Source organism: Larus michahellis, chromosome 13, assembly GCF_964199755.1.
Source record: "Larus michahellis chromosome 13, bLarMic1.1, whole genome shotgun sequence".
In the NCBI taxonomy this organism is placed as follows: domain Eukaryota; kingdom Metazoa; phylum Chordata; class Aves; order Charadriiformes; family Laridae; genus Larus; species Larus michahellis.
In genome coordinates this window covers 8,527,125-8,599,213 of record NC_133908.1, presented here as the reverse complement: position 1 = coordinate 8,599,213, position 72,089 = coordinate 8,527,125, and the positions used below count along the sequence as shown (strand labels likewise).

General features: G+C 37.7%; 1 protein-coding gene across 10 annotated transcripts; it reads left to right on the top strand.

The window, feature by feature from the left end:
- Nucleotides 1–13,048: 13,048 nt before the first annotated feature.
- Nucleotides 13,049–64,733, top strand: SFSWAP (splicing factor SWAP). 10 transcript variants are annotated; one of them, XM_074607123.1, is made up of 20 exons: nucleotides 13,160–13,560; nucleotides 15,518–15,654; nucleotides 16,032–16,201; nucleotides 16,738–16,875; nucleotides 20,034–20,119; nucleotides 23,886–24,111; nucleotides 24,572–24,687; nucleotides 25,580–25,715; nucleotides 28,415–28,652; nucleotides 28,983–29,114; nucleotides 29,518–29,611; nucleotides 31,945–32,122; nucleotides 36,785–37,018; nucleotides 38,534–38,724; nucleotides 50,511–50,776; nucleotides 56,992–57,134; nucleotides 58,492–58,702; nucleotides 61,247–61,417; nucleotides 62,008–62,080; nucleotides 64,305–64,733. In XM_074607123.1, the coding sequence occupies exons 6-20, from the start codon at nucleotides 23,901–23,903 to the stop codon at nucleotides 64,368–64,370; spliced, it is 2,460 nt and encodes an 819-aa protein (XP_074463224.1). In that variant the 5' UTR covers nucleotides 13,160–13,560; nucleotides 15,518–15,654; nucleotides 16,032–16,201; nucleotides 16,738–16,875; nucleotides 20,034–20,119; nucleotides 23,886–23,900; the 3' UTR covers nucleotides 64,371–64,733. The 10 variants fall into 10 exon arrangements, 8 of the variants coding, with proteins under 8 accessions (XP_074463219.1, XP_074463216.1, XP_074463217.1 ...); XR_012589836.1 differs by lacking the exon at nucleotides 15,518–15,654 and having other exon boundaries at nucleotides 13,049–13,560; nucleotides 56,992–57,147; XM_074607118.1 differs by lacking the exon at nucleotides 15,518–15,654 and having other exon boundaries at nucleotides 13,049–13,560; nucleotides 58,492–58,617.
- Nucleotides 64,734–72,089: the final 7,356 nt, after the last annotated feature.

The window sequence follows — 72,089 nt, the reverse complement described above, 5'->3', positions numbered from 1 at the left end:
TTCCTCTTCCCAAAATACCTAACTTCTGCCTTTCTTTACTTAGGAAAGAGGAGTGAAAGTCCCACAGTCCAAGGTGCAATGTATATATTAATTCAGTTTGGCTGCTAACAGGCTGTTTGCTGAGAAGGCATAAATGCAGTCTCAGGAATATTGTGGCCTGCTGTCCAGACCAGCAGAACTTTCTGAGGACATAGCACGTGAAAAATAGCATAGAATAACTAAATTATACTTTTGAACACATAGGAAGCTATGAGAGAGGATAATCCCTTTTCCATAGTCCTAGAAGACAGATTTTTCCTTCGACCATCACTGCACTGAACATGAAAGCATCAGTGCCATTGATGTTCTCATCAGCCTGTGCTGTTAGTCCTGGATGCTGTCCAGCGTCAAATGACTCTGTAACGGATGTAAATGTGCAATATATTCCAATTACAGGACTTCACTGAGCGGTTCAGTCCTTCTGAAATCACTGAGCTCCACTGCCCTTTTCTTAAAGTCAGCCGAAAGGAGTATCATGGAGTTTATTTTCCCTTTAGCCTGGAGCGGGGCATTGGCACGTGGCAGAGGCTCACAGGATGTTCAGGCAATTTTGCTAAAAGGTGCTTTTCAAAGGCTTCTAACAGCGAGAATGGATGACTGTCATGGCAAAACATTTTACCATTATCAAACACCACTGCCAAATTCTTTTGGGTATTACTACCCCAAAAGATTTTTAATATAACACAAAGTTGCTAAAACATGTCCCATGCCCCTGCCTAAACCACTTTTCTGGTAACAAAGATTCAGGCTGGAAATTTATGCAAGAGAGGAAAATTTCATGCCCAATACTTAAAGCTTGATAATGTTACAGTTTTCAAAGACGAAAATTATTTTTCAGGAGAAATTTGTAGGCAGCCTTTTTAACACTTTTTTTGCCAATTTAACACTTTTTTTATTGTTTTGGAATTTTGTCCAGAACTGAAGTTATTTATACTCGTATTGTACTCAGGCTCCTCTCAGCAATACCTCAATAACACCAGAGACTTTTGCCTAAGGAAGGAGACAGGTAAAAATGCCAGAATAATCGCATAGAAAATAATTAAACCCTACACTGCAGTCTCTCACTAAGTAGTCACACTTTGCCGGTTTAATACATTGACTCATTTTGCAATTTTTTATTTATTTATTGTGAGTGGGCTTCATTACATCTGAGTAAGATACGCTCTTATAGGTGGGTTGTACTGGATTTACAGTAGAACAATGTAAACACCAGCAAAGGAAAGATGTATTTCAAGACTTTTTTTTTTTTTTTTGGTCAAGAAACGGCTTATAGAGAAAGACTAAGATCAGATGCAATGCAGGACTGATGTTGGAGGGGGGGATGAAAAGATTATCATTTTCTGTATCTTGTGAGATGATCAGTTCTCAAAGAAAGAGTGAACTTACCAGACTTCAAAAAAGTGGTTAGAGATTATCATACACAAGAAAGGCACAGAGTAGACCCATTTCTGGCATTACATTTCTGTCAGCCTGAATTTTAAGACTCATAAGAGAAAAAAGTCTTACTTTGGGATAACAAAACCTATTTTTTTGCTGAGTATAAACCTTTGAAAAACACTAATAAAATTATCAATAAAAACAACAAAGAAGCGAACTTTGGGGAAGTTACATCAAGAACAGGTTGTTGTGGGGACAAAGGAAAGTGCTTCTTCACCAGCCTGCCATGACAGAAGTGTCCCAGGAGAAAGTCAGCCTTAAATAATCCTGCTCAGAGTACCCATTTGGGAGAGGTTTATGTGGTCAGATCCTGTCTAATGGCAAAACTCTGTGCAGTGGTTTCTTAGATAAAGTATTTCTGCAGACAACTATCCATTTGAGAACCCAATGGTATTTGCTTCTTGCATTTCTGAAACACTGTGTTAGACCTTCTTAAGCTTCTGTTATTGCAGTAACTGTGCCCATGGAAAACAAGGAAAACAATACTAAAGTGCTCCAGGTGGGTATTTCTGACATGGTTGAAAGTCTGAGTTTCTTTTATTAAGCACTGTTTCTTTTTCCAAACAAACCAGCAGCAACTAGGTAGGAACAAGAGTCACCTATAGATTTTTTGTAGCTGGCAGGACTAACACGGCAAACAAAGCATTCCATTCCTAGAACACATTCCAAAACCACACTGACATTTTGCAGATACAATTAGGCCAATAATTAATTAATGTAGCATGATCCAGAAACAAATCTTATAAAGATAGCAGGTTGTCAGGAGTCACCCAGATAATAAACAACTGAAAAAGCAAGAAGTGTCTGTGCCCTGCTGCAGTACAAAGATGATCCCATTCCGTCTCTGTTAAATCATGTAGCTTTTTCAAGCACAATAAATTTGGGTTCCTTCAGCTTTGCTAACAAGATACTAGGTCTGACAGCGTTAAGGTCTTTTTCCAGTGTGAGTTCACTGATGTCTGACCTCAAAATGCAGATTATACCTTTGGAGGAGTTCTAGGATTTCTCTAATCCTGATGTCCTGGTTACAGAAATTGATATAAACTTATTGTTGAGACATCTACTCTGCTGCCAAAGTTTTCCCACAAAGGCTTTCAAAGCTTTTTAGTCAGCCTCTGTGTTTTAAAGAAAATATTTTTTAAGTCTTCAGCTTAACGTTTGCATCTTGCTTAAAGTTTGCATCTAGTAGTTCTGTGCTGTGCCAGGTTCATGCCTCTAACCCTCAGTTCAATGATCAAGACCGTCTGTTGCTCTTTTAGCTCACACTCAGTCTGTTCCCTAGTCCCCACACTCAAATAGAAGTTCAGCAATCAATTTTCAGACGCCAAACACGGGTGATTGTTAATACAGTGTAATCCCTGACAGCCTTCCTCTAGCACTCCTTGTCAAGGCCCTTTAAATCGGCTCTCAGATTATTAGGCAAAACCAGAAATTCAAGGAACTAAGTGCTCTTCATTCTCCTGTTGCTAGCAAGGCAGTCACACCCTCATGTACACACAGGTACATGCCCATACACGCTATTTAAAATTAAAAGCTTTTCATTGGTCCACTTCTTGGCAGACGAGCACAAATGTGATTCACATAGATGTATTATTGTCTGCCTTGTTCAATGAAATACCACCAGCCTTTTGAAGGTTGTCATCTCATCTGCTGGCAAGCATGAGTTCCCAGGAAATGCAACAGGGAAAGAGAAAGAAACTGCACTTGAAAAGATGGAAAAAAAATGAGGACCTTTTGGCAGTGGCAGCTTCCTGCATGACATGTAATTTAAGAAGCCTGGATAATAAAGAGCAACGCAACCCAAGACAAAATGCTGGAGAACAAGTGGAATGGTGGCTACAGTGGAAAACTTAAAAATTAACAAAATCCACATTTTACTTTTACAGCAGCATAGTGCCCACTATCTATCCATCACTGCCTGCAGCCCTAAAGGAAAGACAGACACTCTTGAAATTATTTGGATCATGTATTGCTCCCCCTGAGTACACGGAAGTGGAAGAGATAGATGGATTCCCAGGATCATTCAGATTAGAAGGGACCTCAGGAGGTCATCGGTCCAACCTCCCGTTCGAAGCAGGTTGCTGTGAAGCCAGACCAGGTTACTCAAGGCTTAAGCCAAATCCTTGGGCTGGGTATTGTATGTATTTCAGATCTTTTTATCTGAAGATACTTCCCCTTCCAGAAACTGAATTTATGGAAACCGTATGAAGTGAAGCTTGAAGAAATCAACTAGTCTGTAAAGTGCCCTGGAAAATAAGAAGTTTGCTATGAAACACCAACCCTGAGCCTCAGCCGGGAGTTCATTACTCCAGATTTTAGGGATCATTGTGTGTGGCTGATTCTATTTTTCCTTGCTTTTATCATTAGGACAAAGATACAAAGTAGTTTCACAATATAGTGTGTTATGTGCATAATTAACATTCTCATTTCAGTTTGCATGTTATTGTTGTCGATCCTAACTTGAGTTCCCATCACCAAAATATTGCTGCTTATGCCATAAATTAGATCTCTAAGACATTAATTCTATTTCCCAAGACATATCAAACACCTATGTGATGTTATTGCTTTATTTTCCTTTGAAACATGAACCAGCTGTCTGATCCAATATTTCAAACCCATAAGTTCTTAAACAGAAGCCACCAAGGTATTGAATGTAAATTACTTCTACTGGAAGGAACTTCAGGAATGACTGACTGCTGAGCAGCATTTATTTCCTTTCCATGTTAACACATTTAGGTGTGCTCTCCTTCAGTCTGACACCTATTTAACATGATAAGTCCAGGATTGTGCAAATCAGAACAGAAGCAATGATAATATTGAGGTTTTCTGCCTCGGGTCCATAGGATTAGAAACCCTTGGGCTTACTGAAGGAGTTAACACAAAGTGATCTTTAACACATGTATTGCTTGTAAAGTTTTTCTTTGACACATCAGATTATTCAAGAACCACGATGCCAGTAGCATCAAGTTATTCTGAGGTATGATTTAATGTCTTCAGCACAAGTGTACTTCCATAAAAAATGTGAATGAATAAAGATTTAGAATTGCAAACAGTAGCAAGCCAAGATGAAAACATTACTAAAAGTCTCACCCTACAACTGGACCAGCTCAGGCACACAGACATGCCTGAGCAGCTGTGCTGGTACACAGTGTTTTGGCTGTGTAGAGGCAGATACTAGGCTGAGATCTCTGCCTTTGAAGTTTTCCTATATTATAAAGCCTACAAAAATAGGAAAAACATCACAAGTCTTGGATTACTTCTATGCTGAGACATCAGCTTATCATGCTGATCAATATTGTCTCTTTACCGTGTGTGCTTTCCTTTTATATCAAAACCGCACACAGTATGGAGATGACAATATGCCTTGTCTGCGTGTCTTTGCTAATCATAGCAGATTTTATTAATTTACCCAGTGCTATGAAGCATTTTTTTTGGCTTCTCCTGTACAGGCAAGTACAGGCCCCGCTGTACAAGAGGGACATAGAAGTGCTGGAGCGTGTCCAGAGGAGAGCTACCAGGCTGGTGAGGGGTCTGGAGACCAGGTCATATAAGGAGAGGCTGAGGGAGCTGGGCATGTTTTACTTGAAGAAGAGGAGGCTGAGGGTAGAATTCATTGCCCTCTACAACTACCTGAAAGGAGGTTGGAGACAGGTGGGTGTTGGCCTCTTCTCCCAAGTAAATAATGACAGGACCAGAGGTAATGGTCTGAAGTTGCGGCAGGGGAGGTTTAGGTTAGATATTAGGAAGAATTACTTTACTGAAAGAGTGGTCAGGCACTGGAACAGCCTGCCCAGGGAGGTGGTCGAGTCACCATCCCTAGAGGTGTTTAAGGAACGTCTGGATGTGGCACTTCAGGGCATGCTCTAGTGGCAGAGATTGTAGGTTGTTTGGTTGGACTCGATTATCTTAAGGGTCCTTTCCAACCATGAAGATTCTGTGTGATTCTGTGAAGTCGTATTAACTGAAATGTCTTACGCAGTTCAGACTTTCAAGCTAAGAAACCCATAACCACTGCATTAGGCAGAGAGGCATCTTTATGAAGCATCAAGAGGTCTTGGAGCAGTTTGCTTCCAGATTTTGTAGCTCAGGTTTTTCCCCTCAGACCAATAATGTTCTGAGCCTTGCATATACAATTACATATTACGAAATGCAGCATCAAAAAACAAAGCTGTAGGAATTGACATCGATAGAGGAAACCAGCACAACTCTGAAGAAGTCAGTGGATTTTAGAATAATAAATTCTAATATAGGATGTCTCTTTCATCACTTAATTAGCATTTTCTACTCAAATGTGTCTCAGATTGAAGTATTTGAAATAAATCATTGGATATAAGTACATGCCTTTAAGTACAGGTATCTTTTCCAACTTCATACACCTTCAGATGTTATCTCAATCATATATAGCAAAAGCTATGGTATTTAAGCACACTTCAATGAACAGTGGCACTGAGAAGTTTTTTAATTTTAGATTTATACCCAGCAGGTCAGTCACGAAGGTACAACAGCTCCACTGGCTTCCCTTTTTCCTCACTTGATCCCAGCCAAAGTGTGAATGGGAAAGACGAGAGTTTTGCGAGAGTTGACAGTAAGCTGTACTAGAGAAAGGACACATGAATAAAGTGGCAAATTACATATGGCTCCACACTGACTGATTTGAAGGCGCAGTGTGTAGCACACTTCGAAAGCACCAGCTGTTGAGTATGAAACACTTGACACTGCTGAGATATTTGGAAGCCAAACATTGATCACTGAAAGAAAAACTTAAGGATTTTTCATCCAAGAAACTTTGAAACCTTAGAGGGAAGAATTAACTGGATTTGATCACTCAAACTGGCAATATCAATATGAAGGCACTTCAGCCTTCTTATTTAGCATCTCTTTGAATCACGGTGCCTTAAAAAAGACGGTGTTGCTGGAGGTCTTTGCACAATAGTCAGCTTCAAGGTGCAGAGAGCCACAAGCAACCACACGCAGTCTATTGTCCCACTGTGCCATCTGGCACTGGGTTAATGTCTCCATCGGTGACCGTTTTCCCACTCCTGAGCTATTACTTAGCTACATAACTGATAGATCAGTTGTAGTCTGCTTTGATTTGTAAGCTGTCTACCCAAAAGTTACCATTTTTTAAAGTTATATTCTGACTCAAAGAAATGTTTATTTCAAGAAGCATTTTTCAAATGTTTTAGACTTACAATTTTTGCTGCAGTAAGATCTAATGAAAAAGCATGCATGAAATACCACAGTTACAGCAGGTGTTTATTAAGGACCTCACGCAAACAAACTTTTTCTCCTAAATTCATATGATTACATCATTTCATGCACACTATCAAAGGCTTGATAGCAACATTTCTTCCTACAGGCTTGTTAGGCAAGGTGTCCATGTGCTGGTTATTCTCATGCTCCAGACAGACTCCATCAGCAATTCTGAATGTAAGCCTTTCAGAAAACTTCTCTCCTCTTCACCCACACACAAAGGTGCAGACATGCTGATTTCTGTTTGGCAACAATCAACATTGCACCTCAACCTAGTCAAACTTTAAGTTATTTTCCATCAAACTTAAGCAAATCATAATTGTATTCACAGCTCAAATCCTACAATATGGTCTGAACTTGCTGCTTTCCGTTATGGATAACAAAACCCCCAGTGACATGAATGGCAGGCTAGCAAGCAGGTGACTCGCTGCACAGATGGATTAATAGACTTAAGAAATTGCTATTTGTGAACATTCACAAGAATTAGAAAGTAATTGTGAGGCAAACAACAACTAAAATATCAAAACTAAAAGATAATAAAGCATACTTCTATCTGTTCACAAACAGTATGCCAACAAAGGGGGAAAAAAATAATTTTTGGTGTTAATTTTATCTTTTTACACATTCCCGTGTCTCTTCTTATGGATTAAAGGAACCAATGAAATAAGTTTGTTGACATTCAACTACCAGCATTAAATACAAAACAAGATCACCACCCAGTATAGCCCCCGCCAGGGGAGGCTTAAGAGCTCCTCTGATGTCTCCTACCTATGAAAGTTTCCAGCATATTATCTTGAATGACTAATCTTTGGTAAAATACTTACAAATTAAATGCAAATAAACTGAAAATCTTCAAAAAATGCTCTGTAAAACAGAAGATCACAGAACATTAAAGAAGCTAATAAACAATAAAACTGCTGCTGCTCCACGTTTTTCCTCTAGGAATGAGTAGTCTACCCAGCCCAAATCTTTAGTAATTACTTCCACACAGGAGTGCGGTATTGATTTCTCTAAAGCATACAGAGGGCCAGGAGTGCTTTAGCATCATTTGAGAGAGACGCCTCAAAAAAGAAGTGGCTGCTGAAGAACATTTTCTACATTCATTTTATCATATAACATTAATAACCTGTATTTCCTTGTTATTAGTAATAAATATGGCCTCACAATCCATTAAAGCTAATGAATCTGTCTGGGGTTCTTTAAGCATACTACTATTGTAAATAAATAACAGTGGCTTTAATACAGGGTTACACAAGGGCAGAGTTTGACCTTATGATATCTGCATATTTCCAATGATCTAACGTACCCAAAAAAAAAAAAAAAAAAGCATTTATTTATTTGTTTATCACGCAGGGTTCTCTTCAAGCAGCAGATCTATGATCATCAAGGTTTAGTTAGGAATGCTATCACACCATTAGGAAAAATAAACTTATTTTCTGCATGCAATAAACCTGCTCAGCTATGACCTTTTCTCGTTTCTTCTTTTGCAGAGAGGATTTCTCTTAAGGGCTAAGAGGAGATTAAAAACAATTGGCCAGACTGTAACACAGTCTTGACTACTTTGTTGCAGGGAGAATTTAGTGTAAAACCTCCCTTCCATAAGACTGATAGGCTATCAACTTTGAAGGTTGCTGTTAAACACATCAGTGCTGTCTACAAAGTAGCAATTCATTTTGATTACTTTATCTGCAAGACCGAACATTACTTAAAAAACAAAACAAGCCCAAAACAGTGTCAGTTACTATCCAATGATACCATGCTTTGCAAACAAAACCATAGAACTCGTGTCATGGGTTTCCACAGTAACAACAAAAGCAAATCTATGATGAAAGCTGAATATACAGAATTTGGTTAATTATAAACTGATTCTATTTTAAGACCATTTCATTTTCTCTATGAATCTTTTGCACAGTAACAGAAATTGCTTGTTGCAGATCTCAACTGAAAATGTCTCATACAGTTTTCCCCCAAAAAAGTGCTCGAGTGAGAAAGCAAAGCTACCGTTACAAGAGAATTGAAGGGCAAACACAACATTGATTGTTAGTGCTACTCATAAGCTTTAATTTACCCTTTTCTAGCACAGGGTAGTAAAACACCTTATAAAATACAACAGTGAAGATGGTTTTGAATAAAGAAAAGAGAAAGCAAAGGGAAAGGAAAAGGGACAAGCTTTGTGCACAGTTTTCTGTTTAAGTGCATCTTTGCTTCTTACAACGACCCTCAAGAAAGGAGCTCTCAGGCCTAAAGGCAGTAACTGAATAAATTAGTCATAGGCAGGCTGTGAAAAACACACACAAAACCCAAAAACAAATGAAAAAAACCCTACCAAAAGATACATGGCATATCTGTGTAACTTGCCAGAGTAAGAAAGGTGGTCAATAGATAAAAACACTGTGCTAAAAAGAAGAGAGGGGGGTTTACTTCAATTTTTTAGTAGAGTGAGGTAAATAGAATCTTTATACAATTCATACAAGAGGTAAGTAACTCTCTGGGTATAAAGTAAGCAACTAAGCTATGAATTACAGCAAGCTTATAATTAAAAAGAGCTGGAAATCCTTAACCACTACTCTGTACCCAGTCATTAATGCAGCCTGTTACATACTACAGTCATTAACGTACACATAAATTGTTTACCTAGCTACTGTTATACAGCAATTCTGTATTTAAAATGTGATTCCAATTCAATTGGATTGGAATTACCGTATGTTTTATACGTGGATGCTACAGTAATGGCAGAAGTAACAATAAAATCTGCTCAAAAAGTCATGATAATTTAGAGAATATCTTCTTTAAGAGAATAATTATGTACAATTTCAGTGTTCAAGGAAAACTCACAGGTTGTGTGCATCCTTCCCTAAAGAACACAGCAGCTCTTTAATTATAAGACACCACTGAGATAGAATAAGGAAGTCTGACAGCAGTGCAGGTTCATGCCAAGTTCCATAATGAACAAATGATGACCAAGAAAAAAAAAGCCTTAGATCTTGGCTCCAGCCTGACTAAGCAGAGCATTTTCTACCAAAACAACAAACCTACTTCAATGGTTTGAGAGTGCTAATGTCAAGACTAATATAGTGATACGCAAGCTTTCTATTTTTACTATAAAAAACCATTGTGCTCACGTTGACGCACAAAAGCCTTTATGGTAGCTCTCTCATATACAGTTTTGTCCCCTTATAACCAATACAAAAGACCACAAGCCTGTTTTTTGAATTTATACCAAATCCCATTCCCAAATTATAGCTTCTTAATTACTGAAAAATGGCATGTGCTTCTGTACGGAACTGCTTACCCATCCTGTGCTTTGTTTTCTGCAGGGTCTCTAATTCCAGAGCTTCATATTTCATACCTCCCCTGTGCTTGGACTACCATTTCATGCATTCTGTTGGTATGCTGAAAATTCCTTTATATCGCTGAAATGTGATATAAATGGTATTTTTCTTTAGAATCAGCACAACACAGTTTTCTTTCAAGCCTACTTCAGAACTAAAAAATAACGTATTACTATATACTTTTAACTAAACTGCAAAACCATACTAGATGACTGCACTTCCACTGAGACAGAGAAAAGGAGACTGGTATCAGCCCAGCAAAGAAAGACTTGTCCTTACGTGCTTTATTCTTGCTTTCCTATCTATAGCAAAATTAAAATAGAAAAAGTGAGAGGGAAAGAGATTAATTTTGTAAATTTTTCCTGTTACAGCTAGCCTCTCTTCATCACAGCCAGAACAGCTGGGACTAATCTGAATGAAATAACATGGGCATCCTACCATATATGACTTTTAAACAGAAGCTTATAGTAATTTCAGAGTATTTTTTTTTTGCTATTAATAGATATTAAAGTTGGATGTGTCTTTAAACGTGGTAAAAAAGCATCCCCTGCATTATGATTAGCATCAAGTTTCCTTCCTGATGACAACGTACAGTAAAAGACAAAAAAGTGGAAAAAAGTTTAGTTTTTTATACATACTGGGAAAAAAGGAAGGGATGGGTGCTTTTTTATGATAATGTAAATTCCTAATGCACTATGACATGCTTTCTTAAATACATTAAACATCCCCATATGTAGTCTGCTCAGGTTCCTACTTCTTTTCCTCAGATACTCAATAACGTGAAAAATAGCTGTTGTGCTGTAGTCCTGTTCTTCCAGAAACCTCTCTTAATCTCTCTTCTGTTTACAGGGTAATTACATGTGAACAAATAGCCTAGAACATCACATGTTGTAATAAACAGCAAGATGCTGCGCCAGGCCTCAAGTTTCATTTTGTCCCCTTTCTCAAAAATAGACACGTGGTTCCCCTTTCCATTTCTTTACATTATATTCAAACCACCAAACTAACACAAATTACTTTTTAAAGTCTTATCCCCTCCTGTTCTTAATAATTCAGTGGAAACATTTTCAGCACCTGGTGCTTTAGTGTTCCTGGGTGTTCTGGTCCCCTCTCGGTTCTTCTACAAATGGCTCAGCTGGCTGGAAAATTGCTGTTTGTTCACCTTTATCCATTTCACCATTAAAGAAATCATTAAAATACTCCCTCCATCTTTCCGTAATTGCATTCTTTGTAACTAAGATTTCCATTTTTGTCCTTTATCTGACTCATGCACAGGTCACATCCTTGTCTCAAATGCTGATATTCCAGAAAAATGGTCTGAAGTTATCTTATTACACTGCCACTTAACTGCACAGAGCCCTTCTTGTGCCATGCTATCCTTTTACTGAATCATTTGCATAACCAGAAGACTTATGGAAGTCACAAAATCCTCAGCACATATCCATGTTCAATTGCTTTCTTATACTCCCTGGCAAAAAACTGTTTATTTTTCTCTTGGAGTTCTTGCCGTTGTTTTGTCTTGCTTTTTTCTTTACTTCAAACACTTCCCAGCTGGTATAAAATTGTCACACAATATTCAAGCATGTTGCCACCTGTCTCCTTGGTGTTCAGGTCTGTATTTTGTTTCTCAAAGGCGAGTGTTACACTTAGAACTCCTCTCTTCATTAAAACAACTCAGTCATTATTTTTATAAAATGGTAAGATACATCCGAAGCATCTACCTTTAGCAGATTTGTTCACTAATATCTTTGAAGCATCAGATAATTACTGGTAACTTCCACATATTCATTGCGAAGGATACAGATGTTAACTTTTGTAGATTTTTAACCATCTTTTCTAGGGTGTGGAATGGCAGGTGGAATCTGCATCACAATTACCTGACAGCAGCATTATAAAGTTTACTCAGATTCCGTAGTTCACTGTGAAAAATACTGTGGAAACCCCACGTATTGTTTTCAATTTAATGACTCTAGATTAATAAAGAGGCGTCCAAAGAAGTTTCTAGATTCCTCCTCCAGTAAGTTTACATGGTAGCAGGTATTTCTAAATGCTGACACAAGCTATCCATCTCTTTTCCAGTGCTCGTCCATTGCTTTTTGCACACTCTTTTACATATTTCATCCCTTTGTGTACAATGATGCCAATAAATTGTTCACACTGGAAAACCCCAGCAGCTCTGCCTGTATCTGTGGGCACCCAGAATCTGTCATAACGAAGGCTGTGGATTAACTCCCGCTGTGAAATGAAAAGCATGATGTGCTTCATTGCAAAATTTTATTGTAACAAACATATGCAAAACCAACGTGTTTCTTCATACTTCTTGAAGAGTGATGAAAATAATAATCCCGAGGCAAACAATATCAAAAATTTCAGACCAGATTATACAATTTGAGCAAAAATAGTCTAATGTCTCGATTTTTTGGAAAAGTCCTCCTCAGCGCCACAGCCTTTCCCCTTCCCGCCTTGGCTGCCAGGCCCGCTTTCCCCCTCAATTTCTCATCTGCAGCCTGAGGTGAATCCTGCCGTCTGCTACCCCTTCCCACATCTCTGCCCTTCAGAGCCGCCCACTCTGCCATATCACCCTGCCCCATCGTCCTGCCGAGCCCCGCAGCCCTCAGTCCTCCATTTCCCTCGGCCGATGGCTCCCGCCGTCAGTCCCCTGGGGGGCTCCTCAGCGGGGCGACGCCGGGAGACGCGGCTCCCTGCCACGTGCAGAGCCTCCGCTGCCCCTCTCCCTCTCTTTTAAAACTCTGTATACGCATTTCAGCCGAGATGGACCACAAAAGCGTCCAAACTGCGCCCCCCGCCCCGCACGTCGAGCCCCAGGGTATCGGCAGGACCCGAGCATCCCGCGCCGCCAGGCCGGGCGTCTCAGCGGGGCCGCCCCGCCCCCTTTGTTCCGCACTTTCGCCACGGCCGCTGTGTCGCAGCCGTCGCCTGGCACCCGGCCGCTGTCGCCAGTCGCCACACTGTCCTGCCAGTAGCACGGACTCTCGCCGCACTATATTTTCCTTCGATTTTTACTGCCCAAACCAATCGCGAATCTGCCTGCTGCCGGAAGTCAGCCTGGCCTCTGCGCTACCAGAGGAAGCGGAAGCATCGCCATTTTGTTTCGGGTGATGGCGACTGTGGTGCTGTGGAGCTGGGGAGTTTAGTGCGGGCCTGGCCTTCTGGGGGACTCGCTTCTCGGACAGTCGTTGTTGCTGCGAGTTTCCTCCTCCTCGCTGCATCCCCTGGTGATGTACGGAGGGGTCGGAGGTTCTCGACGGACTGCAGAAGAAGCAGGCCCGCCGCCCCTAATGTTGTTGTCAGGCGGGGGAGCGGTCCCCGGGCCCCCCGGAGGAGGTGGAGGAGGAGGTGGAGGTGGGAATAGCCGTGTGGAGCTGCTGGTGTTCGGCTATGCCTGCAAGCTGTTTCGAGATGATGAGAAGGCTCAGTACCAGGAGCAGGGGCGACACCTTATTCCTTGGATGGGAGACCCCAAGATCATGATCGATAGGTCGGTGTAACACAACCCCCAGACTCTGCTGCGAGATCTCCTGTTATAGCCTCTTTCTGTTCCCCCCCTTATGCTGTGGGCAGGTGAGGGCGGGGGGTGAGCAAAGGGCTCACTCTGGCAGACGTGTGGGGATCTTCTTCACTGGCAGAGTTGGAGGGCAGCTCCTCCTGGTAGAGTGCGTTGAGTGCTGCTTTTGTAACGCCGCAGGGCCACCCCCCCCGGCAGCAGGAACTTGGGGTTCCCTGCTCTGGCAGTGCTGGGAGGTTCCCCTCCTTCTGACAGCCCATGTGCGTTGGGCCTTTCTGCTCCACTTGGTAGGTAGGGTTTGCAGGGTGGAGTGGAGAATGGGAATGATCTGTTCCTTTTCAATGCAAACCACAAACATCATCTTTTCTCACGTGGAAACCAAGGGAGCCTTACTGCATGGGAATACTTACTAGGCGCTTTGTTTGTTCTCTAAGCGAGAAGGGTGCAGTGTGGTAGTGGAAAGGTATTTATCTGCCTTAGGGGAAATACGGTTTTCTTATTTCTCATATGTAATCTGGCTGTGGGGTGTTGCTGGGATACCCCAGAAGCAATTCTTGGCCTAGTTACCTTTTCCTTGTGCCATGACTCGCTGTGTTAGGCAGAATCTCTTTGATTTTGGGTGCTTGCTTTTCAAATTTTCTGTCAGAGGTGGCTTTTTTTGGTTGTTTTGCAGTAGGTACAGGTTCATGGCCAGAGAGAGTAATAGAATCTACTTTGATTTTTTTCTGGTCTCTTTAAGTTGTTTCAGCAGTGCAGGGTGGGATTTAGAAATAAATTTATTCAAAGTTATTTTTCTGAATGTTTTCCTGGAGAGAGGGAAAATGGGAGGTCAGGTTGGGTATATTTGAGTGGAGCACTGAAAGTACAATTTAAGAGTTGTGGCTGACCCTGAAAACCTCAGTGGGAAAGATGGAAGGATTTTGGTTTGAAAAGGATCACATGACATACTATAGATATTTGTTCCCTCAATTTCATCATTGTTTTGGTGGTATACATGATTTTTCTTGTTTTGATTTAACAACTGTATTTGGCTTGGAAAGAAGTCCGTAAGGGAAAGTCTATTCATTTCCTTCCGTAAGACTGGAGAAAAAAGAAATGCTTTTGCACTGTTTTGGGGTTTACGCCATTAATGATTTCTATGATTGAAATACTTTGTTAAATTGGAATAAGCATGAAGACATGAAAAAACAACCATAAATGTTTATAGCTATGTTTAATTTCTGACTTATATGAGAATAGAAGTGTTACGATGCACACTTCTAACCCAGATCACTGTTGTGACAGATTCATTAGTAGGCAGAGGCCATTTTTGTGGTCCTGTGCAACAGTAACCCAATTTACAGTCATTACAGAAATTGTTGGGAGCAAAAACTAAGTATGTGCATGTATGTACATAAAATGCTGAGAAGTCCAAATAACATACATTTGTAAGTTAAGGTAGCTTGCAATTACTAATCTTATAAACTCCTTTGGAAGTTTAGAGTCTTTTTATCTCCAGCAGCAGGAAGTCTTCATTTTCACCATTTTGAGAAAAGCACATTGCTATGAGAAGACATGGGTTGAAGTTTGCCTGTGGACAGAGCTTGATTAACCAGACCTACGTGTTTCATTAACTTTTTGCTATAAGAACATTTACTTTCTTTGTTTTTGGTCTAGCAAGTTGGCACAAGTCAAGAGTTGTGTGTGGGAAGACACCTCAGCGGAGTCGAGTTTACTGTCACTTTTCAATCAGTTTCTCTTACTGATGCATAAACATTATCCCAATTCAGTGCTTTTCCTGCAAATAAAATTGTTTTTGCTTAGTAGAAAGGAACTGTACGTCATTGATCTTCGCCGTTTTTACGGTGAACCTCCTTAAATTGCATGTATATGTTACTGTTCCTATGTATGTGTGTCTCTCTATCACATAACCCAGAACTTATTTCCTCAGCCAAATGGCTAGGGGCCGAGCCTAGCCATGATTTTACCTCCAATGGACGCAAGTTTCTATGGTGAAGATATCTCCTGAGAGTTCGGGACTAGCAGAAAGAAGCGAGGAAATTTCGACCGTTTGGTTCTTACGGATAGGTATTTATGTATTCGGGTTTGTGTGAATGTAAGCTATTTGACTTTCCAGAAAAACGTATTTTGCAAGTGACATTGATTGGTTGGTTGAAGCACGTACGGTAAGAGCTGTTAAGGAAATGGATCCCAATTAAACTATTAAAGGATACCTTTGCCTTTAATTGTAATAATTTATTAGTTTCTCTGAGAGGAATTTAGACTATTAAACAAATTTTCGATAGTTGGTGACAAATGATTAGCAAGATTAAATGTAACTTCTAAAAGGAAATATGCTTTAACATATAAGTATTTTTTTTTCATTTTTAATGGGTAAGTATTTAAGTAGTCGCATAAACCCAAGCCCTAAGTTTTTTGCATTGACCAGCTGTTTCATCTTGCAGGTACGATGGGCGTGGTCACCTACATGACCTTTCTGAATATGATGCTGAGTATTCCACGTGGAACAGAGATTATCAATTGTCTGAAGAGGAAGCTAGAATAGAAGCCCTCTGTGATGAAGAGAGGTATTTAGCCTTGCATACGGACTTGCTTGAGGAGGAGGCGAGGCAAGGTATTGCTCAAGGAAACTTCCTGAGTTTAGCACATGTTTAAATAAATAATTATGAAATTAAATTTACTCCTAATTTTATACTCTCTTTTTCTGATGTTATCTTGACAGTACCCAGTGGATTCGAAAAACGGGAGTCTTTGCGTATGTGAGAGGACCTCGGGATAGTTTAAATATAGATCCACACAGAAATTGCCCAGATTTTGAGGGCAGGCTGGGATTTCAGACCCAAAAATCCCCAAAATAAACACATTCTGCGTCTTTTTTAGTGTTGTATAAATGAAATTCTGTACTCTTGTATGCATAATTGCATTAGAATGTTTTAACCTGCAGCCTTTATCTCTTCAGGAAGAAATAAATGGTCAGCATATGTATATGCTGCATTTTTCTATTAAATTTTTAATGCAAGTTAAAATGATTAGGTGAAAACTTCTCATTTAAAAACCAAAGTAAGAAATATTACCCTTTTTTTAATTTTATTTTTAAGAAATTAGCCTTTAAATATGTTCTAATGATGGGTAATTGCATTTTTGTTCAAGAGGAGGAATATAAAAGACTGAGTGAAGCTTTGGCAGAGGATGGTACCTATAATGCAGTGGGATTCCGTTATGGCAGTGATTATTATGACCCTTCAGAACCCACTGAGGAGGAGGAGCATCAGCCTGCAAAACAAAGAGGTAAGGGGTAAAATAGCAAGGGTTAGTTGAGAGGAAGAATATATCACCTCTGTGTCTTTCACTTGCTGCTGAAGGTTGAAAATGTGTGTTTCATTAACATGCACATAAAAAAAATCTCAAAGCATTTCAGCAAAATCTTTATTGAAATGTGCTACTGAGTTTTTGCAAACTTCACTCTTGATGTGCTTAAACGCTTTCCTGCTGTGGCACAGTCAGTACTACAGTAGTCAAGATAGGAAATTTAATTCTGCTCTCTTGTAGATTCTTATTTAGGAAAAAAAAATAGTAATTTATCTATGGCTGTCTGTTACTACTATGTTTCTTGGTCAAAAAGGAAAAGTTCATTACAAACAAACAGAGTAGTAATTAACCAGAATATATGTATTTTTTTAAGTTTAGATTTTGTCATTTTAATAATTATAAACCAGTTTCTCTTCAACATAGCATGTCCCTCTCTATGATCTTAAAAATGCAGAGTTCAGGTTCTCATGTTCCCATCTTTAATTACAATAACTTTGCATTTTTAACATGAAGTCTTGAGGAAGCTTTCAAGTGTTACTGAGCTATGCCTTAGTAAAGTTGGGATTGTTTAATTAATGATCGGGTTGTCTAACTACACGTCGGTGTGTTACTGTGGTATGAGATGTGCTTTTTTTACCAAAGCATGTGCTATAATGCAGGATCATTTTAGACACTAAAGGGTTTTTGGTGTGTTTTGCTGCTGTGTGTGGCAGGTTGTTTCAGGGCAGTGTCCATGCTGCTTGAATTATAGCAAGGGTTTCTCCTGTAGTCTTCAGTACTGATGCTGAATTGCGTTGTCTTTTCTGGGTTTTGTTTCATTTGTTTTATTCCCATTTGTCTAGTAGATTACATAACCAAATAGTTTCTAAGTTCTCTTTACGTAGAGTTTTTGAGTGTTTCTTGTCACAGGGGTGTTTTTCATGTTGCGTGGATCAGTGTATATATGGGAATAAGCCTAATGAAAAATTGGGGATAATAGAGAAGAACATATTTGTATTTTGGCTCCTCCAACTTTCTCTAGTTCATAAAGATTTAAAAGGTGAATGCCTCCTCTCTATTGGTCACTAAAAAGAGAATCTATTGAACCTTATAGTCTGTCCGTATTGTAGGAGGCCTTTGCAAAACTGTGTGAAAACCTGCTATAATGTACTACCTTTGATCAAGTGCGTAAGGAATAAATAAAAAATCCAGTTTCATTTGGTAAGAGAGTAGTGAGTTCAAGTTGTGGCTGGATTGCTTTATGTTATTTTTCTTTCCTAGAATGGTGAGATACCTAGAAAAATGTATTTGCAGTCTTAATGGAGTCATATTTTTAGGAATAATGCTACAATGTGATATCTTAGTCATTGGCAAAGAGATATAACTACCAGTCTTTCAACAAGTTCATATGTTGTTAATTAATATCTGATGCAACATGGAAGTGTCATGCTAGGCTATTACAAAATCTTGCGGTGTAATGTGAGAATTCTCTACTTCTCATCAGCAGCACTGAGATCCTTATAGCAGGTAATTGGAACGTTATCTCAGTTGTGAGCTTTCTTACCAAACTCCTTATCCTCTAGAAAACTTTTAGTAATGATGGATGACAAAGGGGCATTTTCTAGTAACAATTCATTTGTTGTACTTGGAAGAAAAAGTACTTGGGGCAAAAGTGAGATAGAAACATCAGTATTATGTTTTGCTGTAGCTGGACTGTACAGACTTTTATTAGATGGCTGTATGGTAACAATTTCCAATAATACAGGACTGTAACTTAAAATTAACTTTTTATAAATCATAATAGAGTAAAATCGAATATTGGAAGATGCAGATATGAATTACAGGCTGTAGTTCTGTGAACGCCTAAAGAGTTAGCTGAAGCTGCTGTCAAAAGAAACAGTGCTATTCTGCTTTGTCTGCTGCTTCTTCCTCCTTTCCTTGGTGCTAAGATTTCTGCATGCCTTTGTGGAGTTAAACTGTTTCAGTTCCTTAAAAAAACCACCAAAACAAACAAACAAAAAAGCCCAAACCAAACGCAAACAAAACCCCAAACAACCCACCAGACAGCAATGAAAATGTTAACTCTCTTTCTTGCATGGGTAAGAGAAATAGCAGAAATTGCTGTGACATCTCATGCATGATTAGGCTGTTCTGCTGTCTGTCCATAGTTCCCACAGTCATGTTTTCATGCAGCTTGTGCTATCTAATTTGTTAGGATAAAAATGTAATACATTTTCTCTTAAAGCTAGTAGAATAGATAATGCTAAAAGTTACTTTAAAAAGTAAACTTTCCACTTCAAATTTTATAAAAATTTGTAAAGCAAAATATTCTTAGAGGAACGCTTCTGGTATACCAAATAACAGAATGTAACACAAATTGTCCTTTATAAAAGAATAACTGTTTTAGATGAGTAGTTCATGTGATACATCTGTTAAATATTTGGATATTTTAAACTTGGTATAAAAGGAACCATACCAACTTTAGACTGAACTCACAGATGAATGGCAACATTTATTTTAATGAATTATTTAAGGCAACTACTGTTTTATCTCTGTAGATTATGAAAGTGGATTTTAGCATCCCTATTGCATTCCCATACAACTTTCATTAGGGTTAGACAGCTGATGAAAGTACTTAGGTTTGTTTGCATAGGCTGAAATGGTTGATTAACAGGGAACTGAATTAGGATAGACCAGATGTATGGGTCTTAACAGCTTTAGAGATGTTGGATATCTGTAGTTGTCGTTAGAAAAGGATTCACCCAGTGCACTGGCAATGGTTCCCCTTAATTTTGCATGGGTTTTCTTGTAAAAACAAAAAGTAATATTCATGAAAATGAATGTTTTCTGTTTGACTTGAGACTTTTTTGTCTTCGGCACTGTAGTCAGGGCTAAAGTTTATAGGGTCTTATTCTTCCTAATTAAGACATATTCCTCTATTAAGACATAATTTATGCAATCATAAATATACTACATAACACCAGGGAGAGGAACTGTATTTAAATGTCTTCAGTGCAAATGCTGGTTATACTTTAATTTGAGAAATTCCTTGATTGCACATCCTTTTAGATATACTTAATTTTAATAATTTTTTTTTTTACATTTGTGTACTTTGACATGTTTTGTCCCATATTATTTTATTCTGTCGTTTCTTGTAGAAACAGCTCAGACAGAAAATGTAGAAGAAAATGAAGAACCTTTTATTGCCCCTCCGGGACTGAACGTACCTTCTGATGTGGAACTGGTATGTGTGTACATTTAATGCAACCTACATTTCTGTCAATTTTCAAGGAGCTTATGGCGCTTTACTGATTCTTTTTTCCATTAACTTTAGTGTGGTACATTTTAAATTATTCTAAAATAGTAGCTTAATTTCAAATGTTCTTTCTTGAATTCTTGAGTTTGATCAACTCTCTTGGATCTTTTTTCACACAAATTATTGCAGTGCTTACGTTAAGTGCAGTTAGTATCACTTGTGATATTATTTCAGATAATGCAGAAGAAAGGCAGTTGTTCTTGGAATGGAAACTGACTGAGATATTGAGGTTGACATTCCAAATGTAAAAGACCATTAAACAAAAAGGTTGCTTCTATTGAGGATTTCTTTCTGGATTCTTTTTATTTGAGCCCCAATCTGAAGAGTGTAGGAAGTGATCAAATATAAAGGCTGTGTTTAAGACTATCCTATTCAAGGAGAAAAGGAAGAGTTTGTTTCTAGCAAATTCTGAAATAACTTGAAGGTATTAGCATGTAGAAGCTCTTTACTTCAGTGGTGTTAACAGAATTTGCTACGTAGTAAACTGTAAACCTAATTGCAGCTTGTGTATCTTTCCTGAAGGGAGCTGAACAATCGCCTGCTTGAGTACAGTTGTAACCATGAAGATTTTCAATGTATTTTGATTTTCCAAAAGATACTAGGAAATCAGATAATATTCTTCCTCCGGTACCATGGTCATGAAAGTGTTAATTTATATTTGGGCTGCCTTCTCAACTTGATAACGTTGGCCAGTAAAGATTCAAAGCCCTCTGTTAGAATATAATAGTGAACACAGGGTATTTGTGTAAGAGTGTTTTTCTACTTCATTAGCTTTTAATTGAAAATTTTTATCCTGTTCTGTTTTTTATATGAAATAAGAGCTATTTAACAAATCTAATGTGCAACTTTACTTGTTCTAATTTTACTTCCTCTTCTTTACAATCTTATAATACGTTTCATTAGTGAAGTGCTTACAAACCTACATCTGAGTTCAGGGAAGATTTTTATGCATTATTGCCTTTAAATTATGAGTTATACTGTAGTCTTAGAATAAGAATGTTGAGTTCTCAGTGAGAAGCTGCTTATTTAGCATTTGGGTGCTGTTCCCAGAAAGTAACTGCTGGTGAGAGAATGTGTGCTGGTTTGGGTAGCTGCTTTGCTTGAATTTTGTTCTGAAACTTAAGGTATGTTTTATGTGTTAGTTGCAGAATGTAGTGTGGGGGTTACTGAAGTAGTTTCTCAGTCAGCTATTGAAATCTAGTATAGTCAAATGAACAGAAAGCAAATGTGGGCATATTTGTTCTTGATTTTTAAAAAAACAAACCAAAATGTCTAGAGAGCAGCTCTGAAAACAATGTATATTTGACCTTGGATTGGGAATTTTTTAATTCAATTGCTATGAAGGATAGAAGCTGGGTGAATTATTGATGGGGTTTTATAGGCATATTTAAAAAATATTTCTCTCTCTACCCTATCCCCATTTAAAAAACCAAAAGAGTGAGTGATAGAGAAATACATCATAAATTCCATTGCTATTATGTCGATCCACAAGTGATTGGAAAAGGTGTACAGATGTGTACGATTTTTGGAAATGAGAAAGTGGTGTTCTAGGTCTCTCCTGAGTTTACTGCTAATTAACATTCAAGTTAAAAGACATGGCACTTGTTGATGGTCGTGGCTGGGGGGAGGCCACTTGTAAACTTTGAATTATTTGGGGTGAGGTGAGGTGTTGAATGTTGAGCATATGACAACTCCAGCTGCAGCAGTAACGTCATTCTGGAACTTAAACCAGAAGAGTTATGTTGAGGATGCAGGTCTTCCACTGCTTAAAACTGTTATGTCAGGTTTATGGGCAAAGATGACTGCTCTTCACCCGTACATTTTCAGAAGTGCAGAGATGCTATGGAAGTGAGCCGTAAGAGGATGTTCTCATTTAAACTTACGAGGAGAGATTGAAAATTACTTTTTTTTCTCTAGAAGAGAATATTGAGAGGCAACATAAGACTTGAGATTATTTTCTGAGCTTACTGAAGATTGGTTAATAGTTGCTTAACTTGCGGTAAGGGAGACTCACTCATGGAAAGCACTTAATTAAAATACTAATTAAAGATTGTAACAGAATATCTAACTAGAGGATAGCAGTTAGGTCATTGGAGTGTTTTTCAGAAGGGTTTTTTCTCTCCTCTGGCAAGTGCTCTTACTTTCAGAAGTTTTAACAGTTATCAGTTTAAGTGTTTACTGTTTATTAAATGTAATAGCAAACTAGAACATGTCTATGATACCTGCATCTCTGTTTGTCATGTAATGTTTTTCACTGTGTAAAGTTTAGGAAGTTTTTTAAGTCAGTGGTGTTAGTAATCTTAGAAGTCAATTAAAAGCATATTAATAGTTATAATGCCTGCTTTCCAGAGCTTATAGTGACATCAGTTTCAAATTCAAGACCAGATAGTAATTTCAGATACAATCTTTTTTGAGTTTCCTTGCTGATTTGCAGCTTTGTTTATGAATCTCTTGGCCTTAAGTGTATTTTGTATTTCTGCATAAGAACCACAGAAATAGAGAAACTCGATGTATGGTTAAATACTGAAATTGGCTATGCACAAAATGTTATCAGTTCATTGAGAACTTTGTGGCCTCTAATTGAAGTAATCTTTGGTAGTGTTTTAGAGGGACAAGTAAAACTTGAAACAACGAATTATTTTTCCATACTGAACATGTTGCTCTAGTAAAGGATCCAATCATCTCAAAACAATTTCTAAAAATGTTCTGTTTGATCACATTCAGACTTTTTTCCCTAAATAGGGCAGCACCATCTCGTGTGCTGAAAAAGATTTTCTGAGATTTGCAACATGCTTCTGTATCTGGAGCAAGAGAAGGGTAAAGCTAAAACAAAGTATTAGTGTGACCGTTTGGTCATTATAGGCACAGAGACAGCTTATTGAGCTCAAGACAAAACAGAGCTATCTGAGTATGAAATTAAAGACAGTGAATGGTGAAGTTCATTCATTCTTTAACTACATTCTTGTTCTTTTCACTTGTTGGGTTTGGTATGGCAGTGCTCCTTACATGGAATTTCAGGACTGGAAATGCATAGATGCTGCTTAACTTTAGCATTAAAAGAAAAAAGGAAATTAATATAGTGTTCAATGACTCTTTACGGGAATGTGACAGAACATAGGAATTGCAATTCTTATGTTGGTCTTGTTCCTTCCAAGCAATTGCATACTAACAAGCTTTTCTAGTTAGGGAACAATATTTGCACATTCAGTGATAACAGAATAAAGAACAGCTGTTGGGAAGAAGACCATACATATTGAGCACCTTAAGGTATTGTAAGGTAGGGTCAGTTTTAAGTTGGCACTGCTGTGTCGAGAAACACATCTGTCTCCTGTCTTGTGCTAGCAGAAGTGTCTATATGGCTATGGAATGTCTTAAAAGAATTTTTCTGCTACATCAGACTCAATCAGGATTTGTTCCCCTCTTCAGTTTGATTCGCAATAGCAAAAATAGTTGTGCTGATAGAAGGAGAAAATCTTGCAAAAGGAAATGAATGAGCAGCTAGGGAAGACTTGGATTTGGTTTTTTTGAGTGCTGATATGCTTTCACTAGTTGAAAGTGATTATGAAACTGAGTTGATAGCGAAAGCTGAGAATAGGGGCAGGGAACTACTGCTCCTTCTGATTCCCACTGGAGTTCTAACACACTTTACAAGCTGCTTATGAAAATACAAATATATGTTATTTTACTTCCACAGCCACCGACAGCAAAAATGCATGCCATTATAGAACGAACCGCAAACTTTGTCTGCAAGCAGGGAGCGCAGTTTGAGATTATGCTAAAAGCCAAGCAAGCACGCAACTCCCAGTTTGACTTCTTGCGATTTGATCACTACCTCAATCCCTACTACAAATTCATTCAGAAGGCTATGAAAGAGGGACGATATGCTGCTCCTTCTGAAAATAAAGCGGATGAGAAAAAACGTAAGTTGTTGCTTATCGCATGGATGACTTCAGGATGTGAGTCATTGAAACATCCACTGGTCTTTTTTGGCAAAATAGCCACATATTTTTGGTGTGTTGTAATGGCAATACTGTTATCCTGCAATGGAGATTGATGTGATGATTCAAAATTTTGCTTAAATTGGAGGAGATTCTTGAAAGAAAATATTGTTATGGTAAACTCTCAGATAGAAGAGCTGCTATGATATTGAAATTTTCAGAAACATTTGTATAGCTCTAGTCCAACAGAAAGTTGGTCCATGCACTTAGGTTTCAGTTTTATTGATGGTTAGCAATATCTTCGTGTATCTATGGTTTTTATGAATATGCAGGTTTATGAAAACTGATTTCTTAAGAATGCATGCTTGTCCTCTACCCTCTTTCTCTCCCAATACAAATCCATAGCAAACCTAAATAAAATTCAGACATTGCTTTTGTTTAGATTCGAGAGTCAAATCTGAGGAAGATGATGATGACGACGACGACGATGATGGAAATTATCTGCATCCAAGTCTTTTTGCATCTAAAAAATGCAGTAGACTTGAAGAGCTCATGAAGGTACTTGACCCTATTAAAATTACAGATTACTTTTTACCTTGCAAAACATCTGATTCGTGGGCAGAAAAATTCTAATGTGCAGGTGTTACGATATTTTGTTAACAAAGACTTTTATTTGCTTTTTCCCCAGACTGTGTCTCAGTAATTTAAGTCTGCATTGGTAAACTTTCAAGTTACCTTTTCTCTAGTACACAAATTGTTATTTTTCCATTTCTAAGGAATTAAATTTCTATTTTTGATGTCCTCTGGTATTGAGGGCATCACTCAAGGATTTATCCCACAGAACCTATACCAAAGCTGAAAAAGATTAAGATACTTAATGCCTTCTGTATATAAGCTGTGAGGGAGTGTTCCTTTTTAGATTTTAGTAGATAAAGTGTTGACAGGAAGTAATGGTTTCAGCAAATAATATTTCAGCAGAATTAGTACTACTCGTTAAATGTAAATTTTGCTGGATGTGTTAATTATTTTTTTTTCTGAGTTTGATCAGTGATGGAATAATGGGAATGACATGATTGTACACGTTTGAGGCTTTCAGATGAATGACAGTGGTGCTGGTTGATATTTAGACAATTTAGGTTCTGCGTCTTATGGCAGTAGATGAGTAATATCCTCCCCCCGACCCCCCCTGCCAGTTTGGGTTTGTTTTTTTTTTCATGTCATGGATTTCTCTTCAAGTTAAATTAAGCATTTTTTGTTTTCCACACATTTTCAAAGAAGAACTTGATTCTGATGCGAGAGCTACAAAACAGTAACTTCAGTGTTTGGACAATATTATTGATGTCTCTTAACTTAGATAAATTTGCTTTCCAAATTAGGTTGATGATGCTATCATGCTTTAAATATGTACTTCAAATTGTAATCTTTTTTTCTATTCTTAAAATTTTTTCAGCCTTTGAAGGTAGTAGACCCTGATCATCCACTTGCAGCACTGGTGCGCAAAGCGCAGTCAGATAATAACTCATCTACACCACAGTCAACAGATGGGGCAGCTGTACAGACATCGCAAGCAGAATATTCTTCTGATTGTAAGTGCATTGTGATTAGGCAGCTGGTGGTGTGTCTTGATGAATTGTATGTGGATGCTGGTGGGAAGAAAATAAGTTAGCTTCATATTTGATCATTCATAACTGATATTTATTCTTTTTCAGTCTCCTGAATCTTTGAAGGTGCATTCTTCCACTGAATAGCTGTTGAATTGTTAGCTGCTTAGGAAAAACAGAAATGGGGTGGGGGGGTGGACAGGCCTGAGGCCAAGTCTCCACTCTCTGAGTATGGTTAGCACAGCAACCTTAATGTTTTGGTTTTTTATAACTTCCATTGGTTTCTACTAATGAATGCCTTCACTGTTGAACATAAAACTGTCCTATAAAGCAATTAATGAGATTCCCATTTAAAAAAGCTTACTATATTAGCAAAATGCAGATGATAAATCCGCTTTGAACAGTTTTACTAGAGTATCTAGCACTAAGAAAAAGCTGCAAAGGTAAAGTTGTGTAAGATCACACTGAAGTGATAAAAACAGGTTTTAGTAGAGTATTGTGTTCTAAAGTTGGAAGTAGTTTTACAGTAAATAAGTAAGTCTTTTATTATACAGTCAATTCCTATAATTTTTCATTATTTTACCTTTTATTCTCTGCAGTGGTGCAGTAGAATGTAGAAAATAAAATCCAGGAATATGCAAGATTGAAAATTAAAAATTGATCTTTTAAATTATATTTCTCATTGCAATATCTGAGAGGGAGTAGTAACTTCTAAGTTCCATAGCTACAAGAGGCCATTCTTAATTCTGTTTCGGGTTTTTTTTTTTCTAAAAAGAACAACAAAAGCAATGATATATTTAAATTATAAGTGAGCATTGTGGAAGGTTGTGTGTTCAAATGCTTTTTTCCCATGCCTGATGCTGAAATACCAAGACTTTCTCCTATTTCCATATTATTACTAAATCTTTGATCTTAGATTTTTCTTGAACCATTTCCAATAAATATAAATATAACCTCTTTCAAGAATTAACTTTGCTATGAAATTTTTAGCAACATTATCTTAACTCCTCTGAATGTGTCTGGTTTCCATTATCTTTGAAGCTCCTTAATTCAGGCCTTATATAAAACTCCTACAAGTTTTGTAAACTCTGATACTCAAAAAGGTGAAGTCAAACTTAATTGGATTTATGTGCCTTTAATTTTTTTCAGAATTCTGAAAGTCCTTGGTTCCTTAAATATAGAAATGTAACTTATCCTTTCGTTTATGGGACTTATCAGTTGATACTACTGAGATACAAGAAAATTTATATTGCAGCCTTTGTTACAGTGGGGTTTCATGATGATATAAATTTATAGGTAATGAGTAGTGTTACTTCAAAGTGGTGGTGCTGATGGATTTCTTGGGTTTTTGGTAATGTTGTTGCAAATAAGTATCACCATAATGATCTAAGCTAATTTTGATGCATTATAAGTTCAGAATACCCCAGATGATTACAGGCGTTGACAGAGTGTATTATATGGAGAGGAATATACATGGAAGTAATTTTTATTTAAAACTCTACCTTAAGAGAACCTTGATAAAACTGAAATAAAATTTCTGTGAACAAATCGAAAATTACTGGTTCTTTCAAGAAAGACTAAAATCGGAATAAGTATCTCTGTAGAATAATGCTCGTCAGTTTCTGGTGGCTTTCATGCCAGGCTTGAATCTGAAAGTACACAATGCAAACTGGGAGGTTATAATTTAGTAGCAATGCAAGTGAGGTTTGCAACTTCTCTCCCTACCTGTAAAACTTAACAGATCTTTATTCTGCTCTCCTTATAGATTACTTATTCTTTGAAAAAAGTAAATACTGCCACACAGGAATGTTTATGAAACTTTTAATAGGATAATTCATTGTAATTGATTAAATTTTGCCTCCAGAAATGTAAACTCTTGCTGTAAATCTTTTGAAATATTTTACCTGAATGCTTTCTGTTTATATGTCTTTCTGCAGAGAATCTTTAGATTTACAACAAGTAGCTGCCATTTAAAAGTGTTAAGTTAATTAAAGCATTATAAAATGTTGTCCTTGAAGAAAGCAAGCAAGCCATAAGCCTTTGCACTCTCAAGAAATAAATATTTAGAGTCAGAGAGGCCTCTAATGTGGAAAACTTGCTCAAATTGGTTGTTCGTTGTATTGGCATTAAATTGCAAAACCTGTCTACTTTTGGAGGTTTCAGTAAGTGAGCCTGTGTCTATATATAGCAATACATGGTTTAATATATATATATATAGAGAGAGAGAGAGCGCGATACTGGTGGTTTAATTTCTCGATGTTAGTTTTGAATATATACGCATTTCTTTCTTAATGCATACATAGTTTTAACTGAGTTAAACCACCAGAGGTGAATTAGGTTAGGAAGAATAATTTCATATTAGGTCATTTTTTAATAGGCTTCTCTGGTTCACTGGTTTATTCATACCTACTTGGCTTCCAGCTGACCTTCAGTATGTTCTGATTCTGTATCTTAACCTACATATTTCTTATTCATCCTAAGTGCATTAATATGAGCGTTCTTTTTTTCTTTGGGTTGTTTTTTTTTCCCCACTAAAAATTAGATAGCATTTCTTAGTGTGTTGTGTAAATCTGGATTTTCAGTGTGTTTGTACAATGCAATAATGTTGTGGAGTTTTGTTTTAATTGGGTGTTTTTCTTCTAATTAAAATATTGTTCTTAAATATGTTTTGGTTTTTTTTATAGCAACTGTGGCAGCCATGTATTATAGTTACTATATGCTACCTGATGGAACCTATTGCCTTGCGCCTCCACCTCCAGGAATAGATGTTGCCACCTACTACAATGCGTTGCCTGCAGGGGTGACTGTATCAAGCACTACAGGGGTAGCAACGGTACCTCCACCCCCTGGTACTACACCTCCACCTCCCCCAGACACAACTGAGAGCAGCAGTGGGTTGACTTCTACCACAACGTCTACAAGGTACCACGTACGCATTTGCTTGTTGGGTGGAGAGGTCTCTTTCCTGCACTTCAAGATGAAATATTTAGTAAGGGTTCTATTGTAGATGATTCCTCCGTAACATTTGCCAGTGTTTATACAGCTTTGATTACCTCCGCTTTGATCTTTGATATTGTACGTGGTTATTGTTACTCAGTTACTATGAAGTTTTTGCATGATGGAAAAATCAAGCTATTTTAACTGCATAATGAACCCAGAGAGCAAGCCTCTATGTAGTGTCTTTTGTTAAAAATGAGTCTGAAAGATATTTATGTTCTATTTATAAGAACTATGTACTTCTGATGTTTTCAGCACAATTGCTCCAGTGGTTGCCATTATACCTCCACCCCCAGATATTCAACCTGTTATTGATAAGCTAGCTGAGTATGTTGCTAGGAATGGGATAAAATTTGAAACCAGTGTTCGTGCCAAGAATGATCTCAGGTAAGAGAAAATGTTATTTTAACTTCTATTGTAAAAGTTGAGGTTTTCATTTTAAAATATATTACCAGGACATGCCGGTCTCAAGAAGAGATGTACTGTCATTTTAATTGAAATTCAGGGACCTACTTAAAGGTAATGCAAAAGCATTATTGCCCAAATCAACCAACATTGATAATGATGCAAATAATGCCAAAGCATTATTGCCCCAAAACAACCAACCTAACAAAAACGTCTCTAGAAAGTATGCTCAGAATGTATATCCTCTGGAAGTTAAAGCATAATTTACAGTTTTTTTCCAAACATCAAATAGCATTCCGTCTGCTAGAGAAAATTAGATGGCAAAGGGTTGTTGGTATTTACTATGTTCATGTGCATTTTCACATACTCAGTTTTCTTTTAACAGGTTTGAGTTCCTGCAACCATGGCACCAGTATAATGCTTATTATGAATTTAAAAAACAGTTCTTTCTTCAGAAAGAGAGCAATGATAACTGTCAGGTATGTGTGTGTTTGTACATACGTATATTAAAAATGTATTGTAATGAGAAAAAGACTTGCTTATCTGTTGTGCTACCATGAGACGTTTTAAAAATGGATCTCTCTGAATTATGGAGAAATTCTTGAGCAAAGGATGTGAATGCTTTATTTTTTTTTCTTGCTTTTTAGTTTTGCATCGTATTTAAATAAGGATATGTGAGGTGGTGTGGTGTTTAGTTCTTGTTTTTTGGCATAAGCAGCCACTCAGTGTGGTTGCAATATAAAATGGCAACCTGAAAATCTTTCGACTTCTATAAAAGGGAATATATGCTTTGTGGACGTTTCGAGCTTTGTAGGATTGGGATTAGTGTTCTGTTATCAGAAAGGTTAGGTATAGCATTTTAACAACCGTACCTTCTCGTATGCCTCAGGTTCTTTGTAGAACAGTAGCACAGTAGCTAAACTACTTTTCTCATGTGCTTTTTTCTGAGAGAGGTTTTGTTAAAGAAGAGTCCTGTCGTGACTGACTGAAACAATATTGGAGCTTCAAAATCTCACATAGGTTTCCTACTTGCTTTGCTTCTTCTAGTCCATGTTATTACAAGATGATACCCAGACTTGGCATCCTTGTTTTTAACTATTCTCATGTTAGCTAATTTCATTAGATTGTTCTCTTACTGAAAAGAAAATTGCAAATAGTATCAGAAATACATTATCTGATGTTAACTTTTCATCGGAAAGAGCTATTTTTTTTTTAGGCCCTATGTCATTTGTCATCTCAAGGCTTAGATTGGGGAGCCTTAAACTGAAGAAGGTAGGCCTGTGGGTAAACTCCTCAAAATCGCTTTGTGGAAAATGAAGAAATTCAATACTAGTTGCTGTTTGAAACACTTGTGTCTAATATTTTGCTTTAATAGTGAAAAATGTTTTGAAAACACTGTTTTTAAAGATAAGATGTGGTAAATATGATCTTATTCGGTTGATAAATTACATGCAAAATTACCCTGTACCACAATGCTGAATATTATTCTAGAATTTCTTATTTGCAAACCAGTGGACTGAATTCATAATACTTAAATAATTAATAAGGACTTGTTAACATTTATTTTGGGGGGAAATTGTACACTAACCAAAGTGTAATAATAAAGGATTCATTTTTAAGTGTTCAGATGAGTACAGCTAAGAAGCAAGCAGAAACTGGTTTAAGTCCCTTGAGGTCATGTGTAGCAACGCATATTTTCTTTCCTACTGCATGGTTTTGTAGATAATGCCATTCTCTTTAATTTTTTAGAATAATGATTTCAATATTATCTTTATGCTTTAGTAATGTACATATAGGCAACTAATGCAATTGATTGTTCTCCTTTTGGCCATTAAAGTTAATAAGAAATTGTACTACTGGTTTCAGTAAATACAGGATGAAGTCCTTGATTTCCTTGTGTTTTTCCCCTTCGAGGATTTTCAGAAATTAGTTCTGTTGGTCAGGGAATGGCTGCAGGGAGCAATGAAAGGATCTCTTCAATACCTGGTATTTCAACATCAAGTATACTTAACAGCAGCCAGTGGAAAGCAACGAACCTATTTACTGAGAGAGGCTCATTTAAATGTTACATTAGCTAATGTCATCGCCTGACTCCCCATGTAAATATTTTTAATGTTCTTCAATATCCATCTTAAAATTTTTATACTGTGAGTTTAGAGGCTGTCTTGAATGATTCAGTCATGTAACAGTAGAACCAGTAATTCTTTTTTTTTTTTTTGAAATCTCAGCACATCTCTACTGTATCAGTCTAATGCCACAAAAACATCGATAGGCCCAATGTTCTTCAGTAAAATGTTGCAACAAATCAAACATGTTAACGTATGTTGATCCCTGTAAAACTTGATTTTGTAAAGAAGGTGTCATGCAATTGTACATTAGGAAAAAATGTCATAAGCTTTCATTCTGTCGCTGTGAATTACCTTTAATGGACTTTGTCCTGGACCCTGGAGATCAAGACCTAAAATAATGTACTTTGGAAAAAAGTATATGATTTTAGGGTCTAATTTTAAAAACATAATTTTTAAAAAAGTTGTTGGCAAAAGTGTACCAGCTGAAGAACATTTTCTTTGCTGTAAAATAGCAACACATTCTACTGTAGGTCTGTAGGTTTTGCAGACTGTGGGTTTAGGTGAAGCAGTGCATTATTTGCAGACTTTTGGTCATGAGTGCTTATTGATGTAAAATCAGCTGTTATGTGATTAGCTGATAATGTGATTTTTGAAATGGCTGGCAAAATTGCAGCACCACAGACACTGCATTAATTCTTTCATGAACTATCCACTTAGTAAGCTTGCACATTTCTTTTGAAAAGGGAGTATCTTCATCTGAAGATGTTCCAGCAGATACTGCGGGTGACACACCAAGTGAGACTCAGTTTGCAGATGAACATGCACCTGAAGATGCAACTGAGCCAAGTGCAAAGGGAGTTCCAGGAACTAAAAAAGATGTTCCTCCTACTAAAACTGTCAGTGATGGTAAATTGGTGAAAGGTATGTTAGCGTGATTTGTTGGACGTGAAAATATTTGTTGGCTTATAGTTAAGGGGAAAAAAAAAAGGCAGAGGGAGAGATGGGGGAAAGTAGAGAAAAGAATTTCATCATGCAGAAAATATTGTCACTGGAAGCATCAAAAAAGAACTGAAATAAGTAATTTGATTGCTTTCATATTTATTTCTTACCAGACTATCAGGTATTTATGGTCTGACAGAATAAATTGTTTTATTTCAGTTTTGTGCAAAGTTGAAGGCTTTCATCAGTGACCCCAGTAGAACCTTATTTTTGTCATTTTAAACTTGATAGTTACAAGCTCTGTGCAAGAAAGAAGTTATTCCTTCTGAATAAAAGCAGTAGTCTTACTTGAAACCATTCATACGGAGGAAGTACACTAGGCTTATTACTCAGTTGCTTAGTCTTCCCATGTTGGATGTTAGCTATGCTGGTAAAAAAGACCCTTTTCACGTGTAAGTGGAATGTTTTTCCTCTTGCAGTTGTAGCAGCAGAGGGACAAAATGGGAGGATCTCTTGGAAGCCAGTCAAACAAAGTCAGCTAACACACTATTAGTGTGCTGAGTTGGAGAAACGATTATTTATGCCTGAGAACTGTTTTCCGGTCCTACCGGGAAGAGATATCTTAAATTTCTTCTTTTCAGTAAAAATGAAAAACTTAAATCTTTTAATCAGAACTGAAAGCCACCTGAAAAAAAAAAAAATCAAGAAAAACACTCTTGACTTGTGTTCCCATGGATGGATACTGCCTTCCTGCCACTCCAGTGGCTTTCTTAATTGCTGATAAGTTTATCTTCTCCCTGTGGTCCCTTAGAATTCTTCTTTCTTCCTGCTCACTGCAATTTCTTTCCCTCCACATGCTGCAAGCTCCAGAGTCTTTGCCATGGTTGTCTGGCTGTCCATACTCTGCAGTTTCTTCTCTGGGCGGGTTGAGTAGCTTGCGCAGGGAAGGAGTGATCTTCCCCATCTTCAAAGATGCCCTATTAAGAGAATGTAATATACAACAGAAAATATTGTTTCTTCTTGTTGTGTCACTAATAAATGGCAAACCGGAGCCCATGTTTTATTAATAGTAATCTGCTCAAATTTAGATTATGGAATGTAACCAGTGAGTCATTTCATGAGAATCTTATTCCTATAAACTTATTTTCATTTCCTCTAATATGGTACAAATCCCACTTTCTTGTAACCTAAACACAGTAGTTGGCTGTAAGACAGATGTAACATCCGCACTAGATTTTTCTTTTGCCTCTGAGGAAGTATTTTAGGATTTGTTTTGTCATATGACAAAGTTGGAAAATCACTATTGTAATAGATCTTCTCTTGGAATTCTTGAGTTCTTTATTTCTGAACCTATTTCCTTACCACAGAATTACAAGGTGCAAAACTTATCTTTTATAAACCTTGGTTTGTAATTTAATTATTGTATTTCAGTTGACATCTTATAGGATATATGCAAAAGACATCCTGAGAAAGACAAATATTGCAGCAGACCATATGGTAGTAGGTTGCTTTGCTTGAGATGTGTGAGAAATTCCATTCTTTATTCTTAGAAGCTGCATTTTGTGTAAATGGTTTAGACATAAATTCTGTATTCTTTTCAGAAAATGGTTCTCAAAAAACATTCTAAGGAAAGTTCTGTGAGGCAAAAGGATTAGTTCAGACTTAAATATAGTTACATATTAACTATCCTTAGTATTTTTTGAAGATGCATTAATACAACCTAGCTTGAAGTGATTCACAATTTCCATTCTATTGTTGTATTCCCTGTTTTTTACAGGCATTCTTCTTCCTTTCAGTGTGCTGGTATGAGTGTGTAGTGCTGTCCTTTTGTGTTGGAGTAGTAGGGGCTGCTTGAAAGGAATAGTTGACCACCAATCTTGCTACAGCAAGACTAGCTAAGACATTTTGGGAGAAGTACTTAGCTTTTGCCTTTATGTCTCCTGTAATGAAGTGTTGTTAACTCCCCAAAGTAATTAATTTTCATATAGATGGAAATAAGTCTTTAAATACTGTTCTGTGAGCCTGCCAAATGCTTTTGTTGTGCAAACCATCGATTTAGTGTGAAGGAAACATAAAGGGACCATATCATACTGTAGTGTGTCAGATAGGAGCCTGAGCACAGTGTCTTTTCATCTTAAGCCTGAAAGAGTAGATTGTTCATTTGGGAAAAGAAGTAGTACTGAAACTAAAATTTATTTGGGACAAAATATGAAATTACTTATCTCGTCTCAGGAAATGTAATTCCTGAGATGGTTTTGAGTACCTTTCTTTTTCCCTGCTACTACCGAAGTATTAGAAAGACTTCGACATGAAGTTTCCAACATTTACTTAAAAAAACAGAAAAAAAACATAGAATCATAGACTACCAGGTTGGAAGGGACCTCAAGGATCATCTGGTCCAACCTTTCTGCGCAAAATTACAGTTTAGACAAGATGCCCCAGCACCCTGTCCAGCTGGATCTTAAAAGTGTCCAATGTTGGGGAAACCACCATTTCCCTGGAAGAGATTATTCCAATGGCTGATAGTTCTCGTTGTAGAAAACTTTCCTCCTTGTGTCCAATTGGAATCTCCCCAGGAGTAAGTTCTACCCATTACCCCTTGTCTTTTCCTTCTAAAAGTCCTTGTAAAACAGGAGTTTCCATCTTCTTTGTAGGCACTCTTTCAATACTCGAATACTGGAAAGTAGATGCCGGCTTGTGCTACACTCTTGGATTATGTTTTCCCAGGTGCAAGACTTTACGCTTGTCCTTGTTGAACTTCGTATGGTTCTTGTAAGCCTGGTGTTCCTGCAGGGTGGCCCTCTCTTCCAAAGTGTCCACTTCCACACTCAGTTTGGTGTCATCAGCAAACTTTGTCAGGGTACACTGATCCCATCATTCAGATATTAAGCAGTGTTGGGCCCAGTATTGATCACTGGGGGCCCCCACTTGTGACAGGTTGCCGGTTTGAAAAGGAGCTATTGACCATGACCCTCCAGGTGCAGCCTGTCAGCCAGTTCCCCACCCCCCACACAGACCACTTGGCTAGACCGTAACACACCAGTTTCTCCAGGAGGAGGCTGTGGGAAACCGTGTCAAAAGCCTTGCAGGAATCCAGGTAGGTAATGTCCTCCACGCGCCCCTCATTAACCGAGCAGGTTACTTTGTCATAGAAGGCGATCAGGTTTGTCAAGCACGATTTGCCTTTAGTGAATTCATGCTGGCTTTTCCCAGTCATGTGCTTCGTTTGATTTGTGATAGCCCCCAGGGGGATTCATTCTGTAACTTTCCCAGGGACTGAAGTAAGACTGATGGGCCTATAATTTCCTGGATCTTCCTTTAAGCCCTTCTTGTAGGTGGGGGTGACATTAGCTTTTCTCCAAGTCTTCTGGGACACCCCTTGATCTCCATGACTTCTCAAAGATTATGGAGGGTGGCCTCATAATGACATGAACCAACTCTCTTAACACCCTTGAGTGGATATTGTCAGGGCCCATCAATTTGTAGGGGTCAGACTCCTGTAATAGTTCGCACACCAACTCCTCCTTCGCTAATGATGGGGTCTGTGTTTGTGTCTACCTGGATTGCTGTTCCCAGTGCCTGGAGCCCAACAGTGCTGGTAAAGATAGAGGTGATGAAAGTTTTGAGAACCTCTGCCTTTTCAGCGTTGTTGGTGACTAATTCACCTCTCCTGTTTTACAGCAGGCAAATATTTTCTTTCTCCTTGTTGTTTATGTACCTGAAGAACCCTTTCTTGTAGTTTTTGATATCTTTGGCCAATTTGAATTGGAGCTGAGCTTTTGCTTTTCTAACTGCATCTCTGCGTGCTCTGGCAATACCCTTATAGTTCTCAATGGGTATTCGTCCACTTTTCCATCTCTGGTACCCTTCTCTTTTGGTTTTGAGCAGACTCGGAAGCTTGCAGTTAGGCCAAGGGGTCTCTTGCTCTCCTTGCCTCTCTTATCTTTAAAGAGGATGAACTGTTTTTGTGCTTCCAGGAGAGCATTCTTGAAAAACTCCTGCACGCGCTAGCTCCTTTATCCTCCGTGGAAGCTTCCCATGGAATCCCTCCCAGCTGAGCTCTGAGGAAGCTGAAGTTTGCTCTTGTAAAATCTAAAAACCTTTGTCTTTTGTACTCAAAAAGGGTGCTCAGCAGGATCCCAAACTCCACAGTATTGTCAGCCAAGGCTATGGCTAACTGAGCTACTACACAGCAGGTTTTCTTGGTTTGTGAGTAACAAGTCCAGCAGTGTCTTGTTCCTGGTTGGCACATCTAACACTTGTATGAGCAAGCAGTCCTCTGTGCTTTCCAGGAACTTGATGGATAGCATGTGAGCTGCTGTATTGTTCTTCCAGTAAATGTCTGGGTAGTTGAAGTGACCCATAAGAACCAGGTTCTGTTGACCCAAAGCTTGCTTAAGTGACCCAAATATTGCTTCATTGGCTTTTTTGTCTTGGTTTGGAGGCCGGTAGCAGATGCCTACTGTAAGATCTCACAAAAGATTGTGTTGTCCTTTCCCCCAAAATAATTAGCATAATGTAAGGATGAAACAAGTTTCTTCTTTTCATGTTGTAGTCTGCATGAGAGATGGGTAAAGTCAAGAAATTCAACCTGCTTTCTACTGTACTCTAATGATGTGTAAAATCTAACCCATTCATTCACAGCATCATTTGCTCCAATAAGCTTTGCGATCAAGGCCAAAGAAAATGACCTTCTTCCTTTGGAGAAAAACCGTGTTAAATTAGATGATGACAGTGATGAGGAGGAAGAAGAGGGTAAGGAAGGCCAAGAGAATGCTAACAGTTCTTCAAACCATACTCCAGCTGTTACCACTCCTTGTACTGCCGCTGAAGAGAAGAAACCCCAACTTACACAGGAGGAATTGGAAGCTAAACAAGGTATCCCATGTTACACTGAAAAAAAAAAAATGAAAGTCCTTTAGGCAAACTACAAAATTGTCATGTGAATAAGTTTGGCATTTTAGGTATTTTGAATCTTCACTATGTCATGTTAACAGGAATCAGAATTCTTTTCCCACAGCTTCCTACTTATTGTTAAGAATGAAATCTTCATTGGTTGCTCACCTAAAATCAAACTTGTAACACACTGGAGTTGAGTACTTTGACTTAATGCATGATCTTTCTGAATTGTTTTTTTTTCTGTTATAACCTCCGAGTAAAACACTAAAATTCTAGTTTCCAGATTAGCAGAGCCCAGAAAAAGGCATGTCTGTTTCTCATTTTCTTCAGAGGACAAGGAAATATTTCAAGCTATTTTTCAGTTATATAACACTCCCATATAGACTAATATCACCTTGTTGATGTTTTGTTACTCTTATAATGCAATGCCATTAAGTCTGTCTTTGGGTTCTTCCTGTTACTGTGTGTAAGGGCATGTGTATGTAAGGGCAGAAGGGTACGCTCTGTGAATTTGAATTAAATGATCTTTTAAAGGGATCATATTTCCCCCATTCCTCCCCAAGGCTGTTTCACAGCAGGGATTGTTTAATAAAGTGGAGATGCTGTCAGTGTTTACCAGCTTAAAAACTGAATATTACTCTTACAACTGTGAGCATGCCACAGGAATTTAATTTTTCATTTTCAAAATGTTTTTTTGCTCCTAAGTAGCAGTTCCTTTCAAAACTTGAGTAGCACAGGGTATGCAATGGTGAGATATATGTATCTCTATGACAATAAAAATTAAGTGTAAAACATGTTTGGAAAAAGTTGTGTGTTGGAAAAACTGTGCAACTGAACAAAAAAACCCAGTCATCTTGTACATGCACAGAACATGAAAGTGGAAATGTAATATGAAAAAGGTTAGACAAAATATCCATTAAGTACACAGTTAAATAAATTGGCTTGTTCTCTTTCTGTAATCACATAACAACAACTGGTGGTTCTAACAATGGCAAAAAAGTTTCTGAAAATTTCTGGAGCAGGCCTTTGTGTAAACATTTTAACATGTAAGTAGGGCTGGAAAATACAAGGTAAAGATCAGATCTGTGGAAAGAGCAAAATGGAGAGTTTGAATCGCTTTAACAAGTACAAGAAAAAGCTTCTGAATTTACCAAGCTACTTTTTTAGATAGCTTTTGTGAATAGAAAATGTCAAGTGTCCTGAATTTTCAGGGTTGTATTTTCATGTCATTTTCTTTAAGCTTAAAAATTTTTACTTCACCTGTACCGCTTTTTATCAAACAAATGATATATCTGTGAATTAAGATGCTTGGAATTTCATAATTTCAAGCTGATATGTCTTTATTATGTCTTTGAATGGATGCGTTAGAAAGGTTTGGGAATGGTTGCAAGGGCTGCTTGGTTGCTTCTGTTGGGGAGTGTGTGTTTGTTTCAAGGAAACCTAAGTTCCCCAAGGTGACTCACGCTAAACTTTACGCTTAATTGTCTTTCTCAGCAAAGCAGAAACTAGAGGATAGATTAGCAGCTGCAGCAAGAGAGAAGCTTGCACAGGCCTCCAAAGAATCAAAAGAAAAGCAGCTACAAGCAGAACGCAAAAGGAAAGCAGCACTGTTCTTGCAGACCCTGAAAAACCCTCTGGCAGAGGCAGAAACTGAGAAAATTGAAGAGAGTTCCTTCAATAACGAGGTAAGCAGGAAATAAATTTCTCTTCACCATAAAGCTAGCAGAAAACTTATCTATAGAGTGTGAATCTGACAGTATGTTATGAAGTTGACTGAAGAGATGGAAGCTTTTATAAATGGAGAGAGATTTGAATTTTAAACACTTAATCTTTTTCGGTTATCTTACATGTGTCTGTCATTAAAGAACTAATAGGGAAACATGATGCATAATTCAGAGGTCAGTTAGCCAGTTACAGAAAGGAAAATGAGCTTGCAAGTTAAACTCTGTACTAGCAGTCCCTGAATTAGAGTGCTTACCTTTCAAGAGTATTTGAATATCTGTTGTGATGTTTACTTATTTAACGTGTATTTTGATATGAGTAGACATCTTCAGGTTCAGAAATGATTCACAGGCAACTGAGCTTACTTTAAGACTTATTTTTCACCTGTTCTGCTGGGTTTTGTTGTTTGATTTTTATTAATTTAACTGACATGGAACTGAGATGAATAGGTAGTGAACTGATCTATGTGATTCAAGGTTTCTAGTTGGGACATCCTTAATCAAGAAAACGAATACATAGGTGGGAGAAAACTGGGCTAAATAATGGTTGCTCTTGATCATCTTTGTGTTAGTTGAGTATTTCCTGTAAACTTCTTAAAAGCTTAGAATGCTAGGATGTTTTTCTCTCTTTCAGGCCCAAACTTAGTATGTGAGTTATAAAATGCTTTTTTTATTATAAGGATATGATTTTTAAAATAAAGCTAAATTTACAGATAGTGGCACAAACTTCAAACAAATATATGTATGCACGTTATTCACTGGACGTAGTCAATGAGGAGTCTAAACAAAAAAACTGACAGTGAAATAATTGGCAGGGCTAATTATTCTCCTAGCTGTCTTCCAGGGAACCGAATGTAGGCACACTGCCTGTGCCTACTTGATCATGAAATGATGTAATCCACAGGGTTTGTTCATCAAAACTTCTTGTTTTGGAGAGTAGAAGCAAGTATCTTTCTGTAGCAAATCAATTTGGAGTGTTAGTATTCCTGCACTTCTTTCAAAGAACAATTTTTGATGGTTGTGTTACAAATTCAAACCCTCTGCTTATTTCTAGAAAGCTACTAGGAAATAGTCATGTGGCTGAGGCAGACTGCTTTCCATCTTTCCTCTGCCTTGTAATTCTCTTGTCCGTTTGCGCCCGTTGTCATTGTTTGGATAGTCAATCGCAGTAGATGATACTAGGATAATATCAGTTTGAGGGCTTTCAGAAGCTCTGTTTTGAGTAGGTCATCGTGATATTGCACTCTTAGGCCAAAACTAAGAGTAACCTGGATATTGATGATGACTTAATATCATCATCACATCATCCTCCTTATCACAAAGAGGAAAAAGAGGATTTATTATGCAGAAGTTAACTGCTGATCGGTTAGTTGGCATTATCTTCTGCAGCAAGCAGAACTACTACTAGTCAGTCCATTGATGAGTAGTTGTAATAAAATCTCTTTTTGCGTAAAACCTTGAGAAATCAGTTTTGTAAGACTTAGAATTTTTGAGTAGGCAAGGTTAAAGAGGAATCTTGGGCCAAAAGAAAACCTGTATTGATCAAAGCCACACATTCACATTTTTTCCTGATAAACAGAAAATGATGTTTGAAATACCTAAGAAATAATGTGTTTCACATAAAACCTTTCTGATTTCAATAAATATTGTTTTAAAAGCCTAAGTGAGGGATTTGAATTTATTATATAGGAAAATCCTTCAAGTATTGATTTGTTCATGCATCGTAGCACTGTCCTGAAGCTTTTCTCTCCATCTGCGCGTTCTGGCAGCAGAGCTGTGTTCTCTACTGAAGAGTCACTTTTCCCATTTACATCGTATATTTTCCATTTCAGTTCCTAATTGCTTAACTTCAACCACAGAGGAAACTGGCTGTTTTCCTACTTGGTTTCTGTTCTTTCTTTTTTCTTTTCCCCTTGTTCCAGCTATTTCATTGAGCCACTCTCTCTTTCTGCCAGCATAGTGCTTGTCCTAGCTTAAGAAGGGATAATTTTACTTCCAGGAGCGTCACTCATTTTCATTCAGCCTAAGCATCATTTTATCATAAGCACATCCCAGTCCAGTGTGATCTGATGCATGCTTGCTAAAAGACTGGGGAGTCGGCGTTTCCAGCACCTGTACAGACACCTCCAACAAGTCCAGACAATCTCTTTTCTTAATGGAAGAAAAACTGTCAAAATCCATTTTCAACAAAGTCACCTTGGACTTATGTCTTCACTGCAACTGCGAGGAAAAAGTAGGAATGGCATTTTGTGTAGACTATGTAGTTTCCTGAAACTTAATCTAAATAGTGCCAGAAATCTATGTGGCTTGGGGCGTTGTTGCAGGATCCTTCACAAGCCAGACTGAATTCCTGTGTTTGTCTATGCATGCAGCAGACGGACCTTCTGTGCACACCGCAAATACAAATGTTGTTGGGAAATAGGACCTCAGTTTCCTGGGTTTGGAATTCTATTGCTTCCAGAAAAGCCAGTAAATCACTCTTGGTTGGACTAATCCAGCAAAACTTCATCTGTGGATACTGACAGAATATTTCAGATATTGATTGTGACAGACTGGTTACGAGAATGAACAACATGGCTTTCCATGTTTCCTTTCACACAGAAAGAATTCCAGTACCTAACAAGTAATTAATTGCCCGGTTCTTGATATTTTCCAAATAAATCATGGATTACACCTCAAAATACTTTCAAGAGAATAGACAATTGAAAGAGACATACTTGCAGTTTAGGTGATCCAAATCAGCATAGAGTAGCACATATGTGAATTGAGTGTGGCTGCATCCCAAAAGACATTCTGCTTGGGATTCTCATTACTACTGCTAATGAGTACTACAAATTGTCCCTGACTGGTGCAAGTGTTCAGTACTTTTTTCCAGTTACATATCGAAGAGTGAATGCAAAGAGACAATGACAATGCAAAACTCCCCAGACTTGCAGTTCTGCCCTGCTTCTCAAGGGGATTTCTCAAGGACATAGATATTTCTAAGCTAAGGTTCTTTTGATATTTTTCTTTAAGAGAATGCCTGAAATAACCAGTAACTCTTCAGTAGCAGCTGACTTGTGATCCCTAATCCCACTTCTTAGTAAACTTATTTGCTAAAACCTTCTTTTTCCTTCTCCCACATACGTACAGTTTCAGAGAAGGCATCTCTCTCTCACACACAAAAAAAAACATTTAAGAATTTTAAAGCAACCAGTTTTACTGCTTCTTACCTATAGAAATGGTTTGGAGATGCTTTCTTTATAAAGGTGTTTATTTAGAATTTCAAATATATATTTAAATGTTGCTGATGTGACCTTGCTTTTTGAAATAAAATTGACTTCTGTATTGAGAATGGTAGTGCTGTGTTAATGAACAGTTTAAAATGCCATAATTTCATTGGAAATAGTATTCGTCCTAAGTGTAGTTTCCGTATTGACACACTTGTGTATGTTTATATAGATATATGCCTACAGATTTTTGCATATAGAAGTTTATTTTGAAACATTAATTTTTTTTCAAGCTGTTGTCTTTCGATTTGCCATATTTGAAAAAGCTTCCATCTACATTTGTTCCAACGTGTAATGTGTCTTTTGCTCTACTTGCCTAGCTTGCCTATTTGTAACAGCCCATTTGATTCAAGAAATTTTATTGGGAAAAGATAAGTGAAATCATGTTGTGGATTTGTTAACTTCTGTTGTATATACACTGAGAATCCAGCAAGCTGCATCATGATGTCTAAATCAGTTTATAAAGAAATACGTAGTGCGGGGCGGGGGTTTTAAGCTTTTCACATGCATTTAGAAAGACTGATTCAAAAAGTAACTACAGCAGCTGTAACTTTTAAAAGCATATTAAAAAGTCATGAGAGAGAGAGACGTAAAATTAGTTTTGTGGTTTGGTCAATGGAACTAGTTGGGGAAATTTCAGAAAACAAAGAAAAAATAAAATAAAAGATTTAAGTCCACCAAAAATGTCGCTTAACGTATTTCATCTCCCTTTTGGGGGGAAGGAGCATCCAATGAGGAGGCCAGGAAACAAAGACTGATATGCAGTGGTCATAGAGTTAATGTAGTGGAATGACTTTTGTAGCTTAAAATGTGTCTCAAAAAATGGAGTAATGACTGAGATGTATAATAAAGAGGAGTTGAGAATGTCTGTGAGAGGTGTAATGAGACTGCCCCTGCCTACTAACTGCATAAAAACTGGTAATGCTGTTTATGTGTATACACAGTGTACATTTGTGCTGAAAACCTGTTTATCACAGTGTGTAGAAACACATTAAACGAGCAAAGCTTTTTTGATCTCTGTCAGATTTTTCGGATTCCTAGCATTTCTTGAAAGAAATGCTGGTGCTAAGTACACATTATACCTTTGAACAAAATTGATTCCACTAACTGCATGTAAAGGACAGTCGATACCACAGAACATAATGCTTGTAAAGTTGGGTTTTTTTGGCTTCAGTTGAATCATAAAAATAGTCGGATGTATTTTTTCCAAAGCTGAATTATTTCTTTTATATGGTTTCTTGTTTTTCCTTAAAGTGAAATCAAGCAAGAGGAACAAAACGCTGAAAAATGAGCTTGAGCATTAAAGCAGCACAGTTTTTCACAAATGGCTCCTCACGATCCTTGCATGTGTTACAACAGTACAGTTGCGCATAGTATTTCCTCGAACCAGTACTTGCGAAACACGTAGCTTAGCTCAGTTTCCAAAACTGATCAGTTCCAGTAACCTTGTAGCTAGCGAAGTCTGTGCCCTTTTTCAGGACATGGGTAAACAGCAGCTGGGTAGCATCTCGCTTCTTGTGTCTACGTATATAATTCACATAGGCACTTCTGTAACAAGAAGATCGTGCCAACCAACACACCTGTCGGTCGTGTCTCAGTACAGAGAAGTTGCGATTATTCTGCAATGAACGTGGGCTCCCTGGCCTACAGTAAGTTTTAACTGCTGCGGTTCTTCGAGATGTGCAGAGCTGGAGTACGCCGGGTTATCTGGAGCACTGCATTGAAGTGCTTTTTTATTTTTAAACAAATAAAGTAAGGTGTTTCATAATCTGAAATGCAAATCTTATTCCAAAATTGTTAAAATTATTTAAATTTTAAAAATTAAGTTGACATTTATATTTAAAGTAGAAGAAAAGCTAATTGTGCGCATTCCTATATATATTTACCCAAACCTAAATAAAGTAGATCAGACATTGAGAGAGCTCACTTAAGATGGTATGTTTGTTTTGTTTTACTTTTTTTGTTTGTTTTTTTTTTGTAGTAAAGCAAATATGAAGATGGTATGTTTGTTTTGTTTTACTTTTTTTGTTTGTTTTTTTTTTGTAGTAAAGCAAATATGCTGTCTGTTGGCAAGAGTTGAATTCTTAATACAAGTGTCAGTCACCCTTGGTAGTAGGCCTCGGAACAGTACGCTTGGTGCACTTTTTGCCACCTTTTTCAAGGGCTAAAATGATGTTTGTCTGCACATGTGCCAGTTCAAAACTTTTGATTATCCCTAACCCTGTCCATCTGAGCAATGTTGTTAGGTGCATCTGGGAGCAAAAGGTTGAAAAAGAGAAGGGAATGGTATCTGGTAGGAGCCGTGGTTTCCATCTGTGTGCAGCCGAGCCTCACAGAAGAAAATTGGCACGGTTCAGTGTCTTGCTGGTGAAGACTTGCTTCATGTTTTTGTTAACAGCAGTTCTTAATGGTAGCAGGTTATAGGAGTCTTGCAGAGGGAAAATCTAAGCTGTCAAATCATTGCTTCCTGCAAAAAGTTTTGGCAAATAAAATTTCTGTCAGTAAAGTCCCCTCCCTGCTGTCCCTGACAAAGGCAGGCCTGCAGACCTGCGTTCTTTGTCAAAGAAATCAGTCAAAGTAACCACTAAAGTAATTTAATTGATAAAGCGTCTCCCAGAATCTACTGGTACTTGTAATACCTGACAAAAATAGGAGAAGGCTGGCTGGCTAGACAAGGCACAGTGTGTTTCAAAGAAGTTACTTGATGTAGTGACAGGTGTTCTGCAGGTGTAGTACAGCCTGATTTTGTCTACAGGGCATGATTTAACTAATAGTGTGTCTGATGGGTTCCTAATACAGATTATTCTGCTAATCTCTTGTATTTTATCCTATGTCAGAAATGCTTTAGGGGTGATAGTACTTTGGTATGAATGTCAAAGACAGTTATACCCAAACTGTTACCTGTATAGACCTTAGATTCCATTTAAACAAGGAGAGAAATCCACAATCATAATGCTGCAAAAACAGACAAGCACATGACTTGAAAGTAACTCTATTTTAATGGCTTGTCCCAAATGTCATCTGCTGTTGTGCCTCTGAATATAAAGATTCTATAGCACAAAGCAAAACTTAACTACTTTTGGCTCTTTCATCTTCCCTGTTTTGAAGCCCTGTTTTATCATTTGTTTTTTTAGATGGCTTGTCCTTACTTTTGTCCTGTATGTAACAATTTTAATTTTTTTCCCTGTGGAAAGTAGTCTGTTTACGAGTGAAATAGAAGTTGTGCATGTTTAAAAATAAGATCCTATTCAAGTTTTGCCAATCATAACAGGGTTATCAACAACTGTAGACAGTGTACATCTGTCACACTTGCTGCTGTAGTTGATCCTTCTTTTTTTAGCAATGGACTGTAGATATTACTGCATGCCTCTTTGGAATAATAATGTATAACATAATTTTATACTTGCATATTTTTTTAATGTTAACTTGTGAGCAAAACGTAATTGTCTAATGAAGAGCATCCAATAAGTATTTAAAGAAAAAATGCTTTAGAACATTTCAGGGCCATTCATTTCTTGCTTTCCTTTTTTTTCCCCCGGAATATAGGTATTTATATCTTCTGTTTAGCATGGAAGGGGGAATGTTTGTTTGTTTGTTTGTTTGTAAATTTCCCTTACCTTGCTTTTTCAAAAGGACAGGTAAAAACATTAAACAAAATGTCACATACTAATGTGGCATTTGGGAGGTGGATAGCTTGCTGGCATTTGGAACTTTTTTATTACAAGAACCCTACTGCCAAAATGTTGTAATGAGAGTTGTAATTCCTCATACTGTAAATACTTAAATACTATAATTAATATTTAATAGGGGAAAAGAGGTAAATATCAGGAACTACCATCTTAATTAAGATAGAACATTCTTCCATCCCTCACCTATGCCTTGATTTTTATTCTTCAAAGTATTCAAGATACAAAGGCATATTGATGCATGCAACAAACAGATTCACAGCCACTAATTTCTTTACAGTTGGCCCTGGCAAAATTGAGAATGCAAAATTCTGTCTGTTTTTGAAGAACTTATCATGGTCTGTGTACTGTTAATATCTATATTTCAGTGCAGTAACTAAACCCTGATGAAACTGTTGAGTGAGTATTGAGTATTTATTTTGTTTTGTAGGAATTTAAGCTATAGGAAATGTTTTTATCGCTTCTGCTTAATCATTTTGGAACAAATTGTTGAGGCTAGGACTGACAAACTCTTCTAAAAGCAGTAACTGCTCACTTTGATGCACAGAGCAATCATACACTCCCATTGCTGGTAGATAGTTGCTTATTAATTCTCAGTCAGGGAATGCTTCACCATAAGCTTTGGAGAACCTGCAGTACAAAAAGGTACAGTGGTAGAAGAGAACCTGGAATGTTTTCAGATTTTAATGAAGTAAAAGAATTGTTGATTAAATCTTCACAGTTCTGACTTTCTTCACTCCTCCTAATTTTGATCTAAAATAGGATTCAAATTACTGCTAAATTCAGCTGTTCGGAATAGACGAAGTATAAGCCAGTTGTAGAAGTGTTAGTGACATTATTGATAATGTTCTTTACCAGTTGATAATGTTTGTACCAGGAACAATGCCAGCATTTTGTTCTCTTGTAGTAAGCACCTTTTGGTTCACTTCTAATGTTGGCTTTGTGTATTGATTAAGTAATGTAACCCCAGAATAACTAATGTGTGTTCTGGTCTTATGAAAACTGCAAATATGCATATATCTTGTAATGAACTGAAGTGTTCGTTTCTGTTCTCATATAGCTATAAATTCTTCCTCATTACAGAGCTCTTTCCTAACCCATTCCTGCTAAACAAGAGTTGTTGAATCATCTTTGTTTTCCAAAAAGCTCTCTCTGAAGCGTTTTTTATACCAAGTGTTTCCGTAGGAAGCATTATTTCAGTAGGTTTTACTTCAGTCATGCAAATATGCTGAAGAACGAGTCTGCCAGTGAAATTGTCTGACACTGTAGCATTTAATAAGGGCCAAAAAAATGTGCTGTTACCCAAAATGGACAGATAAGTGAGATTCAGTGAATGCTCCCTGAATGTTTGCAGTGTGCCTTCCTAGAAGAGCTCTCAAAAAATTTAAATCTCTCATCCCTTGAGATACATAATAAAAATCATCAGGTAACCAGCTTGTTGCCATGCTTTCCAAAACTGTGTTCTGCTGACCTGCAGGTTTGCAGAGCCTGGTCAGTAAAACAGAGTGTTTCTGCTTTTTGGAAATGCTTAATAATCTCCCAGTATATGTGCTTACTTTGATTTATTTTTTGTAATTATTTTTTTTCTTACATTTGTGCCTCCAATTTTAGTTCCTATTTCCTTAGCTAGCCTGGATCAGCTTTCACTAGTGAAAACACAAACTGTTGACAGCTTCTTTTTGACAGTCACTAAGATAGTTTATTTTTTCTAAATATTTTTATTCGTCAGCATCATTTATGCACCTAGAAATTTTCTGTATGGCCTGGCAACTTGCTGACATTAAGTTCTTTCGCTGAGCTCTTATGTTCTGCTCTGCTGGTGTTTCAGGCTGTTTTGCTGGTGAATTTTTTCTTGAAGGCAGCCAGAGTTGCCACTGGGGGAATCAACACGTTTGTTCACAGTTAATTTTGTGATTGTGACCTGTCCACTGTCACCTGAGCTCCTGGTCGCAGTGGTGTGTCGTGTAGGTTTGGACAGGCAGGTGGCTTCTCCCTGTGTGTTAGCTCTTGTGTTATCCTCTGGGACCTACATGTTCATCTGGGGGTAGCTCAAGTTACTTCTGTATGGCTTCCCAAACGTAATTCATTAGTAGCCTGAAGCAGTAGCATCTGAATGTACAGCCAGCCTGCTGCTCTCAGAGATGTCTGGACGGCGCTGTCACCCTTTAGTAACTCCTGAAGGTCAAGGAGAGCTCACCGTTTCAGCATCTGATGCTTTTGGTGGATGCCTAGGGGTGCTCAGCATTGTGGGTTTCTTCATTCTGATTGCTGAGAGAATCTCTATGTGTGACCTAAAAGTAAATGTGTCATTCAGTTATTAACTTCCTTTTTGGCAGTGGTTTGATATCTTGCGTTTCATACAGCCAAATGAACTTGGGCACTGAAAACCGTTGGTTTTTTTCTTCCCTCTCTTGTTTTCCTCTTAACTGTGCTTTGCCTACAGCTATTTTGTTTCAAGCTGTTAGAGGTGTCTACTTCAAGGCAAGCAGGTCTATTACATATTCAGTAGTGTTCAAAGTGAAGACTAAGATACTGTATAAAGAGATGAATAACACTGGCTAGGAACAAAAATGGGCTGCTGTAGTCTCTTAGGAAACTGAAGTTTGGAGATGAGGTGTCTGCAGTTACACATGGATTGTGAAGTTAGTGAAATTGGAAATGGGCCTCTGCTAAACCAGTCACTCAAATGATCATGCTATAAAATGTCTATAGTTCTTGAAGCAAACTACTTTAGTACTGCTTTGTTGCTATTTTTGTAAATATTGTGATAGCAGTTATCAGTTAAAGCTCGGAAAAGTGTCATGGCTCTCTAACTTGAAGCAAAGCTGTATTTCTGATTATTCAAATGTGGTCAATTATTGCTTTGACATACTCACAATGGGAGATGGGTAAAAAGAATGGAAAAAATCACTGGTTTCTAATTTGGTTATTTCAGGTTTTAATGTATTACTTTTTATTCTGATCACGGTAAGCATTCTTGTATCAAACGGTGAAAGTGTCAGACCGGGTGGAGCAGAAATTATGACAGAGGGAAACTGATTTCTCCAGTTGCCTTGAAATGGCAGCTGGGGGAATGACAGGCTTTGAAATGAGGAGCATATCTGTAGCGCCTGACTCGAATTGTTCTAAACAAGGTATTGAGCAGAATTCTCTCAGGTACAAGCTGATAATTTGAAAATTCTTGGAGTATGGTGTGTTTTGCTTAACTGACTGCAGTCAGAATTACTCACTGAGCATGAATTGTGCGTGGTCCTGTTCTGTCTTTGAGATTAATAACTTTTGTGATCTTCTCAACCCTTTACATGCAAAACATAAATTATTTCTGTACTTTGTGAAATAAATATCGGCACTAATTCATTTTGCTTTTTCCTTGAGGTTGTAGTCTAAACAGCACAGTTCAAGGATGAAAGTGACTTTAAAACTTAACTTTGAATGTCAGTAGTTCCTGATTGTATTTTCAGGTTTATTCTTTTTTAAATTAAAGGGATAAATAGATGAAAAGATATCTGATAGTACCCATTTTTTAGAACAAGTTTCTTCTAAAAACTAAAGATGAGAACTTCAGAACTATGCCCTAGTTCAGGTGACAGAGTTAGCGTGCGTATCCCAACTTGTATATGTATCTTTGGGGAACTGTATAGGCCTCCATTAAATACTACTAGATGCAAGTTTTTGATGATGTCAGCCTTACTTATGCTCACTTTACATAATACTGATGCAGCACTGTGGGGCGTTAAAGCATTCGTGGGAGGTTAGATTGTTATTGATTTCACAATTACTTTCTTAAGATGGATGTATTTCTCACACACTTTCATGAGTCAAAAAATGTAAGGTGATTGTTAGTTATTATTTTCCTTGCTGTTGTTATCCAGCATTTCTGCAAACAACCCGTATTGTATATTGGCAAGACTACGGAATCACAGAATCTTCAGAGTTGGAAGGGACCTCTAGAGATCATCTAGTCCAACTCCCCTGCTAGAGCAGGATTGCCTAAACCACATCCCTCAGGGCTGCATCCAGGCGGGTCTTGAAAATCTCCAGAGAAGGGGACTCCACAACCTCCCTGGGCAGCCTGTTCCAGTGCTCTGTCACCCTCACTGTAAAGAAGTTTTTCCGTGTTTTTGAACGGAACTTCCTATGTTCCAGCTTGTGCCCATTGCCCCTTGTCCTGTCGCTGGGAACCATTGAAAAGAGCCTGGCTCTGTCCTCCTTAAACCCACCCTTTAGATACTTGTAAACATTAATCAGGTCCCCCTCAACCTTCTCTTCTCCAGGCTAAAGAGTCCCAGCTCTTTCAGCCTTTCCTCATAAGGGAGGTGCTCCAGTCCCATAATCATCTTGGTTGCCCTACGCTGGACTCGCTCCAGCAGTTCCCAGTCCCCCTTGAACTGGGGAGCCCAAAACTGGACACAGTACTCCAGTTGTGGCCTCACCAGTGCAGAGTAGAGGGGGAGAATGACCTCCCTCGACCTACTGGCCACAGTCTTCCCTATGCAGCCCAGGATGCCATTGGCCTTCTTGGCGACAAGGGCACACTGCTGGCTCATGGATAATTTGCTGTCTACCAGGACCCCCAGGTCCTTCTCCTCAGAGCTGCTACCAAGCAGGTTATCTTAAGTTTCTTTGCCAGAATGTGCAGGTATGTAGCACGCATAGGAGTAGATGTTGCCCTCTGTTTAGTATAAAGGACTAGAGATGCTTATGTGTTGTCCACACTCATAGGACTTTCTCAAATAAAAAATTTGCATGCAGCTTTGAAAACTGAACACTGTTCTTTGTTTGCCTTTGATTTCAGAGTGTCAATAGTATACCATGTCCTGTGGCCGCAGTCAGAACTTTACCCACGTTAGAAGTTAAACAAGCAGAAAGGCCTTCAAGCAAAAGCAAAGATCCTCCTAGGGATGAAGAAAAAGAAAAGAAAAGAAAAAAACATAAGAAAAGATCTCGGACAAGATCTCGATCACCATTCAAGTATCATTCATCATCTAAGTCCAGATCTAGATCACATTCAAAAGCAAAGCACTCACTTCCCACTGCCTATAGAACTGTCAGGCATTCAAGGTGGGTTTGGAAACCAAACGTATTCTTTAGAGTTCTGTGTGGGGTAACACTTAAAACATTTTTGCGCTTCTTATTCCATTATGTAAGTGTGTTTATACCCATTACAAAGCGTATAGTCACCTTGAAGACAGTGAATAAATATCATCAAATGTGGAAGATCTTTGAAAATATTTTTAATGAAATAACAAATCATTAATTTCTAATTACAGAGTGCAAAAACTGCACCAGTAAGTGCTGCTTCACTCTAGTCTGTGAAATACCTGGCGATAATATGAAGAAACGTGATTATAGCAGGAAGAGGGCTTGCTAGTAAGTTTGTGGCTGTTGCTGGAGTAAAGTAACCAGGCAATGTTAAGATAAGAGATAGAGGTGGAGAGCCAGGTAGCTGAACAGCAAAGCTCAGAAAACAAGCAAGCAGTTGGGTAGCATGTGAAAAAATGTGATGGATGAATGGCAGGAGAGATATGACAGGAATCCAAGAAGGGTGAAAACAGAGTTGATGAGGAAGGGTGGCCAGAGAAGAGTGTACCCCAGTGCAACTAACTCTATGTTTAGTTGGTAATGAGATTAAATTCGGTATATTAATTACCCAGCTATAAGATGATACATAATGTGTTATATTAATACTGGTAATTACATCTAAGACGTTTGGGTGTTGGCACCTTTAGTGTTTGCTGTCTGTAAAATTTGTCATATTTGAATGCCCTGCCACATAGCAGTTGTTGTGGTCAGTCGGAAGGGCTTATTCTTGAGGTTGCATTCTCTGGATCATGCTACAGAACAGCGTTTAAGTAACTTGTCGTTCAAATGAATTGTGCATATAAATACTGCTACAGCTATATATGGATGTGACGCATGCAAAATCATACATTCCTTTATCTTGGTGGCCATGCCTGTGACATCTGCTTTTTCCTGAAAAACCGCTTCTAGCCCTTTATAGTGGTGTGACAAAACTTCTCATCTTTTATTTTCCTTGTGCATTTTTTTGTTTGTTTAATGAAGTGTCTAACTATACTAATATGAGTAAGTGTTAACACATTACAAGTTGTTATTTTATGCTAGATTTTTAAGGTTACCTACAATACTTTGCCGAAGTCATCTCTGCTATTCAGAGATGCAAGGAACTAATTGAACATAGCTTGGGCTGAACCGATCAGTCTGACGTGCTACTTATTTAACTGCCTTTAACAACAGTGGTCATGATGCTCTATGTTATAAGGCACATTCCAAAATACTGTGTGCCATTCCTTTTCTGTGCTTACCAGCGTGTAAAAGGAATGAAGCTGAATGAAGTTTTCCTTAAGAAGTGAATGCAAGTCCTCTCAGAGTTAAGGATATCTTGGGGAAAAGTCTCCTCAGGTGAATCACTCATATTTCAACTCCCTGTCATGCCATATCTTCACTTGAACCTCCCACTTCAACCAAGCTATGTTGCATGTATTTATCCATGATTTTACTGATATATGGTAAAAACAAGGAGAAACAGTAATGCTAAAAAAAAAAAATTGAATCATCTTCTGTGGTACATTGAAAAGGAGAAAGAATCATCTGAGAAGATCCTTACCTGTACTTGGGTATGCTACTTAATGGTATTAAGATAATCTTGCATGTTGCATGAGCTCACATCAGGCAGTAACCAGATTAATGGGAACTTGCAAGTTCGGTTTGATACATAGTGAGATATGCCTTAGTGACTTTAGGGAGATACCTGTTCCTTTATAGTGCCTTGAATGCTTCCACTGACTGGTTTACGTTTGGTTCTCCTGGTGAAAAGACAAACAGTCTATTGAAGTCTACCAGATACATAATGGATAGTCTCATTATGCTTTGGTTGTTTCTCTTTTTTTTGTTTTGTTTTGGTGGCCATTGTTCAGCTAGTGGAGAAATTACACAAAAATCACCGAGAATAGTTAATCTACTGGAGCTAATCTTTGTGTGCCATCCTGAGTGTGCCTCCTGGCACGAATCAAATAACAGGCACATAAATGTCTTAACATCGTGAATCAACACAACACCTGATTAAATCTGGTGGGATCTTTCCTAGATCAGCTGCTGAATGCTACAACTTGAGAAGTCCAGTAAGCTTGATGCTGGCTGGTTGAATTTTAAAATTGTTTCAGAACAACTGCACCACATCTTGCACTGAAAACATTTTGCACATTATAAAACTTGACAGAAGTTAAAGCTGAACAGGGAAGGGCTTTCAATTCATCCTGTCTCTTCTGTGCTGTGAGTACCAGTTTAAACAAAGGTCTCTGGAGGGTCTGTCTCCCATTCCGAAACCCATTGTATCTGGGAACTGAAGGCAGTATCATCAGTGCCGAGTGGGTGCCTGTTCCCTTTGAGCTTTTTGCAGGCTGTATGAAATGCTTTTATCAGGCAGGAGGCCTGTTAGAAATCTGAATGTACCTTCCTATCTACAACATTTCATAAGAACATGACTAAATCTAAGGCCCAAGGACCTCTTGGTAATTCAACTGTAATTAATACCTTTCTCCTGTGTCTGATACTTAATATAGTGACTGTATTGGTTTACTTTAATGTAGTCAGTAAAGACAAGCAAGTCTTATGCAGGATACATCAAGTATCTCCTCATTTGGAAGATGATGTTATTCTGTTTGGCCTCAGATGGAGTACTGTGCAGTTTGTGCATCCTTTAGAAGGAATTAGACCAGTTGGAGGAAGATCAGAGGGAATCATCAAAAAAACTAAAAAAAAAAAAAAAAAAAAAGAGTTAGAACGACTATTTGTGAAGACTGAAGAGAGATGAAATGAGTCTTCATGAACGCCAAATAAGAGGAAATAGAACATTCTTCTTCAGTCTTTGGGGTTTGGACAGTAAATAATGGATTTAAATTGATAACAGAGAGACTAGAAAGCTTTTCATAGTGTCTCAGTGGTAAAGGTGGTTAATACAGCTTGTGAACGCTCCATTGTGGGAAATTTCGTATCAAGAATTATAGTTTGGATAATATTGAATAGTCTTATTTCATGAAGTCTTTTCATTGTACAAGAAATGGTGATGATTGAAGGTTTGCTTTACTGAAGGTGTTTATTACACCTTAACATACTCACTGTATTTCCAAAATTAAAGCTCTTGCTCCTGAAACCAGAAAATTTGTAGAGTAATCAAGAGTGAGAGCTGATTCATAACCCAGTCGAATACTGATGTGTTTTGCCTCAAATGCTTAGGCAAAAATAATGCCATGTCTTAGTAATTGCCAAAAAAAGGCAAATGCTCTTGCCTAGCTAGAAGATATGACTTTCTTTTTTTAATTTATTCATATATTTAGTGTTGATTCAGAGAAAATAATTTCCATGCATTTTCTTGTCTCATTCAAAACACGGCACCTTTCACATCTCTTTGCTCTTCAGTTTTCCCAGTGCTTCACCTAGAACAATATTTTTTTCCTAGATTCCCAAAACGTGGGATGTTACATGGATGTTACAGCTTGCTGCTGAATGAATAGTTATGTAGTTATGAATAGTTATGTAGTTATTCTCTCCTGGGGTAAAGTATAAACTCTTTGTACATGTTAATGTGTTCATCTTGTATTAAGTGGATGGCCCTCAGAGATAGCCTTTATTGTGTGGACATTGATGCTGAATTACACTGGAACATCCTTATTTTGAGTAACAGCGCTTTATTTGAATGTCTCAGTCTGATGTTGTATCTTTGAGGTTTTTATGCCTTATTTTATTCTTTTCAAAATGTATATTCTAACCTACAAATCTCAATATAAAGTGATTATTGATGCTTTATTTTACCTCAAGAGTAAACTGAAAAAAGCTGGAATTTTGCCTTTCTGTAGTAATTACTGCTCCGGTTCCTGTTAATCAAATAATTTAGAATAAAAAACTTTCCCAACTTTCCCAACTTTCTTAGAGAGTAGCTTATTAGGTTTGAAGTATCTGCACAGTGAAAATAAGTATTTTGGATTTGAAGTTATTTAAACTATTATATTTAAATTAACCATGACAGCCAAAAGATAAGCCAAAATATGTTTATTTCATAATTTTTCATTAGGCTGTATTGCATTCAGATTGTAAAGAATTGTGATCCTTAAATTGTAGTAATGAACACTCAGCACTTCCCCTGTGTTTGGGGAACAGTTTTAAAGCCTTAGATTTTTTTTGAGGTTTGCATATAGGCATTAGTTGAGCTTCTGTTTAAAAACACTTTCAGTAGTTACTAGTTAAAGGTGTAAGTTATTCCAAAAATTAAGATTAAAAATCACCTTTACCATATAACTTCCTGTGACAAGTTTATAGGTAATGAGATGTGGGAAGTTAAACATAGAATTATTCCAATGTGATGTTCAGTATACTTTTCAAGCCCTTCCTTTTTAGTTTGTGTATCTTAATTATCTTTTTTTTTTTTCTTCCAAAATGCATATTGTGCTTAGAAATCCTACAGATGATCTTTGCAATATACTTCTCTGTATCCCATTTTATATCACTCGTTTATCGCTTGGTTTTGCATTGTTAGAGGTCTAGAGGCTCTACTTCATTTAAAAATAGTCTTTGGTGGTAAGATACAATTTTTGTACTGTTGTATTTTTTTTATATTTTCTAATGCATCTTCAGAGAGCATTAAAAATGAAAAGTTCTGTTCAAATAACATGAAGTTGATTCAAAGCATGTTTTGAATATTCATTTTTCTGGGTAGCGCAACCAAACCTGTTTTACAGAAACAAGTTCCAAAAATTGTAGCTATGTAAGGAACCCAGATATATTGGCTTAGTTGTGGCATGTGGTGTGCTAACAGCAATTCTCTCTATAAATGCATGTTACTCTCTGGAACAAAATTTCTGTACCAAAATTAGTCCCATAAAGCTCCTGGTATCGTACAGTTTTAATTCTAGGCCAGCGTGACAGATTAAAGTTAAATAAAAGTTATGGAAACAGTAAACCATGTCCAAACGTGCTGTAAGGTATCGCAGCGTGGATTGCTTTGCAGCTCTTAGTCCCAAAGAGAGAATTAGTTTTTACAAATAAGTACTTAATGTCAAAGGTGGGGCACATTTGTTGAATATATCTTGGAAAACAAACAGCCTTTGGTACCTTTTGGTCATCTGTAGTAAATGCTTCATCAGTGTCTTTTTTTCTAATCAATTTCAAAGCACCATTAAAAAGTCGGGTGTGAAACGTACCTGACAGTGGTGCTCTTTAAAGAAGTGTAGGTTGTCAGTCACTGGAGTTTCCAGTTTGCCATTCCAGCTGAGAAGTGAGGTTTCACAGCTGGTTGGCAGTAAGCGTACATGATGATGGTGTTCATTGGAGTCTTTTTTTCTACCAATAGATCTTTGTAGTCCATACCTAAGCTAATGATGTGTTTGTGCGTGTGAGTGTATGTGAGAGGAGAGGAAGGGAGGCAGCGGCGCTCGTTACGTGTGGAGTGACTTAGTGATTTGGTCAGATGAAATTTGGATGTTCCTTTTGAACTAGAGTAGAGATGGAAAGGCTAAACTTCTCTTTGATAGTGATCGTTTTTCTTTATTCTGTCTAGTAATAGAGTAGTACTAAGCCACATAATTTATCCAGTTAATGAGTTATAAACAGTAATTAGTAGTGGTATACTTTTATTAACAGGTTACTTTTCAATAAGTTTGGATAGAGTACAACTGTATGTGTGTTTGTGTGAGACTTTTTCCCTCAGTGTTAGGAATTTAAGAGACTTGAAAGTAGCTGTTCTTTGTAAAAAAAAAAAAAGAAGATTGTTTGGGATTTTTTTTCTCCTTCAGAACTGATTTTCATGTTGCTGAGGCAGTGTCTGTTCACGTAGTTTTAATTCCTAATTCGTAATGAGACATGCCAAGCTTCATAACCCTTTGAATTTTTGGGACCCTACTAAACACAAGTGATACTGACTTTAAAGGAATAGAGTGCCTTTTGAAATCGCAGTCTAATGAAAGTAATAATTGATGCATTGCAGTAATCTGTTAAGCTGTTTTTAATTGTTTGAAGCTAATGGCTGAAATTCTTAACATTTGGTGATTGGAAGAATGTTGTAGAACCGCAAACATCAGTTCATAAACATGAAGCTAATGCCTTTTTCTTTCTGATTGTTTGGACTTTTTTTAGGCTGGTCCATATAGGCATGTTTCACTAAGGTTCAGCTTTTGGTTAAGGGACTGAGCCTTTTCAGGATTCTAGTTAATACCAAAACTAGCACATTTTATTCTGAATGTGAAGTGTGTGCCTCCGTATCACAGACTCACAGCATCCACAGGGACACTGAGCATGGAGCGGAGTCTGAGCAGCTCATCAATGGCAGCAGCAACAGAGCGGGAAAATTATCAGGCAACTTCGACAACGAAAAGATTTGACTGCTGGAGCTCTTTTGAGGGAAATCCTGGTAAAATGTCAAGGTGTCTGACTGACCCCAAACTTTATAATCTGTTGGTTTTTTTCCTTTTTTAATCCTTCTGAATGGCCTGGTAAAGATCAGATTTCTAAGTGACAAAGCAGTTAATTTGCAACGCTTTACTACCATTGTGATTACTTTTTTCATTTTCAGTTGATCTCTTTTGTTGTAGGTGTAAGAGAAATGGCTCAGGAGTGTGTGTATATATTGTATATATGGTGTGAGTCTGCAGAAGATCAGTGATTTCACAAATGGCTTGTCTTTTTGTCACTGCAAATTAGGTATTTTCAAGAAGATGAATGTTTGATATACATGGAATGACATACCTATAGTAAATAAATAAGAAAGGCTTCAAAATAAATAAGCAAATAGAATTAAAATTATTAGAACTATATATTTTAGAACAAAACTAGCTGTTACTATCAGGAATTTTGGGCAGATTTGGGAGTTGTTTTTTCTCTTTCGTTTTTTCTTTTTTTTTTTTTTTTTTTTTTATCCGCCCCAGGCTGGGTCCATGAATTGCCCCCTTCTCCATCTTCCCCCCTCCCCTCCATCTCTCAGGACTTATCTCATTTAATTTATTTTGTTATTAAGAAATACTCATGTGTTACTTGCACATCCATTTAATGCCAAATCACAGAGAAAAAGAGTTAAGCTCTTAAGTTGATCTCTGATCTTAACTGGGCACGCTTTCTTTTTTCCCTTCTTGATCTCTTTCTCACTTTTCTAGGAAAAATATCTCAAGTTGAAGTGCTAGTGCCAAACCATGCTGATCATGGGTTGTTGGTCACTCGCACAGGTGAAAATGTTGGCTGTGCTAGGATTATTCTGCAGCATCAGGGACAAAATTTCCTGGACTTGTCAGTGTTGGAGGTGTGCTGAAAACAAAACCTTGTCTTTATCTCTGTGATGCAGCAGTTCTTAAAACGTACCACTAATTTGAGAAGACGAGGTCAGGCCTGACAATCCCAGGCTTCGAGCCAAATTGGCCTTCTGCATACCAATTTTAGTAAACTCTGCTGCCACAAAAGGTGACTGGACTAAAGTAAGCCTTTCCCGCTTACTAATACAGAAGGTGACATTAGCACACAGTACCAAAAAATAATTGCTTTCCTCCCCACCCCCTGTTGGGAGTGAAACGCAATGCATAATTGCATCCTAAATGTCTTGGATGGGTAAGAAATTTTTATGCAGCTGACAAGTCTTGGAGACTAAATACACCATGTTGGTATAAAATAGGCATTTGAAAGGTGTTATATTTGCATTTGGTGACAGCACAATTCCACTGAAATAGAAGTAATGAGATAAGTAACAAAAAGCAAACTTTTGGATGTTTTTTCCTGCTCAGGTCACGATCAAGGTCACCTAGGAGAAGGGCTCACACACCAGAAAGGCGGAGAGATGAAAGAAGTGTTCCAACAGCTTATCGCATTAGTAACAGTCCTGGAAATAGTAGGAAACGCCCGCGTTCCAAGTAAGTATACCCTGTCCTGGGGAAAGTTATGTCCTGGCATCGTAAGAGACTTTAAACGTTGCCGGCTGTGCTGTGTACTCCCTAGGTATGTTCTGGAGCTTTATTTTAGTAGACAAATGTTCTGCAGTTCTACTTTAATAGGCAAATACTTCTGTGGAGAAAAATATAATAGAAGTACTTGTTCTTCTTCACCCATTCTTTCATATGTTTGAACACTAAATGTACAACCAAATCAGTGAAGGTTAATATGCTACACAGTAAAATATGGCAGTAAGCGCAAAAAATGTAGACTGAAGAAAGAATATTGTATCGAGGATATTTTGCAGCTCTGATTGCAGAAAGGCCATGGTTTCAGACCTATTAGGACTGACATGTTGAATTTTCAAGTGAAAATGTAGGTGGTGTGATAGACCAGTTTTAATCTTCAGTTATAGAGTAGATTCTTTGCAACGGTGTAATGGAAGCCAGGTTTGGGTTCTAGGTCTGTTAAGAGCTAATTAGTTTACTTAGGCTTTCTATCAGTGAGTAACGTATATTTTGCCTGGTAGCCGAGAGCCATTTCAACCTTACATGGCATCAGTCAGCCAAGTGTTTTTTATTAACCATAGTTACACTAAGAAGTAGGCAAGCTTTAGAATCCAGTACTGTCAGAGGGATGAAAATTATAATTGATAAATACTGCAGTGTTTTAAACTTGCTCAGGGCATTAATCTGTTATCAGTTGTGATGCTGAATAACTAGCATTGCTTGTAAATTTTTAGGTATATTTCCAGAAGAAAATATTCAAGAATGAGGAAGCTATACTTTACTTTATCTGTTTGGGAGTTGCTGGCTCACTGCCAGTAGAATGAGTGTACTTCAGAATAAATATAATAATTGGGTTTTTTTCTTTTGCTTATCCTGTACCTCAGTTGCCATCATAGTCACTTTAAAAAGCAGTCTAATGTAAACTAGTGTTTTAATCTGACTGCAGTGAATTACTTGCCACAGAGAATATGCATAGTTCTTTTATGCTAGCTTTTGTACCTAGAAAAAAATTAAAAAATAAGCCTAGTTTTGGCAAGGGGACTGTTCTAAAAATAGAAAATTGGTAGACACATTGATTCAGCTGTTATGATGTTTGTTCATCATAATCTGAGATGAAAAACACCAGAAAACCTTACTGTAAAATATTCTTCTTGCATGATGAATGTTTGCTGAGATTTTCAAGAGTTAAGTATGAAATATGATAACAGCTTGATTACATTATGAAGTTTTAAGAAGCTGAGCAATTACGGTATATAATTAGCTAGTCAAGAAATAACTGACTTCGTAGCTGATGTTTTTTGTATACTCACGTAAGTGTTAGAGGCCAGTATAGCTGTGGGGGTTTTTCTTCTGCCACTTAATGATAATTTATGCAAGAAAAGTGTAAGAAGATTTTGCAATTTTAGGTCTTTAATGTTAAATTCTATGTAAAAATCAGATATTTGTATGATAAACTCTTAAGCATGAGGGATGTACAGTATTTATATGGGAACTTAATGTTACAGCACAGCTGCTTTTCAAGTACCAAATTTCTAAGAAAATCAAAGTAAAGGAACCAATAATGTGATACTTAAAAGATGGCTCTAAGTTTTACAGTGGTTTGAGATATTCGAGAAGCTTCAGCAACACTCTTCCGAACAGATTTCTAGCTGTGCATGCTAGAGAGAGATACGTACAATGAGGTATTGCCTAACTCTAATTAAGGCATTACTCTAGTAATTCCAATCACAGTCATGTCAATACTGGTATGTAAATCATACAGACATAAATTCATAACCATGTATAAAGATTTTGATAGTTCCGTCTCTAGTATATTACTAATTGAATTCTCTTTGAGCTTAACATTGCATATGAGGAAGCTACCTCTGTTTTCCCCTCCTGTCGATAATGACCACATCAGGTACCTGTAAGTCCTTTGTTCCAGCTCTCGGAGTGACAGACATTTGTGTACCTAATTTCCAAGTCATAAACAGTTTGCACTTAAAACATGTTGCTAGGTCTAGGTTTCTTTGAGTGGCACACCAGAGCTTGTTTATAATTTTGAGCCTGCGGTTTGTTGCATTACAGATTGGATCAGAAGGAAAGGGATAATTTCTTTTAAAAAGCAAACAAACAAACCATGGATTTGCCTTGTAGATCTTTTGCGTAGCTATGATTCCATGGTTTGTTTGTTTATTAGCTAGGAAAATTGGAAGATATATACATTTCTCATTGTATTCTAAGTGTCTGATGATGTTTGGGAAGGAACTTCCCTCTAGCAAAGTTATTCTGCAAATCTCCAATAAAAGACTTTTCATTGTCATCCTTCAAACTATCACATACTGGTCAGTAATTCCTGTGTACCTGTGAAGCAGCATTCCAAGTGAGAACCTCAGGTACTAGTAGTTGCCTAATGTAGTGTGTTAAAAAGAGCTTCTGAGAACGTATTTTGCACAGCTGTAAAAGTGCAGTATTGGGGTAAGACTCTAATGCTTGCTGAATGCATAGGAAGTATCCTGTGGAAGTGGACTACATAAGCTTTTAGAAATGTGAAAAGTAACCTCAACTGAGCTAGTGTAATTTTGTTTTAAATACCCTTTAATAAAATATTTTCTTCTTGCAGAAGTCCCCATGAAAAGAAGAAGAAGAGGCGGTCTAGATCACGTACCAAGTCCAAAGCTAGGTCTCCTTCACCATCCATGTCACCAGGCAAACCATCCACACACAAAAATTCTGTACATTCAACTAGTGTCTCTCCTGTGGAGAGCAGGGAATCCAGCCAGGAACGCTCCAGGTAATGTGTTCTTTTTCTGTAATAGTTCAGTGCTGATGTCTTTTGACTGTGAGTATGTCTTTTGACCTAACTTTTATGGTGAGGAGCTCTGTATGTAAATAACATGTGCATATTAAAAGTAGAAAACACTGGGAAGACAGTACCACGTGCATCAGTCTAATGAAGACATCGGATCTCTGTTTCCTACTGGAGTAAACATCTCGACATACTCTTACAGTAAAACTGATGCAGAAAATTCTGCAACCTAATTCTAAGTTAGAAATTGGAAACTCTTACTAAATGGGATAACTCTTTGAAGTAGAATTTTAATAGAGTGGTTTGAATTGTAATGGGTGTGCAAGATTCATAATTAAATTATTTCCATAGAATATAGAACAGTCCTGTTAAAAATTCCTAGGCTGTTGTTCAGATTTCTTTGTATCAGTTGGATGAGTGACTCTTCTGACTGGGACTTTTCATGGCTTCTAGTTGAATGAGAGAACTGTTGACTACCGTATTATTGTACAATAAACCCCAAAATTGTGATGGTGAGTGAAATGCATTTCTAAATCATTGACCATAAATGTCTAATTCTAATTTTACTTTTTTAGGGGAGTTTCTCAGGAAAAAGATGGCCAAATCTCTTCAGCAATTGTGTCTTCAGTGCAGAGTAAAATCACTCAGGTACAAATAAACACATTCAGAGTATGTTGCCTAATTAAGTGTGTCCATCATATCACTTTCTTCTCTCACTACCTGGTACAATTCTGAGCTTCGCATATGACGTAGAGACGTGTTCATTGTCATTCTTAATCTGTTTGCTTGTGAGAAAACCTATTTTGTTGCTTCTCTAGCTGCTGTCCTTTCAAGTTTAATCAAGCCTCTAAAGACCAAGCTAAATTCATTATGCTGCAGTATATGCGCTGTTAAGATATGAAAGTCCACATTATGCTACAATACCCCAGTTAGCAATAGCAGGTATTACTGAGAGCCCATCTCACCATGTAGTGCTCTTAACAAGTTTCATGGAAGAAAGAAGGAGAAATACCGTGGCAAAGGCTAAGTTTATAGTGTTGGCAGTACAGGAAAAATATGTCCTCTTGCAGACTGAAGTAAGTGTATGCTTTGCATTCAGCAGTATCTTCAACTCACTTACCTTACCCTTGTTGCTCTTTATGTCTCTGAACTATTATTGTTATGATTTTGCTGATATATTCAAGTTTGCAGTAAATCAGGGCATATCAGGTATGTGCCTCCATACGCTTTGCAATAATTGAAATGCATTCAGCTTCTCTAATGCAGTTTTAAGATACCCAACATCCATCAAAATAATTCCATTCCTTTTTTAAAACCTACTGCGTGGTATCACTCCTTAAAATTTTTAATTTCACTCATCCTCTTAGAGTCTTCATGCATATTTAACTTTCTTTCAATTGAATATGCCAAGTTTAAAGAGTTTAAAGCTCTTAATTATGCTTTGGAAAATTTACAATATAAAATCAGAATTGCTTTTTATATTCTCATTTTTTTTTCAGTGGATAGATTATTCTTTCAATAGATTAATATTGTTCAAAGATTTAGTTCCGCTAGGGAAATAGTGGTAGTTGGGAATTAGTACTAGTACCTTACATACCATGTCTGATCCGTTCTCAATGAGAAACCCAAAACAAAAATATTCAGGAAAATAGAAAATAGCAAGTATAGGCAGCAGAGAAGGAAAACAGAGTACAAACACCATAGCACGTCTTAGGCTACCGAACAAAAGTATGGAAATTGCTGGTATGAGAAATGAGATATGAACTGCATCATGGTCTTCAAAGTAGAGTAAACATCCCACCCTTTAGAAATATATACCCTTCAAACAAAGGTGATAGGTTCATGCATTTCTTGGGTTAAATATTGCTTATGGCATAGCATTTACTAGTTTCATACTAGTCTGCTAATATAAGTCTTGCTTGAAGTGCAGCTGTAAGAGGAGGAAAGATTACTACATTAAAATACAGTTCTTAGTTGCTATTTGCAGAAAGTTAAAAATAGGAATGAAGCTTTTGTGAATCTGCAAGGTATTTCCCAAAATAGATTACTTCAGCATCTTTTTATCTTTAAGGGCCCAAAGAAATGTAATTTACCTAATTATTAGTAAGATTATTTTACCGCTGCTGTGCTGGCTAACCCTGACCAATAAAGTATCTTTTCTCGTTTAGATTCTTCCATCTGTAAAGTGGAATAATGATGCTGAATTCCCCTATGAAGTGTTTTGGGAGCTTCAGATGAAAAATGCTTTAAAAGGACAAAGGATTTTAATTCATTTATATTGCATTTCTGAGGAGATGTTTTATACTCTCAAGACTGAGAGTTGCTACTGAGAGTTTCACAACAGTCTTAATGTTTCAGTCACACTGTCATATGTGAAAATACCGCTGCTATGTAAATTTTCGGTTCAGGTTTACAAAGCAAAAAAAAAAAGCTTTCTGTCATAGAGTAATTGTTAGCACTCTCTTCTTACCAGCTCTCTCTTGTTTTTCTTTCTTCTTTTTTCTTTTTTCAACCTTCAGCGGTTAGTAGTTGTGTGTTCATTACAGTTTTTGTGAAGATACGGTCGTAGTTTCTTTCCATTTCAGTTGATGCGATTTTTGTGTCTTGCTGTATAGAAATTGCTCTAAATATTTATGCGCAGCACCTTGTAGCATTGTAGTAAAAACAGACTTCAGTTGCTGTCATAGGAACTTTCTCCAAATTATGTCACTCATTTAGGCCAGGGACTTGTTAATAGCTGATGCTCATGAATCTAAGTGTTCTGTGTGACTGGAGCACAAGCTAACCCTTCCATGCGGGTTTTTGCAGTCACATGCTTCAGCTCTCTTCAAAGCCCAGACATGTCTGATCATTTTCCTTTTATTTTCTACAGGATCTTATGGCCAAAGTGAGAGCAATGCTTGCAGCTTCCAAAAACATACAAACTAGTGCCTCCTGAGACCTGTTGAACTGACCATCAAGAAATTGTGTGAAAAAGAACAATATTAAAAAAAAAAAACCTGCCTCATCTCAAATGTACAGCTGAGCTTAGCTCACTTGGTTCACAACTTGTCTAATATTACCAGAACTCGAGGAGCTAAAACCTATCTTTCTGTACAGACGCGTCTCCTTGAAATTTCATTAAACTTTTTCAGCCAGAATATCTTTGGAAAGTTTTTGGTTTTTGTAAATTGATTTTTTGACTAATTCTTCAGTAACATTTTATGATCAGCGGTCTATATGTGTATATTTGTAAATACCATGTTTCTGTGAAAGAAGTATTACACAATAATAAAGAAGGAAACATCTTTCATTAGCTAAAGTTTTGTGGAGTCCTTAATTGTTTGCGGTTGGCTTTTGTTACAGATCAGTTTTCTTTTTCTTTAGTACTTTCTTCTTGTTAAAATAACAACTGTCTAGCCTGCTTGACCACCTTAAGCTGAGAAGTACTTTTTATCTTCTTTCATGCACAGAACAATCTAAGAAGAGTGTTTGCTTGGCTGTTAGTAGCGGACAGTTTGTGGGCACGGGACATGATTTTATGTCCATCATTCAGAAATCTCTGAGCCTCCATTTGAGTTGACCCTTTGAAGTCAATAACTAATGGTCACTAGCCCCTTTGTCTTAACGTGCCTTGTTCTCTCTAGTTAGCCACAGAAAAGAGAGTGTTTATTTGTGTCATTCAACAGCCATACTTTACAGAAATCCAGCATTCTTCTGATTTAACATCTTTCATACAGTTGAGAAAGGTGCTTACTAACTTATGTTTTACTGACACATACCAGTTAACACTTTTCAGAAAGCTTGTGGCCTCAGTATAATTGCACATTTGCTTATTACGCATTCTTTGTTGTACACTGAGACTATTTAATTTTTTAATTGAAATATTCTTAAAATGATTACAAAAAGGCATGTGTGAATTTTTCCCCAAGCCTGCTTTAACTATGAGGATTTGCAATAGTTGGTGTATTCAAAAGGTGCCCTTATTGGCAGTTTGATTCCATAAAGAGTGAAATCAGGGCTTTTAATGACCCCAGAAAAACTCTGTGATCTATAATCAGAAAGATTGTGGTTATAGTGACTCATGTCCTAATTTTCTCAAATTTTTTAGAGAGTAGGTGGAGGTTGGAGATGGATTAGAGAAATTAAGGGGGTAAACTTTACGCTTACTCCCAGACTAGTTGGTAAGTTACCTGCACAGAACTACACAGGTTAATAACTCCAATGCAAAATCTTGTTGTTCAAAGCGAGGGGAGGAGAAACAACATGTTGACATAATTCAAGCTTTGAGTGACGTGATGATCAAAATGGTAGTTGGTATGCCACTTGTTGGTCCTCACTTGGTATGAGAGAACAATATTTAAAGCATTGGAAACAATAACCGATGAGGTTTCTTTTCAGTTTTTGGCCAGTAATAATTAGCAGAGTTTACACTCCTACAAACAATATAAAATACTGTGTCTGATGCAGAGAAATTTCATTGTGGACATAAAATGTGATGAAACAGAGCCATTTAAATGGTAATGTAGAATCACGTTATCCACCATTTACCTAATTATTTCAAACTTATTTGTAATGTTTTCACTAGGACAAAAATAGCTTTCAACCCGTGCGAGAGAGAGAACATTTTCTCTGTGCATGTAGATGAAACAATACTAGTAGAGACAGATAAAAAAGGACATAAAGTAAATTTTGTAGGCAGCTGTTTTAGATTGTTGTGCAGCATTAAATTTACAGCAGCTTTATTTTTCCCTCCTAAATGGAGTTAAAAGTCTCACCATGGTTAAATAATTGGCAGCTTGGATGCCAGTTGTTTGTCATGTAATAGGAAAAAGCCCAAGTCTTTGATAAAATAGACTGGGCAGCTTGTTTTGCTGCTGCTTTGCAGATTTATTCTCTTTGGGAAGGTTGTTGCTTTAATGACTTCTTAAAATATTTTCCCTCCCTGTGAGCAAGTCCCCCCCCCCCTTATTCCCTTTTGTGGTATGAAGTGAGATGGAGCGTTAAGCTCCAGGAAAATTTAGATTAAGCTGCATTTTTATACACTCTTTATTGTTTACTGAGGTTTGTTTGCATTTAGCACTCTCTCATGGGTAGTTGTATTTTCCAGAATTTAAATAGTAGTAGCGTTTTTATTGTGTTATTTTTTCTCTTTCTAATGAAAATGGACATTTTCACCATATTAAAGGGCTTGAACTGCTTTACCGGAATAATTCCTTTCTAAGTATTCACATTTATAAATTGATGCTGCTTTTTTGGTCTGTCTTCACAGGCACTAGCTGCATTGCAACTGTGTGTTACATGGGGTGTGTGATACAGTCGGTGCGATTGATGGTGTCTGGTGTATCAGGAGGATGTGTAACTAATATTAGGAAAGTGTCTTAAGAACTTCAAACTGGAAAATTTTCGAATTTCTGTTTACAGGTATGGATTTTTAGTGCAGCCCCTGGAAGAGATCTGTGGACCCAGTTACAGGACCTTGGCTAAGCCTTCTGCATCTCACACCCACCTCCATCCACGAAAACTGTACGTACTCAATTCCTTGCCATGTGGCCACCCATCTAGGGCCCTGAAGAGGCCCTGTATCACCTGGCTGTATTGCCAGAATCTTGTTTCTGATGGGAAATGCATGAGGTTGCTACACGGGGAGTTAAGAAATTGGGAGAGCTTCACTTGGAAGAAAGCATCACGAGGAAGGCACTGCGGTAGCTCTGAGTCGTCAGCAACTAGTTTTAGTTTTTCAAATTTCTCAGTTTTGTGGAAATTATATAACATGAGATTACTTTACTTTACATTTGGTCAAATACAGTAATTTAAGCAACTCTTTAGCTGTAGGCACTTAGAATTGTTTCCTGTGTGTGCATGTAACAAACCAGAAGGACATGGAAAATTAACACTAGCTTTCTAAAGCGCTTTGGAAGGGTCGTCTTGTCTGTAATGTGCTGGCCAGGCTTTCCTCATTGTCTTAGGAGTTACAGATCATAATTTTGAAGATAAAGAAGAATTTTTAAAATTGTCAGTTTATACAGCAAAATCTTGTATTCATGCAGAGTAGTCGTTTAAAAAAAAAATTCCACTGGCAGTAGGAGCTGCTCAAAAGGTATCGGGTTTTTCTCTGGGAAGATTCAGGTTCAACTGAGATATCAAAAAAGTATTTACAACTTTGTTATGTTTTGAACCACTAAATCACTTGCGGACTTGGGTATTTGTAGGTGTTACAGACATACTTTCTCAGTGATGGATAGCTTTATGAAACAAAGCTAATAGGGCAAAGGCATTGCTACAGCGAAGGTGGTGTGTAGCCTTAAGTTTTCCAAATTTCTTTGCCAAATAGAAGTGAAATAGGTAAGTGTTAGGTGCTTGTATATATGTCTTCCAATCCCTCTTACCAGTTTCCTTCAGAGCCTGTTTCTGAGTGCAGTCTGAAGAATGGCTTCTGCTTCACCAGCTTTGCTCAATCTGCCCATCTAGGTATAATCTTCATAGGTCACGAGGTGGGTTCGTAATAACTTGTATTAAAGGTGCTCTAATTTGAATTAATTAGAGGTGTTCAACAGCTTCCTACTTGGCTCTTCAGTCAGACGGTGGGTAACCTGTTAATAATAAAATAGTTAAAATCATTTGGCCATCTCAATATATACTTCTAGGTTTTCTACGGGTGGAGAGACCTTGCTTCCACTTGTAGGGCAGCTTCTGTCGAACTGAGTTAATGGTTTGGCATTGAACAATTTGGCTCTGTCAAGAAGCTGACAGCCATTGAGATGTATCTGCGGTCTCTTGGCATTGATCATGATTTCACATCTCTTGTCACTTGTAGCTCTTTATATCAGAGTATTTTGTTTGACACCAATTATTTTGGAACATTCACTTTCTCGCCTCATGCATTAGAGACAATCAAAACCATACTCTTTCAATGGGGCAACAAATTACAACATTTAAAATTCATGTTTTCTTGGATTTAAGGCAATGTCTATTATCTTTTCTGAAGAAATTTTATTGGGAAATCCTTTTTAATTAAATTTCTACTTAATTAAATTGCGTTTATCATCTATTCCTCTTCTCCCATCCCTACCCAGCAACTAATTATATGAAGCAAAGAAGTAAAAGACCTGTGGACTGAGGTTAGTAAAATGCTAAAGCATCTTCTTGCCTAATTTTTCTTTTGCCTCATGATCTGAGAGAGTGAAATAAAGCACTGCACTGATCTAACATCCTTATTTTCATCTTGTAAATTAGCTTGGCTATAACTTTATCAAAAAATTGATTGAAATTCTCCTAAATGTGGCTTTTAAATGTTGAAAGCTCAGTGTTTGATTTTTTTTTTTTCTGTTGTGATTTAAATATGAACATGTTCTGAATATTTTGTTTTGCTTTTAGACAAATCCTTTCAGCATCAGAAGTGTAGCTCGGTTAAGTATTACATATAAAAGGAAAGGCTTTATTGGAGCGGTTGGTTGGAAACTAATACCTGCCTGCGCGCTAATTAGGGTTCAGTCTTTCTGGTGGCCAGCTGGTGTGGAATTGCTTTTGTTATTCCTCTTGAACCATCGAAGGATTCTTGATAATTCTTGATGCAGAGCATGTCTTTGATTTTTGCCTTAATTTTCCCTGCTCTGGATAACACATATTCATATAGGTACAGAAATACTCTGCTGGATTTTGGATAATCTTAAAGCAAGTCCTGACTGTTTATAACAAATCCACTTTTACCTTCCAGTGAACTTGAAACTGCCATGGTATTCATTTAATATCTTCGATTTGAATGAAGATAATCTCTTGGCAACAATTAATCCTGAACATGTAGCATGACAAACATTATAAAAAGCTCTGCCACCCCATTTTAAAAGCACTGGTGATAATCTGCCATTTCTGGATGGCTGCCATACTCTCCTCGGGAGACGTGCTACCCCTTGTTTATTCTGATAAGGACAAAATGGCTGCACATCCAGATGCATGCTGCCAAACTCATTTTTCTCTTTATTCTGAGTATTAAACTGTTGATATCTAAGTAGAAAGTGTGATGGCTTCTTGATGATATTTGACAGTGTTATCAATACAGCTGCCTGGTAAGGTAAGAGAAATTCTAGTATGCAAGGCTGGAGAAAGGCAGATGCCGACTTTCCCAGACAACAAGGTGGCAGATATGATACGTTATTTCAGTAAAACTGGTGTAATTTGGGGATCCAAGCTTGTACTTGTCCTATTTCTTAAAAAATAAATTCTAAGGATGTGTTCTTCCAGGGAGAAGTCCCATATGTGCTCGTATTTCCTCTATCAAAAAGTAGGAGGATTTGAGGTTTCTTGTTAAAAAGCAATCCAAGGATACTTATCTGCAAGTTTATTAAGATATGATAGCCTTGGTGATTGTAGGACTGTCTGTTAAATTATTGCTTTGGCTTGCTGTAACAGCTTTTTTTTCTTCAGAAATGCCAAAGCTTGAAAAAAACCTAAACTTAACTCTGATCAAGAAACAGGTCAGAGGGTTTGACATTGCAAGGCAGGAAGGAGAAGTAATCTCTCATCTCTGCTGCTCCTTTCTGAAGCTCCAATAATCTAATTTGTTTTCTAAGGAAAAATGGAAAGGAAAAATTTATTTTGTAAGGACTGATGAAAAGATGAGTATTTTTCCACTTTGAGTCGACTAAGTGTGAGAAGATATTTCATCCTTAAGCTATTGAGACAATCAAAAGTACACTGTCCACAGGTCTTTGAGTGCCCAAGTTTATGCACAGTGAAGATTATAAATCACCAACTACAACCATTAAGAGATTTTATCAAAGATGTTGCCTTAAAAAAAATGATGGGATGGGCAAAGCCTGTGTAACAATGGCATTATTACAGTCTAGTAAGCTGCCTATGCTGCAAGAGAAGTTAGAAAGCTGTGTGACCTTGACCTCACATAGGAACCTTCTCCCAGGGAATACTCAACACAGGGTGACAAGGCAACTACTCGAGAGATGTATTTCTAGCAGGAAACCTCTTATTCCCTTGGATTCCTATGGTAAAATATGTGGGATTTAAGTGTGATGCTATAATAATGACAGACAGAGGAATAAAGGTTCTTTAGATGCCCCAATCTATTGTTTTATATTCCCAGAACAAAACATTTAATGTATTTGCATAATAAGAAGCCACCAGTTTACTCAGTTGAATCATGAATTGTGAAAGCCTTTGAGTTTGTAAGTTAATAGTTTTCTCAGAATTGCCATTGCAAAGAGAGAATAGATGATCATTATTCTTTTGTGCGGGTCCCTTATCTGTTTGGGTTCACGCTGTCCCTGTGAGTTGTGCTGCAATTTATCAGTGGGAAGATATTTCCAGCTCATTTGTGCTCTCTCTGCCAGGGCCCTCAGTGCAGTAATAGACCTTAATGGCCCTGACCAGCCTCACATGGGACCTTCACCCACAGCTTCTGACTGGAGACTCCCTTTCTGCGCAGCACCTTCTCTCCCTGCTACGCTGGCCGTAGGTATGTCCATCTCCAGGTCCGTTGTGGCCATGCCTGACTGTGGACCGTGTTGACCCAGACCCTGGCCCGCAGGCTGACTTCCCAGCTTGACCTCAGAGCTTTGTCACCACACACCTGTCTGACAGTCTGGACTCCGGGCTGATCCCAGCTGCCGTGCCTGTGCCTGCCCTGCTCGCTTGGGTACCCTGGGGCCATGGTTGGGCTGGTGAGGTCCCTGCCCTGCCACATGTGTTATCGCGCTGAACGTCTGGCACCCATCCTTCAGGGAGCAGTTGGTCCTTGCTGCTCCTTGGCTCTCGTTACTCAAGTCTAAGTCACTGCCTGTTGTCATTGGAGAGGCTGTGGAGTCTCCGTCCCTGGAGATGGTCAAAACTTGATTGCACACAGAACTTGCACCCTGCTCTAGCTCATCTTGCTTTCAGCAGAAGGGTGGATGTGATGATTTCCAGGGGTCTCTGCCAACCTCAGCTATTTTGTGGTTTGTGTTTGCTAGCACTCCAAGACTGCCCATCTTAACCAGGGGTGGAAACAACTGGTTTTGCCTCCACTCTGCATATTCTAGGTGAAGCCATCCCCTGTGTCTCTGGAATAGCTTTACAGAGGCACATTAAGTCCAAAGGTGAATGCCCTCTCTCTTACCACAATATGCAATAAAAATTGTCTCGAAGACTGAAAAAAGCCAGTATACTAAAGTAGCTTTTATTGAACTCTTTTCCCTGCATGAAAAGTTACATTTAAAAATATTATAATATGCTGTGAATTCTGGGAAACCTCGTAGCTGAACATTGGCATCTTCATGATCCAATTAAAACATTCTCTAAACCTACATGTTCTGTTGCCAAAAACTTCCTATGATTTAAACCTTTGTACATCACGTAACAATTTGTCTTCAGTTGCATCTTCTGTTTGTGCTTCTTGAATGGGCGTAAGCTTGTCTGATGTTTTTTAATCAGGAAATGGTAGGAATTTGACAGCCTCAAGCTGTCATTGCACACAAAAACATTATGAGACATGTATCTATTAATCCTGCAGAAGGAGCACGTTAAATTCCTGCTGTTCGTAATCTCCCGTTGGAACCAATATCGGCTAATGACTTTAATGGTATCTCACTTGGCAAAAATTAAGCGCATCTTTCATCCTTTCCTAAAGCTATTTCTATTTTAAGGCATTGTAGATAAGGAGACAAAGTGGACAAAGAGTGATATTATA

Coding starts and splice junctions, on each gene's coding strand:
- SFSWAP (XM_074607115.1), top strand. CDS start 13,301: ATGTACGGAGGGGTCGGAGGTTCTCGACGGACTGCAGAAGAAGCAGGC. Junction 13,561..16,031: donor CCCAAGATCATGATCGATAG/GTCGGTGTAACA, acceptor TTCATCTTGCAG/GTACGATGGGCGTGGTCACC. Junction 37,019..38,533: donor GGAATTGGAAGCTAAACAAG/GTATCCCATGTT, acceptor TGTCTTTCTCAG/CAAAGCAGAAACTAGAGGAT.